General features: G+C 51.0%; 1 protein-coding gene across 1 annotated transcript; it reads right to left on the minus strand.

Annotated features, from left to right (window-relative positions):
* Window positions 1-352: 352 nt before the first annotated feature.
* On the minus strand, window positions 353-54,648 carry DNAAF11 (dynein axonemal assembly factor 11). Its single transcript, XM_045861312.1, has 12 exons — window positions 54,550-54,648; window positions 48,028-48,195; window positions 43,677-43,754; window positions 40,293-40,465; window positions 35,241-35,467; window positions 29,037-29,228; window positions 26,399-26,476; window positions 23,438-23,503; window positions 20,118-20,187; window positions 19,170-19,265; window positions 7,101-7,186; window positions 353-708 (listed from the first exon to the last, which is right to left on the minus strand). Exons 1-12 carry the CDS (start codon window positions 54,557-54,559, stop codon window positions 531-533), a joined length of 1,422 nt encoding a protein of 473 aa, XP_045717268.1. The 5' UTR covers window positions 54,560-54,648; the 3' UTR covers window positions 353-530.
* Window positions 54,649-55,095: the final 447 nt, after the last annotated feature.

The raw sequence follows: 55,095 nt of genomic DNA on the forward strand, positions 1-55,095 counted from the left end.
CCTCCCGGGGACTGGAGCGGAGGGAGGGAGGGAGGGAGGGAGAGAGAGAGGCAGACTGTGAGTAGGGAGCTGTGGTCTCTTTCCCTCTTCTTCTGAGGACACCAGTCCCAGTATGGGGGCCCACCCTGGTGACCTCATCGAACCCGACTGCCTCCCAAAGTCCCCGCCTCCAAATGCCACCACATTTGGGGTTAGGGCTTCGACACTTGAATTGGGACGGGCATACACGTTCAGTCGGTGACAGCACAGTTTTTGGTTATTTAAGGGACATCTGCATGAGGCTAGTTCTACGATTTACTGAACATTTTCACCAGCCAACACTTTATCTAGACAAATAACGAGTTACGGCACATTTAAGGTACACCATTTATTTCAAACTAGTTTAAGAATATTAGTGTAGAAAGTAGGAGCTAAAACACTGGGGTAGCGACATCGATAAATGACTCTGTGCTTATCCCATAAATGATGTGCGCGCACACTCTGCACTGAGCAGAACGGGCCCAGGGTCACGGTCAGTGCGGCCTGATGTGTCAAATCAACAGAGGCACTTCAGGGTTGTCTTCAAAGTCCGGGTCTTCCTCACTGGGTGTAAGTTCAGGTTCGGGTGGGACTCTTCTGGGCCTGTGTTTCCCCCCTTGAACGATGTTAGCCACATCGGGGAAGGAGTGCTTGCTAGGGTCCACTTCTAGTTTCTCAGTTTGCTTGCTTCTATAACGACAAAAAAAAGGCCAAAGGAAACTGACAGATCATTTACAATTAAATTTCCAACAGCTACAAGTCCCTCATTCATGTATTCCGCAAACACCGGCCAGTGTTCTGTCCCTGGAGCAGAAGAGGCTGCACCTGGTTTTAAGCAGCTTAGCACCTTGCAGGAGCGAGAGCGTTGCCTTGGAGTGACAGCACGGTAAAAAGTGCCGCCGGGCTTGCGAACGCCCACGCAGCTGGGGGAGAGGTCAGCGGGTCAGAGCTCTGCTCACCCAAGTCAAAGCCCACAGCCGGCACCACGGCGGAGTCACCCCAGGCAGGTCTCATTCCTGGGTGTGGCCGGTAAGGCTCAGGGACCCTGCTGCTGCGTCAGACGACCCAGCCCAGGAGCCTGCTCCTGCTGCCCGCACCCAGTCCTCTCAGCAACGCTCAGAGTGGAGCCCACGAGAGAGAAGGCCGCTGGCCAGTGGAGCTGTCGTCATCGTCATAGAATCTCGAGATACTACAGGTCACGGGGCGGCTTTTCTGGAGATTTCGATTCCAAAGGTGGAGAGTTGGGCCTAGTAGTTGGTATTTACATAAAGTTCCCTCAGGGGTTTGGCTGACCAGTTGCATTCTTCTGGAATCACTGCGCCACTCACTCAGTCAATTATTCAATAGACATATATTAAGCGCCTACTGTGTTCTAGACACCAGAAGTCCAATGGTCGCAACAGAGAGGCCAGTTCCCTGCTGACTGATCACACCGCCGTGTAATCGTCCAGTGATCAGTCTGCTTCTCCACTAGACTGACATCTTGGAGGCAGAAACGGTGTCTTTTTCGACTTGTATCTTTGGCATACAGTTTTACTGAATAAAGACGTGGTGAATAAATGTAAAAGATCATGGTTGTCTAACCTCTATGCTGCACACTTGAAACTAATACAAAACAATATTGGATGTAAGCTGTAATTGAAAAATAAACATTTTTCAAAAGAAAAACATCAGTGTCTGGGAAAACGAAATTAAATAAGAAATTATCTGTAATCTAGAGGAAATCACAGTCTGTCTACTGCAGGAGCGCTGACACCCATTTCCCGCAGGGGGCACAGTTTGTTGGGGGAGTTGGGGGCTGGAGGTCGTCTCCCTTGTCTGTGGAAAGTGTGAGTTCTCGATTGTTCTTGACGCCCTTCCCCTCAGTTCTGTCATCTGCTCGGCCCTCGAAGGCATTTGAGGTTTTGATCCCTCTCAGTATGTTGACGAATGCACACAGACCCGCTGTATAAACACAGAGCACACACAGAGCACAGAATAGCCTATTCTGAAGACCCACGCTGTACTCTGCAATGAACTTTGCAGGAAGTGACAGTTTTCAAAGGCCTACATTACAGCCATTACTAAAGTTCTACTTTTTAATTACTATATTCTAATTTGAGAGGCTATGACATCGGTGGATTAAGTAAGTAAATATCCACATCCATCTGCTATAATGATGTTGTCCTTGACTCTGAGGGAGGGCAGCCTATCGTCCGGCCAGCCTGTCTCGGGGGCCGCAGCTTCCGGATCTCGGCAATAAAGAGTGAGCATGGGCAGCTCGCGGTTATCTGCGCCCCCCTACTCGGAGGGGGCGGAGGGGCAACAGGCAAGCAGGACTTGAATGACCCCGAAGCTCTGGGTGATAAACAGCAGGCGGCCAGGCCTGGGGCCTGGGGCGCTGGAGGATGCACTGACCCCCCAAACAAAGAGGGGAGGGCTTTTCTCCCTGCGGCTTCCTGCCTCCGAGTCACAGCCCCGAGGACAGAGACCCATGGAGGTGACCCACTACCTGGCTGCCAGGACCAGGCCTGCTGGAGTCTAGTAAGAGTAACTGGAAGACAAAATGAACATTTTATAAGCAAAAAAGGAAGCAAAAAAAAAAAAAACAGTATTACTAGGCATATAACACATCAAAGATTGATTCCTTGTAGTAAAGAACATAAGAACTTTGTTCCAGTAATACGGCGGGCTGGCATACAGCTATGCCCAGAGACTCCCGTTTCCCACGGAAATGTCCTGGAGACCATTAAGAATCTGACAAGGTAACAAGGAACTACCAGAGGTCAGAATTTAGCGAATGGAGGAACCCAGAGAGGGACACGGGTGCTGATGCCACCTTTGCAGAGGGCATTCCCTGAGCCCCTGAAGCTGTGTTTGGGTCACGCCGACCATATGGGGTCTGGGGACAGAGGTCAAGGTCCTGAGCATGCCAGGTGGGCAGTCTGACAGAGGCCCTCTCCCCAGCTAGGGTGGGCGCCCAAGGACTTCTCTCTCCTGTGAGAGGGAATAGGATGTAGGCCCACGCTGCCCACCTCCCCGCGGGGCTGCGAGGAGAGTGGCCTCAGTGGGACAGGGGGAAGCTGAGCAGTCACCACAAGCTGATGCCTCCCGGAGTTTATGGCAGCTGGTGGTTAAAGACCCTCAGGCTTGAATTTAGATCCGTAGGGTCTGCCCAGAGCACTTGGCTTCCTGGCTGAGTACCTCCCAGGCCTCTGAGAAGCCCCCAAACTATTTTCTAAGCAATGGAGCAGCTCACAGAATAAAGTGATTGTAAAGTTTACGGGGAGGACAAAAGACTCAGACCAGCCAGCACAACACTGGAGAAGAACAAATCTGGAGGACTGATACTCCTCAATTTAAAGACTTGTTACCATGAGGACGGTGAGTGGCATTGGCAAAAGAACAACCAAAAAAAATAGATAAATGAAACAGAATAGAGAGCCCCCATACAGACCTCCATAAGTACAGTCAGCCGATCTTTGGGCAAGGAGCAAAGGCAATAATACCATGGAGCAAGGGCAGTCTCTTCCACAGATGGTCGTGGGACTGCTGGACATCCACGCGCAAAAACAACAGACAAACACAAGAGAACCTAGGCACAGGCCTTACAGCCTTCACAGAAACTAACGCAAAATTGACCACTGACCTACACGTAAAACGCAAAACTACAGAACTCCTGGAAGATAACACAGGAGAAAACCAGAAAACCTGGAAAACCTCAGCACGGTGATGACTTTCAGATGCACACCAAAGGCACGAGCCGTGACAGAAATCGCTGACGAGCTGGACTTCATTAAAATGAAAAACTGAACTGCCGCTCCGTGAAAGATAATTTCGGGAGAATGACAAAACAAGCCACAGGCTGGGAGAAAATATTTGCAAGAGACATCTGATAAGAGACTGCTCCCGGAAACATACGGAGAGCTCATAAAACTCCACAATAAGAAAGCAAACAGCGTGATGGAGAGACAGGCCGAAGGCCTTCCCAGAACCCCCCAGGGTAGATGTGCCGCTGGCGGCAAGCCCGGGAGAGGACGCGCCGCTCCGCACGTCACCAGGGAGATGCAAACTGAAACAAGGACGCGTCACGACACACCCAGGAGAACGGCCCAAACCCTGAACACCGGCCACACCAAACGCCGGCGAGGCCACGGAGCAACAGGAACGCTCACTCACCGCATGCTGGGAAGCACAGTGGCGCGGCCCCTCTGGGAGACAGACTGGCTCTTTCTCCCAAAACTACACGCACGATGAAGCAGCCGCACCCCTCAGCATTCGCCCGAAGGAGCTAGGAACTTACGGCCACGCGATGTTCATAACAGCGTTATTTACAACTGCCCAAAGCCGGAGGCAACCAGGATATCCTCCAGCAGGTAAATGAATGAATACACGGCGGCCCATACAGACGATGGAATATTATTCGGCACTGAAAAATGCATCATCCAATCGTGAGAAGACGTGGAGGAACCTTGAATGCCTATCGCCAAGGGAAACAAATCAATCCGAAAAGCCTACGTACTGTATGATACCAGCCACACAACACTTTGGAGAAGGCAAAACTACGGAGACAGCAAAAAGCTCCCCGGCAACTAGGGGCTGGAGGGAGAGGAGGCTGAGCAGGCGATTGCGGAGGATTTCTAGGCTGGTGCAACTGTGCCGTGGGACAGTGTGACGGCGGGTACACGTCACTGTGCATGTGCCCAGATCCACAGGGTAGACAACACTAAGCCTGATGTTGTCTGACGGACACTAGGACCTCGGGGCGACAACGATGTGTCAGTGTAGGTTCGCGGACTCTGACAAAGGCACCACTCAGGTGGGGGGCACGTTAATGATAAGGGGGCGTCTGCGCATGAGTGGGAAGGTGACAAACCTTTGTGCTCTCCACTCAGTTTTGTGGCAAACCTGAGACCACTCCTCAGAGGAAAGCATATTTTTTAAAAAAAAGACACCACGAAGAGAGGAAGGAGGCAAGCCCGAGAATGCTCCAAGATTTATGATCCTGGTTCCGCCACTCTCTCAGCACCTTTGTGATCTGGGGCGAATCATTCCGTCTCTTCGAACCTCAGTACGGAGGAATAAGGGGATTTAGCCCGCCGTTACTTTGAACGTCGAAGACAAGACAGCGCGGAGCATCCCACAGCGCAGGGCAGGCACGCAGTGCTCAACGAACCCGCGTGCGTGGAAGCTGTGGGTCTTCCTCCATGGTGCAGGACCGCGGACCGCAAGGGCTCGCTGGACCAGTCCCCTGCCCCCAGAGCGCAAGCCCATCCAGTCTGGGTGAGCCAAACCCCGCTGCGTCTGTTCCTCCGTTTCCCCCAGCCCTGCCTCCACAGCACGCGGAGAGGACCGGGCTGGCTGGGGGAGGCCCCAGGGCCCTCCACGGTCCTGGGGTGTCAGAGGCTCTTTGTTCCCTCGAACCACGCGCCAGCCCGCTCGGTCCTGTGCGTGGCCTTTGGGGGCGTCCCTCTGGTTAATGGGCGTGCGTGGCCGGGGGCCGCGGTGACGTGGGTCAGGGAGTCTGCCGTGATTCGGGACCACCTCGCACAGACACACAGGGTGGGCAAAGGCACCGGGGGTTTGCGGGTGTGAGCACACGAAACAGAGTTTTTTCTTGTATTACTGTTTCTTTATCACTGTATTCCTTTCCATACGTACGGCTGTAAACCTACTTTGCCCCTCCCTGCATTATGTAAGCTTGTGAGGTGATCATTTCTTATTAATAAAGATGGAAGAGAAAGGCTCTTCGAAAATAACACAGGAGGCGCTAGTGGGAAGGCTGGTGCTCGGACATCCGTGGGCGCCACGTGTCGTCCCAGCGAGCACGGTTTTCCTGGGGCCTGAGGACCGGCTCCAGGCGGCTGCAGTGACCGGGCTTCCCGCAGGGGGCATGACCCCTCACAAAACAGACCCACAACTTCACGCGCGCGGATGCTGCTGGGGGTCAGTGACGACCGTGACTATTCGCCGCAGCCCTAATGCCCTTGAATCTCTGTGAATCACCCGTGTATCTGAAGTGGAAAATCCCTAAGCTGGGAAATCCGGGTGGACTTCCGAGGTTAAACACAGCTCCCTACTTTTCAGCAGGAGCTCAGTGCCCTACCTGTCCAAACAGACCCCACGGAACTCCGACAGTCGTCTCTGAATACACAAACGCCCAACTGCCTGGACCGCGCGGGACATAAACACAGCTCCCGCTCAGGCATTTTTGTAACGATCATTCTAGCCTGTGCATTTGGACCACAGAGATAGTGTGCGCCGGTGCAAAATAGATGTTGCCATCTGGACGCAAGGGCTGGAAATCCCGACAAGCAGGGGGAAGCTCCAAGAACTGGGACGTTCGCTGTAAAAAAAAAAAAGACTGGGAAATGATGGGAGCTTCGTCCAAAACCCTTTGCAGGGCATCCCTGCTGATGGGGGTGGGCTTTCATCCCGAGGGTCCTCAGGGGGCAGGGCCGGAATCCTCGGTTAGGAGTCGGAGAGCCTTCCTACCTCCAGGAAATACTCAGAAAGGGGTGAATGTTCTCTCGAGAGGGTGAAGGTCCTGGTGGGAAAGACGCCGGAGCAGAGGCTGGCAGACGACCTGTGACTAGCAGGTTGGCCTGGGGGGACACATGATGGGCCCCACGGCACCCGGCAGCCTTGAGACACCTGGAGCCTACGACGTGGCCTGTGGGTCACAGAAGGCCCGCGGTGCGAGCAGCGCTAGCAGCAGGGCTCAGCAGTGGCCCCGACGTGCCGTGGCTACGTGACCTTGAAACGTTCCAAACGCCCCTCTCCCTCTCCCTCTCCCTCTGTAAACTGAGGCTGCAGGTTGTCCCCACGCTGTGCCCGGGGCAAAGCCAGGGCACACCAGAAGCAGCGGCAGCCACTGGTGTGGAGGCCACCGCCCTGACCGTCACGAGAAACCGGGGCCTCTGTGGGCGCGGGTTTGTTTACAGGGATCACGAGCCTCGCAGATCAGACGTCTGCGTTTCGGGGATTAGCATTCATGGTAAGAATCATCTGAAAACTTTAATAAACAACTGTATCCTTCAGGAGGTGCACCTAGCCACGGACGACACTGCAGAGAACACTACAATAAAGCCCGGAGGTGGTACCTCTCCTGCGTCTGCTCTCGGCCGCCGTCCGAGGTACCCTTCCCGGACTTGGGTGCTCGCTGGCCACCGGTGATGACGTCTCCGACCTAAAAGGAGAACACGGCACATGCTCAGTGGTGTGTCACTCTCTGTTATGTCTTTAAAAACATTACATATGCACGTATTTTTGAGATGCTGAAGTATTTTAATTGTCGCTACGTAACCCATGGCAGAGTCTAACTTCAAGCCTCCATGTGGCATGGGAGGTTATATCACGGTATCCGTTCACAACGGTCTTGCAAAGCCACAAGCTACATTGCATTTGCCCGAGGGCACGCGGGAGGATATGGTGGACTAATTCACTTAACAATGAACTTCCTGAGAGCCAGCCACATGCCAGATGCGTTTGGGAGAGATGGGGACACAGAGGCGATGGACACACCACCTTCGAGCGCCTCCCTGTGAGGGTGCCACAGGTGAGAACACTCTGAGTGGGGGGCTTGGGGACCCCCGTCTCCCCAGCCCATTGGATGCTGGTCCCTTCCTCTGCAAAATGAAGGAATGGGAGTGGTCTCAAAAGTCCCTCCTGGGTCTAAAAAATCCTATAATTTTACTATTTCTTTTAAGCTAAGTAAGCTCAGCGCTGAGCGTGTGAGGTCCCAATAAACAAATCGGCTTGATTCGATTCAACACACGCCCAGGAGAGACCCTTCCGGGCAGCGCCTGCCCTCGGGAAGCTCCGAGATGGGAGGGGCCGGGGAGAAACGAGACCGTGCGAGCACCCGCCAGGCCCTGACAGCGGGCTGGGCACAGGCGTCCCACGCCGGCCAGGCACTGCGCGTGCGTCATTCACTTGTGCCCCACTTCCCAGTGTTCCGACGACACAGGGATGACTTGCAGGCAGAGGAGAAAATGGAAAACTTCACGCCTCTTGTTGTCAGCAACGTGGTCTGCTGACCAAGGCCCGGGCTTCTGCCCCTGCTTTTCAAGGGAGAGATCGGAAGTGGGCGTCCACGCCTCTCCCCGCCCACGTCGGCATCTTCTCTTTGGCAAGGAAAGGCTTCACTTACTGGCCGCGTCTCACTTGGTGGTGGGCAGGGTCACTCACTCCTCTGGCAGGGGAGGGGCAGCTCTCCCCCTTCTCTGCTCTGCCTGAGACTTGCATAGCGTGGGTCACATCCGTGCAACTGATGGAGGAGGAGGAAGACCGGGCCTGGACCCTGAAGGCCCCGCCCCCACCCCTGCTCCCATCTGCGGGCCCAGGCAGGGTTGCTGGACCCACCATCTGAGGTTGGGAAGGAAGTTAGGGGCCCCCGTCTGGCCTCCAGTCGAGAGCAGGTTCTCCCATCCAACCTTTCCTAGGCCTCCACACTGGAAATCTGGACTCGTTCACACCTGAGTTTCCCACCTGACTAGCGATTCCCGGCGGTGTGCTCCATGGGTCAGGACCCCCAAAGGCCTAGCCCGTGTTTAGCACACGTGTGTGGTGCGTGCTCTTATGGATAACCACCCCTCGACAGCAATCCTTCCATGAAACAGCACAAGGACCAGTTTGTTTGTTTGAAGCTGGTGCAGTTGTATATTTTTCTATCGTGTTTTTATAAAAATGCAGTCTGTGTGTGACTGTGGTTCATATCCACTCCCTCACACAGAAGAACAAGGACGTGAGTGGGCCCCTCCCTTCCCGTAGGCCCCACAGGCAGAAGGAAAGCTCTGCTCAGACACCACCTTCTCGACGTGCGCCGGAGCGGCCGGCTGGGGGAAACACCTTCAAGCATCACCGATGCTTCGTCGTGCAATGGCCAGACTTTTGCTGAGACTCCAGAAGAAAAACAAAAACTGTGAATATTGCATGTGCCAAAGACATTGAACTTGAAGCCTGGAGGAGTCTGTTCAGAAATGTGTTTAAAAGAGGTGCAGTCTGCAGAACAAGGGCTCGCGGCAGAGCGCCGTGGCAGCAGAGGCCACCTCTGCCGCACCGACGGAAGAACTAACCTCGGTGACTCCCTGAGAGCCTCGCCCAACCCCGCGGGTTCACAGCACCATCGAATGCAGTCCATCTGCGAGGAGGCCGATTCTGAAATGTTTCACTTGTCCTGCTCTAAAACACACTTCATGCCGCAACTGGGCTGCTTTCCACGAATTTCCCGCTGGCCAACGATGTTATAATTTTGGAGGGTGCCGTCGCAAGGTGTGAATGTTTCTGAACTTCAACTGGTGTTCTTCCTTTGCTCTAACGGAACTGGCGTGATCAATACAAATATTCCCCCCACCTCCCTGGCCTAGCCTTCAGGAAACAGAAACGCTTTCCAGTTGCCGCTGATCCCAGCTCTGGTTTACTAAGCCACATTATTGTCCAGTATGAAAGAAAGACGGGGTCGAGGGGATAAAACGGAGCTGCCTCCCGGTTGAGGGCAGCAGGGAGGGGGCAGCAGGGTTGTGAGACTCGGCCCCTTCCTTCCGCAGCATCTGGGGAGGCGGCAGCCCCTGGGAGAGACGGGCTGCTTGGTGCACGGGGAGCACGGCCCCGCAGAACCTTCCGCACTGATGGGAACGCTTTGTGCCACCCAGCATGGCTGCCGAGTGTTTGAAATGCGGCTCGGGCAGCAGAGACACTGACGCTGTCATTTTAGGTAATTCCAGTTTGTATCAACCACACCAGAGAGTTGCGAACATGACCAGGCTGAGCCCAGGCCCCGGTGAGGACTACCCGATTCCCTGTGGGAAAGAAGCGCAGTCACCTGGGCCAGGTACCCCTAATTCATCCTTGACTGCCTGGCCGGTGCCCTTCCGGAACTCTCTGCTCCTTCCTCCACCTGCCGGGGACCCGTAAGTCTGTGTAGGTGTGAGAACCCCGAGCCCCGGTGTTCCAGCCTCTCTGCGCCACGTGGGGTCTGCAGCTGCCCTCCTCGCCCGATGCAGGACAATCTCCGAGGACGGTGCCAGCCCGGAGCTCGTGGAGGCGCTGGCTGAGGCCGGGGCTGGGCCCTCCTCACAGCCAACCCCCGGGGGGTCCTTCCTGTCCTGCCACAGACTAGTTCCTGAGGCCACAACCCACCACACGTCCTACGTGCCTTTCAGGGTCGGCCTCCTGGGGGGAGAGGCCCCTGAGCACCTCGCTTTACTTTTTAATATTTTAATTACATTGCTGAGGACAACAAGGGTGAAAACTCATTAAAATAGCCACTTCGAGAAAAAAGCTCTTGAGCCCGAAATACAAGTGTTGTGTTGTTTCATGTTGCAAACGCACTAACAGGAATAGGAGCACAGGCACAATTAGTCTCCAAACACCCGTTTCCAACACTGCTATTTGTCACTTCGTAAGTTCAGACAAAGATTCTCTGTGTTTGTGGGAATGCAAATAGAGTCACAAATTTGGAACTTTTCTTCACAGAGAATTTGCTGTGCACCAGAATCTAAATGTGTTTCTTATTTTTAAAAGATATTTTCAGCTAGCTCAGTTAGTTTCAAAGGTTCTTCTCAGCTTAGAAGTTAAAAGGGGTGAAGAAGCCAGCAGCACGGAAAACGTGAACAGGGACATTCGCAGGAACAGCGGGTACAACGCTGCTGCTAAGAGGCCCGTTTTCCCGAGCAGAGGACCACAGGTTCGGGGCCCCGAGCCCCTGAAAGCCTGACCTTGGCCTTCCTCCTGGACCTGCAGTCACAGGCCAAGTCCTCCTCTCGGAAGGGATGCTCCTTATCCTCGAGCATCTTATTCACTGTGCTGAGTGTGTCTAGGAGTGACTAATGGAAGAGCTGTAAGGGCCAGAATACGTTTAGTACATCAGATAACGCGGGACTAATGGTTTCCTGAATCCACAGAGAGAAATGTAAGCGACTGCTTGAAAATTCGATTGTGGGGTAGGCATAAAGGTACAAATCACGGTTTTGAGGATGTTAAACGTTATTTTAACTCTCGCGGTGGGGTCCTGCAGGGGACTGGAGAGACCGTGGAGGTGGTCAGGGAGCCCACTCCCCTGCAGGGTGCGGAAGCTGGAAGTCCCTTCCAAGGCCTTCCCTACAAGCACCTGCCCGGCCACGACGGAAGCAGTGGCCTGGGACGGAGCCCGTGACCTGCAAGGCCACACACACGGCACGCAGACCACCTCTATTTCCTTTACCCAGACGCACGCGGTGGCTTCACCAACCGCAGAAGTTACTCATACAAGAAGCCCAGGCTGGGTGAGCCGTGTAAACAGACAGTGAACAGATGCAAGGGAGAGAGACGTGACTTTCAATGCGTATATTTAGGTTGAACCAGAGAGATGACCAGTATCTGCCTATTTCTGACCCACGGAGCAGTGACTTCAACTTAAAAGTTATTTATGTCACATTAAATGAGAGTGGGCAAACGCCACTCCGTTTCAGATAAAGACTTGCTAGTGGTAAACTGAACGAGTGAACGGACGAAGAAAACGTCCACAATCGGAGGTGTTGAGAAAGAAATAATCCTATCTGTTGAGAAAGAAAATACAAAACAATCGACCTTTTAACTTTTTTCCTGCAAATTCATCCTGGCTTCTTAAACACCCGCATTCATGAAAATCAGAAGTAAACTTCTCTTTCTCTTTGCATCATAGTTGCAACTATTACTTCCATGGATTCTGCTCAGAGAAATATTTACTGAGCGTCTATTCTGTCCAAGCATAGGAATAAGTGGTAGACATGGAATGACAGGTTAAGAAATTATCCCTGATTTTCTCATGCGTGATAGAGGCACATAAGCAATTACTATACACCGATGACGGTGCGGTTGATAGATAAGCGCAGAGACTACGAGGGAAGCCCAGGGGAGGGACGCATCCTGGGGGACATGGGGGACAGGGGCCCTAGAAGGCTCACTGCAGGGCGCAAGGTTGGATATGCGCTGGATACAAAGAATGGGTGAGAACTGTCAGAAGACAGAAGTCGTGCAGGGGATAGAGAACCTTCCAGGGAGAGGAAAAAGCAGGAACGAAGACAGGAAGGCAAAGAACCACATAAAGTAGCACAAGAGAGCAGGCAGCTAACAGCTGGAAGTGAGGCTGAAGAGCTGGGCCGAGGTCAGATCTTGGGAGCCTTCACTTTAAGGGACTCGGACTTTGCCCGAGAGCGATGGGATCCTTCGCAGTGCCCGCCCCCCAACCCCCCAACCCCCCAACCCCCCAACCCCGGCCCTTCAGGGACACAACTACTCATCTCAGGTAAAGACCACGTTCTAAAGCCAACGTGTGTGATGTGCACAAAAACACCAAGTCCACTGCAGTCATGGCTTTTGAAAAAGTCTTTCCTCACCAGACAAAAGTACACTTTTCTTTCCTTTCAGACTATCATAGCACTTACCGCGGTACTCATACTTCTAGTAAGTACCCATAAAGGTACTTACTAGACCACAGTGCCGCTCCACTCATGGAGTGAGTCAGGCCCCTGCTGTCACGGGCCTGACGCTGAGACAGGGGAAGGCAAACCACACGACACTGAACAAACGAGGACGTTCCTTTCGGTGATAAATAAGGCGGCAGTGACAGGCTGGGGAACGTGGCTGGGGGTGGGGGGAAGATGGCTGGGGGACGAGTGTGGCTGGCCAGGTCAGCTCCGACAGTCAGGAAACGTGCCCTGGACAGCAACACTGGAGCGAAGGCCTGCACCGCACCAAGGAGACACGGAAGAACAAGCGGTTGAGCCCCCGTAGCAGAAAAAAAGTAGCAAGTGCAAGTCTTACCGGGGAAGTGAGGCTACTGTGAAGAGAACAAACAGCCAGGTCTGGGGTGTGTATGAGGAGAGGAAGAAAGAGGAAGAAGGTGCTAGAAACACTGGAGCCCGCTGGTGCAGAGCCTTCGGGGCCACGGCAAAGAAATCTGAATATTACTCCACGTGCTACAGAAAGCCGTCGGTAGGTTTTAAGCAGAAGAACAGGATGAGCTGATCTGTGGTCCACAAAGGTCACTGCGGCCTCTGTAGAGAGAGAGTCACGAGGCGGGGAGGATAAAGCAGGGGGACCCGTGAGAGGGGCTGTATGAGGTCCTGGTGGGAGGGGATGCTGGCTTGGACGAGGCTGAGGGGAGGTGGCAGCGATAAGTAACTCATGGAGCATACGTTCTGGGTGGAAGGGCCAACAAGATACTCATCGTGAAGGTAAGCGGTAAGTCAGGGTTGCATCCCACACTTTGACTCGGCCATTTGGGTGGGTGACTGTGACATTTTCTGAGACCAGGAAGAATGAGGAAGGAGCAGGTCTGCAGAACAAAATGATGGGTTCATTTGGCCATTTTAAGTTAGTCTGTCAATTGGCTTCTCAGTTGGCACTTAAAGTGTCTTTGATCCTATGACCCATGGACATGAACTATGGTGGGGGGAGGGAGGACGGAGCGGGGACTCAGAACGGAGAAGCCCTCACTGTGTCTTCAGTTGAAGGCTACTCATCAGGGAGGTGTCGGAGGCTCAGTCCTAACTCTGCAAAGAGACATCCCTTAGGTATCTAATTCAGTGCAAGTCTTCCTTTTTCTTTGCATTTCCAAGAACTTTGCATAGATGCCTAGCATACAGTAGGTATTTGTTAAAATGTACTCACTAAAATATACAGTCATATCTCAGCCGATGAGTAATCGGCTTTGGAACTCGTCAAACCTGGTACTCACCGCATTTTGATGAGCAAAGTGTTTCATCAATTGTTGCTTGCTTGCCACTCATTGGAAAGAATCAACAATGAGTACCAAGGTACCACTGTACCTGAATGAATGATTATGAATGAATGAATGCATGCATGAATGTCAACAGACTAGACCTGAGAGAAGACCACCTCCAGATGCCCACTCCTGTCCGTTATGTCTACAAGTGGGGCAGAGGCAGGAGTTCTACAGGCTGCAGCTTCACGCAGGCGGTGCCCTGTGGGTGCTGGATCTAACCAGGGGGAAATGGATTTGGGGAGCCCATAGAACATCCCAGCAGTTACAACCGTGACACTAGTCTCTGAGCCAATGACATATTTTCAAGCTTAAGCAGAAGGGAAGAAGAGCTGCTGGACAAGAGCAGGAGCCTCTCTGAAACTGGGCCTTAGACACCGGGTGAGGGCAGGTCTGGCTGCAGGTCACAGCGGCACCAACGAGGGAAAGACAGGAAGAAGGACCAAAGAGGCCCGTATCATTTATTTTTCTCTTCCCCAGTAATTCTCACAGTGCTTTACTTGTGCTGAGTTCTTAATAAATCATTGATGCATTGAATAAATATTTAAATTGGTTAATTAGTAATTCATAAATTGTCTACAGTTTTTCACAATGTTGCAGAAAGCTCTGTTTCCAAGTTCCAGCACCTTACTTCCCTAATCTGATATTAACAATGTCCATGTAATTTATTTATGGGCACATCATCGGTTTGCTTAAGTGCCTACACCTAACATCTCCACTACGATGCCATTTCTAAACATGTCTCCATATTATTTTCTTCATAATTAGTCTCCCAAATTAGGTCCACGAGACACCAGGCTGCCTTGCTGTATAAGCCAGTGCCCCGATCTGGGGGGTGGGGGGTGCAGTCGGTTGCTGGGCGCCCCGTCCTCGGCAGTGAGGCCCAGCCCTGGGCGTGGAACAGACAGCTGCTCTCTAACAACCTTCATGTCGGCTTCAGAGGAACTGGGTCGCTTGTGAATTGTACGTCTTCTTACATATCCCTGGTGTTTAGATTGATTGGTTAACTGTCCATAATTCTGGCACTGAACATTGGAGTATACAAAGTTCAGATTCCCATAGAGGAAGATTATTCATATAAAACTTTAGAATCAATAAAACATTTTTATTAAACTACATTTATATATAAAATCTTTGAACAGATAAAATACCTATTTAAGTCAAACATTTCTGAAGTATATTCTATCTCAAAGAAATACATACTTGGAAGCAAAGAAAAATTTAAATTTTGAAAACTGATAAAAAAAAAGAAGCATAAAAAGCTTTGGTTCCAAAGTTACCCGAGTTGTTGGAGGAAATTTTTAAAAGGTGCAATTACTGATATTAATATGGGGAACCAGTATTGACAGTTACAAGACTCTGAAATAAAAGGAGAACAAATGTAACCAACAATGGCTCCTTCAAGATGCTTTTATACTTGTGAAGCTCAATCCTACTCGACAGGTCTCCATTGAAGATCATCTACACAGCACAGCCTAAAACTGAAAATATTTTGCGAAGCTAGGACAAACATCGAGGATGATAATGATGTTTAAAAGAAAAGGAAATATCCTTTTGCACAATCTTGCTAGAGATAGTCTCAGTCGAAAATATCTTCCATTCGCATGATTAGCTTGCTTGGTCTGTGTCAGCAACAGTTCAGAAATGCTGGGGCATTTGTTTACACCACCGCCACCCCCGGGTCCCCCCAAAGGGGAGCAGCTGGCACCTGAAGAGTCTCAGGGGCTGGGGCGCCACCACCCCACCCCCATCAGCCCATACGCGCGGAGCTGCCCTGAGACGGGTGTTTGCACTGGGCCCCAGAGCTCCCCCCGGGGACGCCAGCTCACCAAGGACCCTGTCTCTCCGCTGCCTTCCCGCCCCTGCTCCCTGACCCGCACTCCTTCCTTACCAAGTAACCTGCTGTACTCACAGCCCTCCGCTAGGTTCCACTCCTGGGCGACCTCACACTGAAACTGTTTTACAGTCTCTGTCTCACGACTTAGTATCTGCAACAACCACGGGACTCTCAGGGGGAAGAGAGCCACCTGGTATGACCAGACTCCAAAACACTGGCTGGGTTTCCACGGGCCCCACTCGTGTCTCTGTGGGTGCCTCGCTTAACTTTGTGTGCCCTGTACTCTCTAAAAAAATAACTATCTGTCTGTCTATTTATCCATCTATCTACTGAGTTCATGGTAATGTTTACTTGTGAGGCATGTGTGGGTGGTATTCATCGAAGACTGCCTTCATTCAAGTTCAAGGTCCAGCTTGGGGGCCCTTTAGAAAGCCATTCAGACAGGCCGCAAGACCTTCTGAGCATCGGCTGGCTTCTCGTTCACCTCTCTCTCAGGTCGTGATCCTTCAGAGTCACACGGCAAAGTGGGGGAGGTTTATAAGAACCCCCACGGCCACCGCGGCAGCCTCTGAAGCCGCACTGTCCTCGCCTCTGGGTACTCACGGGAAACCCAGTTCACCCTCTCCGCCATTCCTCCTGGACCGGGGGACAGAGATTGCTCGCTCTGTTAACAGGTATTGCTATTGCTAAGCTGTTTTAAAAATACATACTCTAGCTCCCTACATTTTCCTCATTGTGTTTGCTGTTCCTAATTACCTAGTTGGCAATCAGCAGATGACGGAGATCTGGAGGTGTTATGTGAAGTCATCAGATTGGAAGAGATTCTGCAGGGAATGGGAATAAACAGAGAAGAAAAGGGGGTCTCAGAACTCAGTGCTAGACTTGCCGACTTTCAGAGGCCTGGGTGCGAGAAAGCACTCGCAAGCAAACATAAACGTCTGTGTTAAGACTTTTGCTGTAAAGCAGATCAGGGCAGTAAATAGAGGTGGATGTTTTCCTTTTGTTCTGTTTTTAGGGAGGCAGAGGAGTCCGCGTGTTTTTCCACTGTAAGATGCCGACAGGGGGAATCCAGGGAAGCAGAAGAGAGGACAGGGGGCTGTCGGAGGGGGGCAGTGGTCTCTCCCAGGCAAGTGGGAATGGGACCTGACACACATCCGCGGAGTCTGGGTAGGTCACAGACAATTTGTTTGCAGAGCCCGGGAGGAAGGCCAAGCAAGGGAAGGGATGATGCTTGAAGTATGTGGAGATTAACTTTTGATGCTTCTGCAAGTTTTACGAATGAGAAACAATGTACTAAAAAGAGTAGAAGTATGCGTGGGACAGAACAGCCTAGCAGCCCTCCCTACAGACCCACTCGAAACGAACAATCAGAGGCTAAAAGTGAACTCATGATGGCCACATGACCAGTAGTACCTCTGAGTGGAAAGCACTGATGCCCAACTGGTAAGGGGAAGAGAGTCTGAGGCTGTGTTTTTTAGAATCGCGGTCTGTAACATTGACCTTAGGACGTGACCTTCACCTCTGTGCCAAGTGTAAGCAGAACCGAGAGATATGTTCACCAGCCGGAAGCTGTAAATACATTTTGCTGTTCTGTTCACATGGCAACTTCCTTAATCTCAGTTAATTATTCTGCAAGAACACCCAAAGGAAATCATACGGCGTATTCTTGGAGTGCTCCTGTAACTTGTCAACTGAGAATCTAGATGGGAGTTTAATTGAATGACTCGATGCCAGCTTTTCGGTGGAGGCAACATTTCAGTGAAATCTGGTTAAGGTGGCCTGTGATGAGATCAGGTGCCCAGCAGGCCCCGGCTGCGGGTGGTAAGATTGCTTACGGACACAGGGCTCAGTCTGACCTCATGCTTGAGAAAATACGCAGGAGGCCACGCCTAAACTCCAGGAAAACCCGATGGGGGAACATTCCCACTAAAAATGCGAGCTGAAACCATACGTAAGGTAACCGCAGATAAACGTGAGAGAGCATGTGGCAGCTACAGAGAAAAGACCATAAAAAAAAAATTTCTAAGGGACATAAAATAAGAGCCATAAATGGAAAAATATGTCATTGGATATATAATTTTTGTACTCCTCAGGTGTATCGAACATGAAAAGTTTGCAGGTACAAAAACAAAAAGGGAAAGGGAACTAGAAAGCCGTGTTTGTCTAAAAGATCGACAAGCAGGGACGGCAGAGCCGTCCAATCAGCTGCCGGCGCCTGCAGGAGGAGCACGGGGCTTGACTTCCTTCTAGGAGGCAGCAGCTACTGGTTAGGTTTTGGCTTTTCAGTTAGAAGGAAAGTTTAAAAAAAAAACAAAAACAAAAACCCTGCTTGCTGATCATAGGGCCATACAAATGTCTGCATCCGAGAGTGGCGGTAATTAAGTTATCTCTCCGATGTCCCTATAGGGAGTTCTAATTAGCATACATTTCCTTAATGTGTGGCAGTCGCCAAGGACAATGCAGTTCTTACGGTTGTGTTTATTTTCTTGCTTGACAACAAATTATATTTGCTATTTTATTGCCTCGGAGTAAAAATGCATAAATGGTCATCCATAATCAATCTGGGGCAAAACTGGCTATAGGGAAATGAAGGATTATTAAATCATCACCGAAACCTGATTGGTTAATCGAGTTTACAGTCTTTGTGGAGGACACGCCTGACCCGTTTTCCTCTTCTTCAGAAGCAGAGCCCCATTTTAACCGGCTTATCTATCCTTCTCCTTTGAAACCTGAGCGACCTGGACAAGGCTGACCCCACCCCTCGCTCCTGCCACGAGATGATAAGAGCCAAATATAAAATAACAGAAACTGAACAAAATGCTACCATCTCTTTGGCCAGAGATCGGTTGAAGTATCCAGGGTCCAGCTAGAGACTTGCACTTTCCAGCTCAACTGGCTTAATCAGTCCAGAGGAACTTTCATTCCACGGTGATTGGAAAGATCTCTTTGTCTCTCTATGTGATTCGTATTAAAGGTATATCTACATGACCCCCCCTCAAAAAATAGACAGTAGAGACTTTTAGCTAAAATAATATCTTGTCTATATCACAAAAATATGGAAAATAATACTAGCAATATTTGCAGAGTACTCTCCCTGGACCGTGTATTTTATGTGTATTATCTCTCTTTGGTGTTAATTAGAACAGAGAAGCCTAGAATGGTTCAAAATTTGCCCAAAGTCACAAAAAATTGTTAAGCTCAATATTTAGAATTCAAACACGTTCTTAGCTAGCCAAGGCCGACCACATCTCTCACCGTTACAGGCGAGGACAGTACTGATCCCCATGTAACAGGCACGCTCGAAGAATCACGCGCTGTGCACAAGCCAACTCCCACCCGCACCCTGGTCTGCAGAGGCAGGCAGGCTGCAGAGGCAGGATGAGTTCCCTTGGGCCCCAGCCACGTCCTCGTCTTGGTTCTCTGTTCTCATAGGTCTTTGTTCTCCTGCCTAAGCTGGTGCGCGTAGACTTTCTGGCTTTCTCGACCAGCACAGAACTTGGATCAGAAGTCACACAGTTCACTCTGACAGGTCAAGCACCTGCAGGCACCCACCAAACCAGACGTGGAATGGACCCAGACGGCATCACCTACCTTGGGCATGCAGACCACCAGGTGCCCCGTGGTCTGAGACCTCTTCGCAGAGCTGCTGTCAGGGCTGACCTCTGCCGGGAGGGCCAGCTGGAAGGGCTGCGGAGGGAGAGGGCATGTCACGGTGAGCAGGCGCATCTTATGTGAGAGAGGCGTTACTTCAAGAGATGTTTTCATTGCAGATTTAGGAGTCGTCATTCCATTTCCTAAAATGTGCTTAGACTTACTGGGAAGAAAATAATATACGGGCTACGCTTGATATGCATGAACTATTTTACCTGTTTTAATGAATAGTCTAAAGAACAATCATTGATCACAAACAATGGTCTGTTTATGTCCACATGGCTGACAAAGGATTTGTAGTAAATGTCACTGTCACAAAACATCAACATATTTCCATTCCAAAGTCTTCAAGCTACCTCACACGAATGCTTAGAATTAGCAAAAACTACTATTTCAAAAATGGTGAAATTACAGTTACTATGAATGAAAGCACTGGCAATTTCAATTTAAAAGAGGGTAGGGGTGGAGGGATTGAGCAAAAAGGAGAAAGGACTCCTGGACATGGGTGACAGTGTGGTGATTGCGGTGGGTGGGGTGGGGGTACCAGGGGACTAAAGTGGTAGTGAGAAAAAATACGGTAAAATAAATAAAATTGGGATATCATTTAGACATAATTTCAAGCATAGGCCACAACATCCATAATTGCTTCGGAAAAAGTACCAACGCAACAGACACGGGTTAAAAATATTAATTTTATCAAGCGGCACAGTGGTCAGCAACCCTGCCCGCTGAGCACTGCTCCCGTGGCATAAAATCATGTGCCTAAAAAACAGCTCTCTGGTGGGGCTTCCCCTTCTCTATTTTAATATCACTTCAAACAATGTTCGGGCAGCCTAGCGTTGTCCAAGGCGTGGCTTTGGAAGTCGGGACAGGGCAGCTCACACCTACCTTTCCCTTGACCATTACCCGCACGTAAGTCGGCTGCACATCGACGTTGATTAGAGAGGTGTCCATGTACCTTGAAAATCCAACATATTAAACATAAGAAATCCTGTGACTTTCCAAAACCATTAAGTGTGCAAATTAATTTACAAATGCAAACTCACACGTATGGGGCCTACTGTTGTAAATGCACAGAGTTTTCCATGCTAAACAGGTCTTAAGAAATTAGCCTTGAGTTAAATGCTCAGACCAAAGGAAATTCAACACGTCGGCGATTTCATTTTTAGACCCAGCGGCACACTTGGCTTTGAGTGCCCTCACCCAAAAAACAGCGGAGGCCTGAAACACCAGAGGTTTGAAAAAAAACACAGCGTGCCATGTTCTTCATGAATATTTTATTTTAAGCCCCTCAGACTGACCTGAACAGCCAGGACTGCTGACTGAACTCTACAGGGGGGTGGGGGGGGTGCGGGGGACCACCCCTGGCTCCTGCTTCCTCAGCAGCTCTCCACACCACCCCCCCCACTGCTGCCCTGATGCCACGCCCTGGTCCACTGGCTCCGCCTCTCCCTGGGAAGGCACAGCCTGCTGAGCGAGCAGAGCACCCCGCTGTGGCCGTGTCCCCAGGACCAGGTGGCAATCACCCTCCTCCACCTCCTGAACACATGAAACATGTAGATCTCACCTCCCTCCTTTAGCCAAATAACCATCTTTACACATTTTAAAATAGCGATTGCCAACATTAGAAAATGCAGTGATGGCTCAAAAATCAGAAACATCCCAGCAGGTAGGTGACCCTGGGGTTACGGGCACGGGCTTCAGTCACACAGTCCTGCACCGAGGACTCCACGCCTTCCTGCTTTATTACCTCGGACTACGTTCCTTTACCGCTCTAAGCCTCAGTTTCCTCACCTGTGAAATGGGCATATGAATAGTGCCTATTCCCCTACATTGCTATGAAGACACATGCATGGTGCCTAGTACATAGTTCGTGTTTATAAAGTATCATTCAATTTTACTTAATAAAAGTATGATATTAGCCCTGACTGGTGTGGCTCAGTTGGTTGGGCATCATCCCACAAAGCAAAGGGCTGCAGGCTCAATCCCTGGCCAGGGCAGGAGCCTGGGCTGCAGATTCGGTTCCCAGGCAGGGTGCGTGTGAGAGGCAACCAGTCGGTATTTCTCTCTCACATCGACGTGTCTCCTTCTCCCTCCCTTTCCCTCTAAAGATAAATAACAAAGTCTTTCTAAAGTTTATGATAACAAGGAATAGTATGACCAAGGTCTCCTAAAATGCCATGTGTAATATCTACCACACGAAGGGATGGCATGTTCTTTTCCACGCTCAGGGCCTCCCAAGGTGCTCACCTGTCCCCATCCACAGCGACACCTCTGCGGGCGCTGCCTTCCTATGCCTGAAAACCACCTCCCGCCGGTGCCGCGCAGACCTCGCTGCTGCTCCCTCCTCCTCACCTCTCCAGGGCCCACGGTGCTGACTTCCCCTGACCACGCCCCCGGCCACCAAACTCCACACACCGTCGCCCTTCCCTGTCCCCGGTCCCTGTGCCTCTCCCTCGGGGCGCTCTTCTCCCTTTGCGAGGACCTACTGTTTGCCTGCCTGCCGACCGTCTGTCTGTCTGCCCCGCCAGGCCTCAAGCTACAGGACAGTGGCCAGCTACAGTCTCCCAGTGCCCGGCACAGAGTAGGTGTCCTATCGGTATCCGTTGAATAAAGGCAGGAAGGATACATGAATGAATGTGTGGACCTCATGAGTGCGGCCGCATGCCGATGAAGATAACGAGGGATTTTTCGTGTCATTGGTCTCGACAGCATCGTGGGAACGGAAGGATTTCACCCCCTGGACAGGAGACGTATCCCTGCCCTTTGGAAATGCACGCACACGGGGATGAGGAAAGTTTTCCTTTGAAGATTGAAGGTGATGCAGGCAGCAGAGCTAACAAGAGAAAAGACTGCATACTCATCAAACTCCAGGAATAAGGCCTAAAAGTGGAAAGGCCCAAAAAAGATGTACCAGAGAATGCTTAACTGGAGAAACAGCGAGGGGGCAGCCTGGGGAGCTGGAGGAACAGTGGGCGGGGAGCCGGCGGGGAAGAGCCGGGAGCTCCTTCGAGGCATGTCGGGTGCCCAGGCTGCACGGGGGTAGGGGGCAGGCTGAAGGACTCATGGGCACGTGGGAGAGGCAGCTGGGGTGCAGAGGAAGGGACCACACTGAGAGCTAGCCCCCTATTCACAACAGCCAAGGGCGGAAACAACCCGAATGCCCATCAATGGGCGAGTGGGTGGCCGAATGCGGCACATCCGCACAGTGGAATATTAGTCGGCCATGAAAAGGGAGGGAGTTCTGACAGGTGCCACAACACGAATGAAGCCTAAAGACATCCCGCTGTGTGAAAGAAGCCAGACACAAAGGTCACATGTGGTTCAATGTATCACACGTCATACATGTGATACGTATGAAGTATCTGGAGGAGGCAAATCTGCGGAGGCAGAAAACAGATCGGGGTCGTCAGGGGAACGGGAAGCGAGGAGGGACTGCTTCATGGGTTCGGGGGCTCCTTTCGGGGCACTGGAACCTCCTACAAGGAGATGGAGTAATGGCTGCACAGCATGCACATGTATTCAATTTCACTGAGGTACCCACTTGAACCAGCTGAATTGATACATTTTAATTTATGTGTTTTACCACAGTTTAAAAAAAAAACAAAGTCAGAACTAAGCCTAGGGGTTCATGTTCTGGCCTCTCCAATTACTCTCTTTACTTTGACAAGACTCGCTCTCTGAAAACTTTTCCCTTCCTGGATAATTCCAGGATAATAATCCCTCCTACTTTGCTGGGTTACAAGAGGTTAAATAAAATAGAGCATGCAAAACAGTTCTTAAAAAGAGAAAAACCTGTATCATGATTCATGCATGTAAATGCTCGTTGGTTCCTACCATCAGTACCCATCCATCCATCCATCCATCCATCTACCCATCCATCCATCCCTGTACTTACTGAGTTCCTACCAGGTGCCAGGAACTGTTTCAGGTGCTGGAGATGTAAGGAGGGAGGGACAAACAAACAAAACGAAGTTCTTGCCTTGACCAACATTTTTTAAAATAGAAGTGAACTGATAGCTTGTCAGGTAGAAGTCAGAAGGCAGGGGGAGGGGAGGGGAGGAGGAATAAGAGCTGGGAGGGTGGTAGGTGCTGTCTTGTATCAAACCGAGTTTCATTTCAAAATGTCTCACAACTCACGAGATTGCAACTGAGAATGAAAACGGGCAGAAATACCAACAAATAAATGCACAGTAAAATGTCTTTACCTGTACACAGCCAGGTCCAGGATGATCTGGTTACGTTTTTCATCCTCTTTCAAAGAGAAATCAAGTCTAAGGAATCACCCATTTCAGGAAAAAGACAAAAAAGAAAAAGATGACGTCTTTAGCAATACTTTACAACACAGCCTCATCCCACTATCAAAAGTAAATTTCATAGTAATTATATAACAATTTCCAGTGACAAACATTTTGGCAGTTGAATAATAGAATGTCTGTGTAATTGAAAAATTTCAACAGAAATCTGTAATATATTCATAAGCTATTTGTTTACACTGTTTAAATGTGAGAATCTTAAGGTAAATTGCATACAGAAAAATAGCATTGGTGCAGAGAGAGGGACATCTGGTGGTTAAAGTTTTCTCTTCCATGTGGCTGGAGTTGCTAGGAGCGAACTAAAACACTGCAAATATCATGGAGAACGAAAAGCTGCACTTTTCTCCCCTCGTCCAGTATTCTGTTCATTAAGTTTTAACCAGCCTCGGCTCCTTTTTCCTCACCGTCTTTTCTCTTCTCCTTTCATCGCTGGCCTTTCCATCACCTTGGGAGATGCTGAAACACTGCCCGTGGCTCGTCATCCGCATCTTGCAGATGAAGAGACAGAGGCTCAGAGAAGCTATAGTGGCTGCGGCAGAGGCCACAGGAGCCCGGAGAGGTGGGACTTTAAAGCCCTAAGTCTTTCGGCTCTACCCTGAGGCTGAGTCCTGGGGGTAATTCCACACTGTTCAGAATGACTATTTCAGAATGACTTGGTCAATTTTATTGTGAGCACTCCACCGATCACCTTATTCTGTAAAACACATAACCAAACAATATGGAAGAATATAAGCTAAATATATTCTGACTTTCAGCAAGTGACTTGTGGCTGTCACTGTCCTTGATTTCAACAGTCCAGCTGTGAAGGACTTCAGTGGCTCAAACGACCTATGCATTTTTTTATCCCATCTCAGGAGCTGTTTTCCATGCTGGCCCCTTGCCTCAATTGCTACTCCCCGCTTTTCCAGCCAGGCAACATCAACTCTCCGTCGCTTGAAAGGTCATTGCCGAGAGGTTTTCTATGGCAGAGATCCCCATCATTCCCCACTATCTGCTCCCCTTTCCTCACTAGGAACAGGACCCCTGGTTTTAACTAGGCACACGGCTCTGCAGAATAAAGACTCCATTTTCCAGCCTCCCTTGCAGCTAGATGAGATCATATGGTTTAGTTCTGTGAAGGGAAGTGTTGCATGGCACTTTCTAGGAATTTTCCTAAAGAAGGTTGGTGCATGTCCTTCCCTCCCTTCCTCCTTCTTTACTCAACCGGGTGGAAGGGATTATAGGGGCCAAGAGAGGAACCACAGAAACCGCTTAACATGCGATTGTAATTGTCCAGGTTTTGTTGACACTGCGTAAGCTCCAGAGGGCACAGTGGGTCGGGGTGGGGGGCGGGTCTTGGAGGGGAAACAGAATGAATTGGATAGGAAGGTGTACAGAGTCATGTGGGAATAAGATTCCGGATGATGACAGATGACCCAGGAGGGATGGGAAGGATGACCACAGCATGACAGACAGAGGTGGTAGAGGTGACAGGTAATCAGGGCTTCACAGAATCCTCCTGAACAGTATGAGTTTTAGGGACCGGTAAAGTGGTCAGTGTGGTGGGAGAAATGGTGGTCTCACTAGGGACACAGAGAGCGCTGGGGGTCTCCTAAGCCCTGCCAGAGCTGATTTTTAATCTCCATGAAGGAAGAAACCGGCCACATGCACTGCTGTATCGCCAGTGCCCGGCATCACGGCTTGTGCCACACGATGCCTACCGGATAAAGAAGGTGCGTGTGCGGGCTGGGGGGGGAGGGGGAGGGGGAGGTCATAACCTTGACTGTGGACATCACTACAACTGGGCTAGCGTGACCAAGTCAGACACACCACCTATCAGCTATGTGATCTTGGGCGAGTCACTCCACCCCTCCGAGGCTCAGGCTCTGGGTCTGTGAAACAGAAACACAACCTGCCAGGCGGGATTGCCATAAAGAGGAAGCGAGTAACACCTGGCGGTCGTTCAGGAGGGTACCTCCACCGTGGTGACGGCTAGCAAACCAACGACGAAAGCACACAGGTTTCGAGTAATAAAAGGAGGTGAACAAGATTCAGGCCGCAGGCTTTTTGGTCTGTATTTTGGCTACAAAAGGCCTTTATAGCTGGCTTTCCAGTTTTGAATTTTAAGATAGCCAGATAGGGTAGATCATGTATTATCATACTGGAGAATTCCCAATTTGAGTATTTTCTCCTTTCTCATTAACTTCATGAAGATACTTATATTGATTTCTTTTTTCCTTAGCTCTCGGATGCTTTGAGGATGTGTTCCAGGGTATGACGTTGAAGGAAAGGAGATGTGTCAGTATTCTCAGCCAGCTTGTTCGTGGCAGAGTTTTAAAAATTAATACACATAGCCTTGGCTGGCATAGCTCAATGGATTGAGCGCGGGCTGCGAACCAAAGCACCGCCGGTTCGATTCCCAGTCAGGGCACATGCCTGGGTTGCAGGCCACACCCCTCAGCAACCACACATTGATGTTTCTCTCTCTCTCTTTCTCCCTCCCTTCCCTCTCTAAAAATAAATAAATAAAATCTTAAAAAAATGTAAAAATGAATACACACAGCAATAATGCACTGGCAATTATCGGGCATGAAACTGTGGACAGTCCAGAGTTTCAGGGCATGTGTGAATAACAAGGACTTCTATATGTCAAGATCATTTTCTGGGCGCCAAGAGAACAAAGTATGACATTATGCACTTGAAAACATAATGAACGTTTTTGCTTTCAGACGTGCACAAATGTCCTTCTCACTAGGCGTGGAGCTTGTGGGGGAGGTCGGGAGGTCACACGTGCTCTCCGCAGGCACACCTGCCCTGGTAACGACCGGCCCCACACAGTCAGCGCCCGCCCGCAGTGTCCCTGGCCTCACGTACTTGGGCTCATTGACGTTCAGGGCTCTCCCGTCCTCCGTGATCAAAGTCCTGGGAGCTTTCACCTTCTTCTTCTTGTCGCTTAAGGTTGGGGGTGGGTGGGAACAAGGGGCAGAGGGAAGAGGGGAAGCAAACAAGGAGAATACAAAGGTAATTGATATTTCTTGAGAAACCGTTCAGGAAAAAATTAATCAGGTATTTTCGAACACGTCAACAATTTACTGTCAGGGAGCCCATTCTGTGCTGGAAATCGACCATCGAGCCGGACGCCTGTGTGGCTGTATCTGTGTCTGTGGAGCAAAAACGGGGCCGAGACAATTCGCCAGACGATTTAATGGGTGGGAGGGCGTGGGGGGGAGCTCTTTTCATGAAATATCCATTAATATTTAAATAAGTCTATTTTATGCATGACTTACCCAGATCACTGTCAATTCTCCATTTGTGCATGCAGCTCCTCGCTTTAGTTAAAATTGCAGTTTTTAAAACGCCAAGTAGCATCCATTTCATAGAAATGAAAACACCCGTCCACGAGGGCCCGGGTAAAGGGAGGTCTGAGCACAGCACGGCCCGCAGTGGCCAAGCCCGGGCGGGGCCCGCATGCCCGCCAGCCAGCGGAGGGGCGGCTTGGCCAGCGGCGGGCTCGTCCTGCCAGGAGGGGGTGTTGTGTCGCGGTCAGAAACGTGCTCCCTCTTCACCTACTGATCTAAAAAGCGCCAGGGACGTGTGAATGATGTATTTGGTGAGAACGAATGTATCAGACAGAAGTCCACTTTCATTTTTTAAACTAAGACTCCAAACCCCACGTTCGCAGACATAATTCATACAATTGCAGAGGGCGGAGGAGGTTCTGGTGGGACTGAGCCGAGGCCGTGACCCTCACGGTGTTGAAGGGGTAAGGACAGGGGGCGAGGAAAGGCAGCAAAGAGGAGAGGATTCGCGGATAACGTGAAAAACTGGGCGATGTGAGTTCTGTGTACCAAAAACATCACTAAAAATACCTGAAGACTAAACTAGGCGTGCATCTAGAAGATCAGATGGACAACTTTGGTTAGATAACAGCACTGTAGGCAGTTCTTTGCCTTGGATTTCTATTTTTCTTTTTAAAATTCTCTCTTTCAACCATGGTTTGTATTCGACATTATTTTGCATTAGATTCAAGGGTACGGCATAGCGGTTAGACAATCACACACCGTACGAAGTGTTTCCCCGGCATTCCCAGGCCCCAGCTGGCAGCGTACACACACCTCCTACAATATCACTGACTGTCTTCGCCATTGTTCTTTCAGTACTGGTTTTATGTCAGTTAACTTCATTTGAAAACATAAATCTAGTCAAAGTTGTCTGCCTCTTCAACGGGGCCCCAGGCCCAATCAGTGATGTTCCCAGGAACCACACTGTGCTCAGGGAGCCCGGAGGATGAAGGTGCGCCCACGGAGCACAGCCGGCTCAGGCACCCGGGGGTGTGGGCGGACCGCTGCACCCAGCACAGGGCGGCCGGGCTCTCACTCCCGTCCGCCCTGCTTTTCTCAGGCTGTCGGAGGAAGAAAAATCTCTCCAGCTCTCAGCTCAATCAAATGTAATTTATATATATATTGTATTATGTATGTATATGCATACACATCAGAAATGCAGCACTTATTCAAAGAACGTGTGTAATTTCCATTTCAAAGGGTCTTTGAGCCGGCAAAGCACTTTTACACTCATTGGCCCCTCTGACTCTCTGGACAACGCCGGGGGCAGGTAAGGCGGGGGGTGCGGGTCCCTGTTTGATGGGCGAGGAAACAGACGGGAAGCCGCCCAGTCGGAGCCAAAGCCGCACCCCGTGTAATAAGCAGCGGGGTGGCCACGTGGACCCACACCCTCCCACGTGACTCGGTGCTCTTCCCGACTCTCCTTTTGGCACGTCCCTGTCTATCTCATTAATGAAGAAAGTGTTACGAAAGCAGCGGAGATGGCTAACTGCTTTGCTACCCTTCTGGTTTCTTACTGTATTTCAGAGCTAATCGATCTCGTTCCCGAGCTCATGAAGGTTAAGCATTCCCGCAAGTGATCCATTTTACGTGGCAGACTTAGGCGGCGACGTGAAGGGGAATGATGCAGAGCCCATCTTTAAAAAAGCTGCTCTGCAAATAATAGCTCAAGCATTCTAGCTGCTAACAGATTATATCTAGATAATTTGAAAGTGAAAGCATACCACTCCATGTCCAGGAGAGTTGTATTGGGAAAAAATATAGCACCTAATGAAACTAATTTCTAATTATTGATTTTGCAGATTAAACGGAACTCATCCATCCCACAAAGTGGCCTGGTCCTTAGTCCCGTGATAGCTGGCGTCTCTAGGCCAGCCCTGCTCTTGCTCCGCGTGTTTAACATGGTCACAAAACCAAAGGCACATGAACAACACCCTACCTAAAATGCCATTAATTCAAGGTATTTGAAAGGAGGTCGTTTGATATGCATACGTGTTCGTGCACACCGTTCCACAAAAAAATTGAACTTAAAAAAACAAAAAGCGAAGCTTACGTGGGACGGCTAACAAAGGCTGAACACAGGTCATGAGCACCAATGACGTGCCCCCATGAGAACGCAGCCCCTAAAAGACTGTTAGCTCACTCTCAACGATGGGGAGAAAATGGAATACCTTAATTTTTCTTGGTCTCTCCGTTGTTTCTCCATATGCCTGAGGGTTTCCAGTCTGGACTCGGGAGTAAACAGAGAGGGTCTGTTCCAGAACTCCAGGTCGTCTTCACCGCCGCCTGACTTCTTTTTGTGTGGCTCTCCGCCTGGCGTTTCTGGAGCCTGGAGGTGGTCTTGGCTCGCTGCAGAGGTCGGGCTAGGAAGGAACCAGAAGACACCCAGTGCATGAGGTGGCCGTGCGAGCTTCATCCCGAGGGCTGCCCCCTAAACATCATGCCCATTGTCCTTGTGTAATCTCCCTACCCCGACCAGACGTGCCTGCAGCCAGGGCTCACCCGGGCCGGGCTGGGGGGACTACTGCCCAGCACGGGGGACCCTCCTCATCTGGCACCAGGAGGGGTGGTGCAGAAATCCTGTGCGAGGGCTCACGCCCAGGCCGACGGGAATCATTGGGGAGCTTTACAAAACGTGCAGATCCCCGGGGTTCCCACAAGAGAGTCTAGTTCAGTAGATTTGGGGTGAGGCCCAGCAATCTGTGTTTTATAATATTTTGCAGGAGGCTCTGATGAGCAGACAAACTAAGGGGCTGCTCAGCCGTGGCAATCACCCCCTCTCCAGACTGCACCCCTCAATCCTACCCTCCCGGAGCATCTTTCTAACAGGAAAACTGGGTCATATGATTTCCAGGTTCTCTGGCTCCAAAATTCCCCAGTGGGACATATGAAGTCCTCCATGGCATGACCTCTATTTCTCATGGATACCTTGAGTGTGTAGCTTTACAGGGTAAGAGTACTGTGTTTTCTGTTTTATTCGCGTTTTGTGGACTGTCAGCAAATTAAAGGATACCTCTACACGGACGGCATCAGATGGGTATTTTATGAGATACTGAATGTCTGTTCTATACGGACTCAAGACATTTTTACTGAGCGTCTTCTGTGTGCCAGGCACCAGAGACACAAGCCCAGTCCAGACGGACAAGGACCCCGCCTTGGGAGAGTGTGTCCTGGCGGAGAGAAAGTGAGCGTGGCCCCGCAGGACATGGGAACAGCTGCTCCCCCCTCGCCTGCCGCTGGAATGTCCGCTCTAGCTCAGTGCCACCCACGGAAGACGCCCGCAGGGACCCTGCAGCGCCAAGCAGGGCAAATGGGAAGCGCTCACACTCGTGCTCACGCGTCCAACATGGTGGTTTCGGGGCTGAAATGAAGGGCACGAAGGGCTCACTCTGCTGACCTTCCATTGAAGTACTTTTTGAAGGGATGCACCACAAACACCAGGACACGAAGTTTAAATAGTGCAACCAGAACACAGAGTGAAATTCTGCTCGGATTCTTTGCTTATTATAAAGTCCTGCTGGAGAGTTTAATATGCTACATAACGCAAATCACTGAAAAGAAATGTTTTGCCATATAGCTATAATTCTTGACGGTATGAAAAAAACAATCTATTCAGGAGAACTAATATTCTAGAATATTCTAGCTAATTGTCACTGAAGTAATTGGTTCCATTCTCACTTAAAATAATTTGTTTTTGCTAGAAAGTGACTAACTGGTTGATTTTTACCTTTCTCAAGATAAAAAAAATTTTTAAAAACATAAAAATAATTGTACTTTAAAAATTTTTGGAAACCTCAGCTAAATAATATAAATCTCCAAAGGCCAAACACATATAAATGCATGTAGCTAGTAGGTGAAATAGACTCAGTTCACCAGGAAATGAACAAAAAACTGCTCTTCAGCCATTTCCCTCCAATCTGCTCTCTCGGACCCCCCTTCCCACGCGTGAGCATCGCCCACGCTCACTTTCAAGCACAGCCTCGTCTCAGCCGACACTCACTTTTAGCTACTAAAAGGTCTACAGTTGCAACGAAACTCCAGACTTCCATGCCAGTCGAAGCCTTTCCCTCCGTCTCCAAACCCTTCTCCCCGCGCCCAGCTCAAGCCTGGCCTGGGTGTGGGGAGAGGGACAGGCACCCCATCTTGCTGGGCCTCTCCAGCCTCTTCCTGACTTCAGAAATGTGGGCCTGGGAGGAGGGATGGGGAGGAGAAGGCGAACACTTCTTGTGAGAACGATGCTGCCACTCCTGAGCCGTTGGTCCCTCTCCGGGCTGATACCCACTTACTGGCTTTCTCCCGTGAGCCCGTTTGTGGGTTCCTGAGGACAGTGCAAGAGCCTTCCAAGTTCATCGTTCCTGCCAGAGTGATCACTGTATGACCTGGCAGGTCCTTGTGATCATTGTGGAGCTCCTGCCACTGACAGGCCGCCCCAGGCTCTCACGGCCGCCACTCTCCCTGACAGCCAGCGTCCCTTCAAGGCAGCTCAGGTGCAGCTCCTGCCAAGTAAGCGCCTGAGTGCAGATGCTTCCCTGCACCCTCCCTCCTGAGCCCGCTGCTCCGGGCTCTGCCAGGCCACATCCCACCTTCCAGTTCTCCAGGCTGCCGCAGGCCCTGTCTAGTCAAGACATGGAAATGCTCGTCTCCCCTCCAGCCGCCCCACATCTCCTTGGCGTTTCTTCTCGACAGGAGAGCAGCCCCCTCCTCCCCCACCCTGACTACGTCGGTGACCCAGTGAGTCTCCTCCAGAATGACGAGGTTCTGAAAGGGCTGATGCCCGAGGGACAGCCAGTCCCGTGGGGGAACAGGTAGGCACCTGTAAGAAACCCACCTGGATGCTTCTACTAAAATGTGCAGAGCAAATCACCTAAAGCCTCTGTAAACTTTTGTAAACCAAGACTAGAAAGTGGTCCCAACACAATGTACGTGCCTACTGTAACTCTGATGCAAAACACCAGGGCAAACACAATGAAAACGGGAGGTTACAGCATAAACCTATTTGTGAACATAGGTTAAATAGTATTTAAAACACTAGCAAAATGGATGCAGCAATGCATTGAAAATATATCGTGGACAGAGTGAGTTTATTTTAGAAATTCAAGAATGGTTTACTATTGGAAAAGCTATGAATGTGGTTCAACTCGTTAACAGAAAAACACGGTTATCTCAGTAGAGGCAGGGAACGCACCCAGTAAAAACCCAGGCTCTGCGATGATGGAGGCTCTTCATCAACTTGGAGTGAAAGAAAACTTATTTAACACTACCAAAATCTCCCAGCAAACATATTTAATGATAAACTTTGGGAGCGTTCTTCTTAAATCAGGAAGAGCTACCAACACCAGTCTTACTGCTGATATTCCGCCCCACTCTGGAGGCCTAGCCAACATCATGAAGAAAACAAAGAGCAGCGCTGGCTGGTGTGGCTCAGGGGACTGAGCACTGGCCTGAGAACCGAAAGGTCACCAGTTCGATTCCCAGTCAAGGCACATGCCTGTGTTGTGGGCCCAGTCCCTGGTCGGGGGTGTGGGAGAGGCAACCACACGTTGATGTTTCTTTCCCTCTCTTTCTCCCTTCCTTCCCTTCTCTCTCGAAATAAATTAAAATCTTAAAAATACATAGAGCAGAGGTAGAAAGCTTGGGGGAAAAATTAAGTTGCTATTTATAAAAAACATGTTTTTCTACCTAGAAAAGATAGGATAATCTCTGACAAACTATTGCATCCTTTAAAAAAGTTCATCAGGATAGTTTAACACAGTATCATTATACAAAAATCATCTGTCTGTTTATACATCAGCAAGGACCAGTTATAAGTTTATTTTTAAAATCCCAGTCTATAAGACACTTAGAAATAAATCTAATGAAATGTGGTGTGAGACCTTGATAGGGAAAATTAACAACTTTACTGCAGGGCTCAAAAGATCTAAATAAACAGACGGCCAATCTAAAAAGTTCACCGTGAAAAGAACCAATGTCTCAAAGATGTCAACTTTCCCCTAATGAATGTATAAATTAAATGCAATTCCAATCAAAATTACACTGGGGATTTAGGGGAATTTAAATAGCAGATTCTAAAATTCTGAAGAAGAAAAAAAATTTAAGAAGAGCCAAAATAATTTTGAAAACTGAGGCTATCTCCTACCAAATACCAAGATTCAGCATGAAGGGACAGGAGTTCAGACCCTGGGGAGGCGCTCCCTTGGGATAGTCTGGGGGGCCAGAGTGGACCCACGAGTCCATGAGCAGGGGGTGCGTGGTCAGGGCGGTGTTACCGGTCAGTGGGCACAGACCCACACCTGAGTAAGTGGTGCAGACAGGCAGCTGCCCGCCCGGGAAATGACCAGTGCCCTACCCTACACTGCATGCAGTCAGAAGCTGATTCCAGAGAGACTAGTGCTGAGGCAGCGAAGAATTTCATGAACAAGGCCACAAAATACAAAAGTAAGTTTAGCTACACAGATATTTTTGAATCCTATTAAGCAGAATCACTTATTAAAATTACGAAGTCACATTTGGGAAAAGATATTTATAAAGCACATAACCACTAAAGAAACTACATTCAGAATGCAGAAGAACTCTAAGTCAATAAGAAAAAAAAATGTACAACTCATTTAAAATAGGCAGAGAACCTGAGTAGAACCAAAATGGAAGGAATCTAAATAGCCAATAAACATATAAGAAGATATTTAGATACTCAACTCACTTGTAATTCTACAAATTCAAATTAAGTATACAGTGCTGCAATAACCACCTTGATTGGCTGATGTTTTTAAATATCGCATTATCTAGTATTGGCAAAGATGATATGTGTATAAATTAATATGCTTTCAAAAACAATGGGTAATTAATGCATATAGACTTGAAAAGATGCTCATAATTGGTGATGTGGCAACACCAGTGCTGAATACCCCGGAGAAGCCTTCACACCTGCACAGGGAGGCATGTGCAGCATCGTCTGGAAAAATGCAAGGGGGAGGGCCACGCGACAGCCACCCAGAGAAGGACAGCTGGCCGGGGGCTGGTCTTCAGCCACGGGGCGGGGCGGGCCGCGCATGGTGTCCAAGCCGGCGCACCCTCTGAGGGTCAGGGCCAGTGAATCACCAGCCGTTGGGTGTTCTCCCTGTCACCCGTGCGATGCACTGTGCTTTATTCACCCAGCAGAGTGTCATTCCCCAGTCGGAAGGAAGGAATGAGTTCCACGAGTCTTCATACGCATAAATCCCAAAAACACAACGTGGAATGAAAATCAGATCCGTAGAAAGATAGTCACTCATGCTAAAAAACACACCCACCAAACCACACTTGTGTAAGGAGGCATAATTACCTAGTAAACATATGAAAATAGGGGTGGGAGCGGCACACTTGAATGTGCACTACTAACTGCAGGGGCAGACGCCACTGCGGGCCACAAGAGGGACGGGGTGTGGGAGGAACCCTTGGGGGGCTTCTGCTCTGTCAGTGATATTTTAGGTCTTATTTCAAAAGAGATCAGCCCTGGCTGGTGTGGCTCAGTGGAATGAGTGCGAGCTTGCGAACCAAAGGGTCGCTGGTTCGGTTGCCAGTCGGGGCACATGGCCAGGTTGTGGGCCAGGTCTCCAGTAGGGGGGCGTGCGAGAGGCAACCACACATTGATGTTTCTCTCCCTCTCACTAAAAATAAATAAATAAGTAAAATCTTTTAAAGAGAGAGAGAGATCAAAGCAAACATGCAAACGATTGACATTTATTAAGTCTGGATGGTGGAATTATAGCTGCCTAATTTTTTTAACATTTATGTATGTCTGAAAATTTTATAATCATTATTTTCTCAAGTTTAAGAGATTCTGTTATCAAAATGTTTAGAGCTTTTACAATATAGAATCAAATCAACTGACTATAGTTGCAATTCACTTGAACAAGAACAAATAATTCATGTTTGTAAAAAAGACTAATTAAAGGCTTATTAATCACATTAAAATGTATTCATTATGTAATTCACAAAATAGAATATTTTATGATGCAATCAAAAGTAAGCAATTTATAATAATGTGGTTTGCATTTGATTTATCTAAAATATCCCTACTCTACAAATCAAAGTCTAATACACCTGTTAATTTATCTGTACTGTGCGTCTTTCAGACAGATTCCGTCTGAGGATAAGTTCAGACGCAAATCTAAATTGTTCGTTTGGAAAGGCTCTATTTTCGCAGGGAAGACAGCCTCACGGGATCGTCACAAACAACGGGATGCTCACAGCCCCCCCCCCCCCAAGTTCACATAATGATACGTTCTTCACTTTCAGCGTCTGGAATGCAAGCGGCGCTGTGAACACCTCGGGAAGAAGAACGTGGTTGGTTGCTGTTAACAAAAGTTAGCGTGAAAGCAAACTCCTGATTTACATACAGAGTAGCACCGATGTCTGCTGCATGCCAGCACCCATCAAAGCCTGGGCGACCCTCCTCCTCCTCGCTCTCCTGCTCTTCTCGAAGCCTCCTCTGAGCCTCTTCCTTGTCTTTGGCCCGTCTGAGGCAGTAAGCTTTCTCCTGCTCTCTGATGTGCCGTTCGATTTCTGGGAAGTTCTGTAACGCCTGAATCCTCTCAGAACGTTCTATTTCTTTGCCGTCCAACCACTGGAATAAAGAACCACCAATACAGAGCAATTATTCAAGAGCTGCGATTTGGATTGGCCCCCAGGGGACACTGACGGGAATATTTAAACTTAGAAGTAATAAATAATGCACCACGGTGATGTGGGAAACAGCGGACACTTTGGGCCAAGTCAATGTTTGGTTCACGCCGTCGTCACGGATTATAGACGGTCTCCGAGAAGCAGGTCTTCTGTGGAAACCGGTGATTAGTGACAAGCTCTCCAAACGCAAGTACATTCATTCTGTAACTACTCACTGTATCAAGGATTTTGATGCCCCAAGTCAAACCACAGCTCCAAAGTGCAATAATGACCCTCCCCAAATGCTCTCTGCAAGAGAGGGCCTTGTATTGTATGTACATCACACAAAATTGAGCTCTGATACATATGGCCTCATGTCCTACCTCCTCCGAGAGACACCGAGTGAGTGTGCCATTAATCGTTGTGGTCCCTGTTGACACTGGTATCTTTACAGTGATTTTCCAAGTTGAAATAGTCAAAGGAAACACCAACCCAGAACCTACGGCTTCAAAACTACCCATTTAAAGACACCTATTCATTTACCCGGCTTCGTTCTACAGAAAGAGGGCAGGTGTTTAGAAAGGTGTGGTGGGTCGAAAAACGCCCCCTCCTCCCAAGAATGGACAAGTTCTAACTTTTTCTGATGGCAAAAGGGACTTTGCAGATGTGATTAAATCAAGGGTTTTGAGACGGGGAGATTGTGCACATTGTCGAGTGGGCCCGGTGTAATCCCAAGGGTCCTTTAAGAGAAAGAAGAAGGCAGAAGAGTCAGGGTCAGAGTTAGGGGGAGGTCTGGAGGCGCCTCGCTGCTGGCGTTGAAGAACAAGGAAGGGCCCACTATCTCAACGCTGCAGGCGCTGCGCAGAAGCTGAAACTCGCAGGGAAACAGACCCCCCTCCCACCACAGCCTGCAGAGGAACGCAGCCCTGCCGACACCGCCGTTGCAGACTTCCGACATCTACCACTGCCAGAGGATCGGTCTGCGTTGTCTGAAGCCACCCCGCTTGTGGTAACTCTTTACCCCAGCAACAGGAAACAAATACAAAAGGAAAAAAGCACACACAGGGTGAAAAATCATCAATTTAAAAAATTGTACATCAGAACTACCATATGGAGACTTGGAGAAAATAATTTCAACTACGCCTTTGGTCACAGGACTCATGGGGCTGGTGTAAGTGGGGTGCACATTTGGCTCTGAGCGTCCCAGTGGCCAAAGCAAAATAGGGAAGCGTGATCAGTTACGTGCCTTGTGTTACGTTCTAGCTTCCAGCTTTCCCTTAATATTGACTTCCGACACACATTCCTGACGTCGAGCTTCATCGTGGAGACCTGGAGAGACGCCGTGCATTGTCCGCAGAGCGGCGGGCTTCGTGAAGCCGTTCCTCCCGCACCCTCCAGGGAAAGATCCGACTTACGACTGCCTACTCCTTCAGGGGATAAGTAACTGTGGTCCAAGTACTTAGCCCCCCTTTTTTAAATTAACTTAACTCAATTTAGAGTTAAGATCTAAATTTTTTTTAAGATTTTATTTATTTATTTTTAGAGAGGGAAGGGAGGGAGAAAGAGAGAGAAACATCCATGTGCGGTTGCTGGGGGCCATGGCCTGCAACCCAGGCATGTTCCCTGACTGGGAATCGAACCTGCGACACTTTGGTTTGCAGCCTGCGTTCAATCCACTGAGCTACGCCAGCCAGGGCAAGATCTAAATGTTTTTGAAAAATTCTGAATATATATAATTTCTTCCATTGGAATTTTGACAAATATTGGGAAGCAAAGTACTATTTTCTCACTTGTGTCTGGGACCCAAGGATTTAAGGACGTACTTTAAAAAAAAATGTGTGCGTGTGTATAATTGTGTGTGTGTATCTTTCCCCCTGCTTCAGGTTAAGTAAATCCTGATTTAATGTAGACCCCCTATTTCTAAAAGGTCATGATAAATGAATCCCCGCCACCACACAGACGGGAACCAGAAAAGCTTGTACTGGAAACCGGTAACAAATCTGGGGCTGTGCCGCACAACTGCCAGCCCCCGTCCCAGGGGTCTTCCCACTGGATCTCAACCTAAATGTTTAACAGCTTCCATTCGGTGGTCTTTGAAACTGGCTGAGTTTCCCTCAAGCCAAAATCACACGTGAGTGTAGACAGCCTCACGAACTGAGAGATGAAGTTTTAAGTGGCGCATCATAATACGCATGTCTTGGTCTTTATTGAGGGTTCTTGAAACACAGAGGTAGAGTGTCCATGCTTATGGATAAGCATTGAACAAAAGCTGTGGCAAGGAGAAAAAGAAACTAAGATTTACTGAAAGCCTCACAGGACTCTTTCAGAGGAAGAGTTATTGTCCCAAAGGAAGAGTTATGGTCCCACTACAGAGTAGGGAAACGAGGCATGCCGCTCACAGCTGGTGGGGACGAGAGTCAGACCCTGCCTGCTCTGCCTGCCGCCCAAGTTCACCCTCCGTGTTACCGTGTCCACTGGCTACCCGGACTGGCGTGGCCACTCGAAGAGGGTCCTTGGGAGGGGCTGAATCTCCTCACACCTCTTCCTGGTGTCTGTCTAAGTAACTACCTCGTTGTTAGGACTTAAGTTGTGTCTCCCCCCAAAACAGTTGGAGCCCTACCCCCAATACCTCGGACTGGGACCTTATCTGGAAATAGTCACTGCAGACACGTTAGTGAAGGTGACCATCCTGGAGGAGGGAGGGCCGCTGACCCCATGCAACCAGTGTCCCTATGACAAGAATGCCACGTGCAGAGACAGAGGCCTGGGGGGAGTACCACGTGAAGATCGGGGGGGCAGAGCCGGAAGGGATGCTTCTACGGGCTAAGGAATGCCCAAGACTGCCCGCCACCAGCAGCTAGGAGAGGGGCAGGGGGCAGATTCTCCTCCACAGTCCTCGAAGGGGACCAGCCCTGCTGACACCTTGATCTTGAACTCCTAGCCTCCAGAGCTAGGAGACAGTAGATGCCTGGCATTTGAGCCACCCAGTCTGGGGCACTTGGTTCTGGCGGCCCCGGGAAAGCAATACCTCTGTCAGCATAATTCCTTTCAAGCAGATCACAGCTTTCCGTGAAGTGAGTGGTGATTAAGGTTCTAAAGCTTATCAGCCTGCTTTCAAACACCCGTGAGCACATTTATGAGTGCTGCTTATTACGGGGAGGCTGCTGCCCAGCGTGACGGCGGGGTCAGGGCAGGCTCCTCGAGAAGGAAGGATGACTTGCTCCTAAGTCTGTGCATCAAGCCGGAGGGCGGTGAGAACGGCTGCAGTGGGGACCGGGCCTTCGAGGTTCGAATCCCGCCTGGGCCACCTGCCAGTGCGTCAGCTTGAATGAGGGCCACCAGCTCTCCCAGCCCTGCCTTCCCCATCTCCAAGTGCACTGCTCATCGCCTGCTGGGGTCCAGGAGGGCCAGGGAGGCTGCGCCCAAAGCACACGGAGCATCCTGGCCTGGGGTCCAGGCGCCTGCCTGTGGCGCTCACAGAATCCTAGCGGGACCGCGGCAGCTCCGAGGAGGGTTGGGCAGGGCCGGCCGGCTGGGGCAGCCGGCACCTTCCCAGGGAAAGGCTCACGGCACCAGGCTACAGGCCCATGCCTCCTGCAATGATGCTCTGGTCCCCCCGCCCTGCCACCCCCGTTCCTCTTCTAGGAAGTCCTTGTACAAAGAGGGTCGACCCGGATTCTGTTTGAGCCGGTTTCTCATTCACTCTGAACCTACATTCTGGGTTCCATTACCTGAGTCACTCGTTCTCTCAAAGAAATTCTACGTGAGACGCAATGTGTCCCATTAACCCAGAAACCTCAGCTGCGCGGAACACGGCAGTCTAAACACACGTGCCCTCGGAGAACCGAAGAGAACGCCCATCGGAGAGCCACACCCCTGGGCCTCCTGTCTGTGCTGGGGCGCGGGGGGCCCCACACGGGCTGGGGACTCCTGGAATTGCGTGGAAATCAGCGTTACTTCTTTAACGTGCTCAGGTGTGTGACTTCTCTGAAAATCGTATGCTTTTCCCTCCCATTCTAAAAATATCAGACAAGGGGAGAGACAGCGCGGGAGATGAACTCAGGGAGTGCTGGTTCTCGGATGAGGCTGCGGGACGGCCAGCATCGGGACCGGCCAGCATCGCCTGGGAGCCGTTGGAAATGCGAGGCGGGTTTGGCTGGGGTGGGGGTGGGGTGCTGGGGGGAGGGGGGATGCAGACAACTGTAATTGAGCGACAAAAAAATAGTTAAAAAAAGAAATGCGAGTCTTGGGTGTCGTATCGGACCCACTGCGCGTAGGACGCTCTGGGGGCGGGGCTTGGCAAACGCCATCCAACTGTTCCTATACCTGCCCAAGTTTGGGAACAGCTGACACGGAGAACAAGTTAGCAGAAAGCAATAACAAAACAATAACTAGAAAACGTATCAGAACAGAGGAGCGAAAGACGAGGGAAGCCAAACGTATTCGTAACTGCAGCCACCTCAAAAACCCCAAGCTATTTATTGGTGGTGACGAATGCTCTTTGTAACAACTATTTGAATTTATCCAAACAAGTTAAATTAAGCTCCGTGTATTCTGGATGAGGGAGAAAAGTACGCACTTTACTTTTCCAGAGGTTTACGAAAGCAATGAAAACCATTTTAAAGGCTCGGTCAAAGAATTGTGGGTTTTTTTTCCCCCCGGGAATATTTCCCTCTCTGGAGCAGCACCCTCCCTGACGACGCTGTGAGTGAATAACTCGGACCGACCGACCGCAGTGGCCAGCCTGCGCCTTCCCCAGGGTTCCTGCGCGTCTGGAGGGAGCGCACCTTCAGCTGCTGCAGAGCCGCCACCACGAACTGCCGGTAGCCCTCGAAGTCGGCGCACGGGTTCCCCATGAGGAAGAGCTCCCTCAGGTGGACGTTGTGCTGCAGGCTCTTCACGCTGCTCAGCTCGCCAATGAAGTTCACGGTCAGGTCAAGTTTGGCCAGCCCCTCGCAGCCTGCCGAGAGAAATGAAAACGGGGGGGGAATCACACTGGTAATGATTAATGATGTGTGCAACGGCACAGAAGTGAGAGTCTCCATATTTTAAGCTCGCTAACTGCTCGCACTGCAAACCAGACCCTGTCCCCGTCCCATCCTCGCTGTGTGGGCTCGGGAGGGCAAAGACGGGAGCGTCTCTCCCCCAGCAAAGTGTGAACGCAGAACGCCAGGCACCATACGTGGGGCCACGCCCCATGTCTCACTAGGGTGTCCCGCAGGTGGGCGGAGGGGGACCGAGAACCCTGGATGCCGTGTGAGGGAACACACACAGTCTGCATCTCCCACACCAGGAGCATGGCACATGGTACCCGGAGCGGGGCCGTGGAAGCGTGGACAGAGCCCAGTCTGAGCGCACAGGGTGGGAGCTTGAGCCGCAGCAGGGGCAGGGGAGCTGGGAGCGGCCACCTCTAGGGGCAGGACTTCGGGGTCAGAGGGCAAAACAAAGGACTGCCTTTCCTAACCAAAGCATAGAGCGCACTCGGACTTTTCAAACTGCGCATTGCGCTACTACAGTAATCCTGAACCATGGAGAAGAGGAACACCCAAAATGTACAAGAGCAAATAAACACTCCTGTATATATTCTAGATGCTAGAGGGGCACGACATTCACAACTTCACATCTTCAAAAACAACCGTATCTACGAAAAAGGACAACAAAACTGTTATTTCTATTAAATTTGCAACAATAGGGACACTTTTTTTTTAAATACTGCTCAGCCTGTAGGACAAGTATATTTTCCAGCATTCCATCTGACAACACATAACATGGGCTTTTAAGTGTTCTTCCCCGGATCCGGGATTTCATTTGGATACATCCACTGAAAACAGGCAAATTGTACCGAGCTGTTCCAAAGAGTTTTGTTCACAATAACAAACATAATGAAAAACGCTTCAAACACTAAGCAATACAGATTATTTAAAACACACCAATATATCTGGTAATTCGGTCATGCAAGTATACAAACGTGGACCCAGCCGCTACATTAAGAAAGAAACTACATGTGTATTACATAAATATAATTAAGTTTATGTCTCTATGTATGTTTGTTTTACACTGGAGAAAGAAGTTTTATGAAAAGGGAAAGATCTATTTGGGGCACTCCAACTTGGGCTGCAGGTGACCGGGTGTTTCCTAGTTCCCTCTGACAGATTCTGGGAGCCGTCTCAAGCATGTTTCTCTTTCATGTAAGAACAGCCTGACATTTGAACGACTCCAACGAGTTCGAAGATTCGTGTATTTTTGGATTTTGCTGGAATGCTGGTAGATGAAGGACCCTCCAAATGTTCATCGTATTTTTCAGGGTGATGCATTCTTAATTTTTCTTCTACTCAGCCTGCACATGAGAAATTAAACCACATTTGCCACCCTAAGGAACAATTTTCGCTGAACAAGCCAAGCTGGAGAAAGCCTCCTCTTTGGGGTGAGGCACCCCTTCTTCCAACTCGGTCTCACCCTCTCTCTCCTGTACTATGACGGTCCAGCTCAGTGACTGTGTGTGTGTTGGGGGGGGGGGTTGGGGGGGGTCTGAAGGTCATTGAAATCGACAGCACTGACTCCCCAAGCGGGGAGCTCACATTAGCAGGGGCCCCACCTCTCCTGGGTTAGGGTGGATGAGGAGGAAGGATGGAAAAAGAAGGTATTTTATTCTGTCCCAGTGACTCCACAACAGGGAGAATAAAAGAGTACCAGCTATTTCTTTGCCATCCAGCTACGCAAAAAAAATGTGTAACTTATGCTTAAAATTATACTGAGATTTACTCAAGTAGGTGGGCTGGGTGTGTGTATCCATTTTCCTCCTCTCTCACCTTCAACATTAAACAGAAAGTGAGTATTTGCCAGCAGATGAGACCCCCACCCGCCGTCCACATCCTCAAAGCACCCTGCAGCCAGAGCATTGGCATTAGAGCTGGCGGTGGCGCTCTGCAAGGGAGAAGCATCAAGGCAACAGGCCTTGATGGACTTGGGTTCCCATCTCTCAAGAAGACAATAGTGGCAATGCTGCCCTCTAGTGGCAGATGACCAAAACACACAGCAAAAATAGGATGCTCCCTGTCCTTTCAGATACTTTCTTAAAAACAGCAAGCCACGGACACACCAACTGAGAGTGAGAGTTTTCATGGTTCCTCCGACATCTCAGATTGATATTTTACTGCCACAGAACATGGACACTGAGCAAACTTTGTCATGCCGCTTGTTCACGTGAGAGCAGGGTAATAGGGCTGTAGGGCAGTAGCTGGGACGGACAGAGCAAGATCTCCCCTGCGAACACAGAAGAACCTTCTCAACTCCAGCGCCGTAGTGGGCTTGGGGGCTCCGGTGGTGATGATATGCTAGGTTTTGAGGATGGAAATTCAAGATGCATGATGAATATTCATGTCTGTGTTGATGCATAACTTTGATAGTCACCGAAATATCGGTTTCTACACTAGGAGGTGAACAGGCTACAATCCACCATGACCCAAGGAAAATCCTCCCAATCTCAGGTCTTGGCAGAGGGGGGTGCAGTGGGCAGGCAGGCACGGCCCCAGTCCCTGCACTCGGCCAGCCCCGTGCCTGCCCGCTCGCACAGAGCCTGCGCGGCCCAGCCCACAGGTGAGGGGCTGGGCACGGACACCCAACCTCCCAACCACGGCACAGCCCACACCAGCCACCGGACCCACCAAACCCTGTGTGACTACAAACAGACACCAAGTGTTCCCAGACACTTAGACAAAACTAACAGCACGAACTAGAAGCCTATGGAGTAAAACAGGAAACCTTCCGGGATGTAGAACAAGACAAGGAGGCTTATGGGAGGAATGCAGGTTAAAAGGCATGGAGGATCGATCTGGTGCACCCCAAGCATGTTTATAAAACTGGTCCGAGGGGAGATCTGAGAAAACAGAGGTGACGGGTGTGTCTACAGCCTTGGGCCACGGTGACAGTTTCCCGAGTGTGTGCCTGTGTCCGAGCTCCCCAGTCTGTGCATGAAGCAGGTGCCGGTCCTTGTGTGTCCATTACACCGCAATGAAGCCACAATTCCAAGGGAATAATTGTGCTCCAAAGGACACCATGGAGAAAGTTGATCGGAAAACCCACACAACGGAAGAATATATTGTTTGAGTCATCCTGTTGACATGAAATTTTGAATCTCAGTTCTAATTAGCAAAATAAGATAAAACACTTACCTTCCAGATTTTCGATTTTTTCAATGTTGTTTAAAGCTAAATTCAAATATTCAAGTTTCTTCAGTCTGCTAACATTTTCTGAAACATACAAATAATGTAATTAACCTTCGAGATAAAAGACGTGTTTACATAATCTGCCGTGAGGGTGATAAAAAGAATCCAAGAATGATTACGGTTATGGAAACCACGTTGGGTTTTCAAAGCTACGCCCGGCCCGCACCCCGGACACTGTAGGTTGGCTATGCCACATCCGTGCCGCCCCCATCGTTTCTGATGGGAGCCCGTTCTGCTCATGTTTCTGTCCGGCCCCACCTCCAGGGGTTACACTCGACCACGCTGGGCCAGTGCGTGGCAACCCCACGTCCCTCGCCCGTGACAGCTCAGGGGCTCAGGCTTGAGTCACCACGCCCGTGGCAGTCTCCCAGCAACACGTGATGCGTGAGAGGGCAGGCACGCCCAGGGCTCCCAACCAGGGGAAGCGGGAAGGTCTGTTCCGTGCTCGGGGACTGCCTTTCTCTTTCTCTGTTGGCTGATAAAAGGAGAAGGAAGCCTTATCCCTGCTGGTACTCCTGTCATCTTGCCACCAGGAGGGACCAGCTCCAGGACGGAGCCCGCTGTGGCTGCCAGAGCAGAGAGAAGGAATCAACCAACCCAGAGATGAGGCCTGCCCCATCTCCAGACTCATCGTTGGGTATGATACCAGATTTCCTTACTGGAAAGCCACGTTGAACTGAGTTTTCCTTTCCTTAAAGCCAAGTCACGCTGATACAGGATTACGGTTTTTAATAAATATGAAAACCCCTATAGGCAAAACCACCACCACAAGTCAGTCAAGAAACCAGTGTAGGATGGGGCCTTTTAAAAACAGCTATGTTTAAACTAGTCAGTGCCATGACTGGTATGGCTCAGTGGATTGAGTGCCCGCCTGTGAACCAAAGGGTCGCTGGTTTGATTCCCAGTCAGGGCACATGCCTGGGTTGCGGGCCAGGTCCCCAGTAGGGGGCGCACAAGAGGCAACCACACACTGATGTTTCTCTCCCTCTCCTTCTCCTTCCCTTCCCCCCTCTCTAAATATAAATAAAATATTATAAAAAATAAATAAAAACAGCTAACACCATAGCTAACACGGCTGAGTGCTTATTGTGTGCCGCGTAGTTTTCTAAGCATTTTGCATATATTATGTCATCAATCCTCATAGTAACCCTGTAAGGTGGAAACTCTATTACTGTCTCCCTCTTACACATGAGAATGCTCAGGTGTGAAGAAGTAACCCGTTTGTGGCAGGTGAGGCGGCAGCGCCAGGACGTGTGACTGCTTGGGAGCTTGGCAGGAAGTCCCTACGCTACACCTTGGAAGAGCGGCCCTTTCACGACGACGTGAGTGTGAACACACCCTGCTGGGACATGCGTGCCCGGGCAGCCCCACTTACAGGGGGACTCCCCTGCCCACTGTTCAAGGACAGTCTAAAGACCAAGTAGGATTATTCATAGTCATCACCCCTGTCATCCCACTTCATTTAACATTTACAAAATATCATATATGTTGCCACAGACCCAAGGAGAACACTTTTCCTCTTTAAGTCTCAGTCGACTCAGTTTTTTCACAATGAGAATTTTAGAAAAAAAAAAATTCTAAAGTGTCTCTCGGCGGTTGGGTTATCCTAAGTAATCCTGACGTTCGGCGAAGGTTCTCCAGGCAACGTCCGAGAATTCAGCAGGCAGCAGACCCGGGGAGCCCTGCGTGCCCAGGGCGTTGACGGACGGGAGTGTCTAGTCTGCATCCTGAACAAAGACGCCTGAAGTTTTAACGCTGTTAAAATTGCCGGCCCACAATAGAAAACCTCTTCTTTCCCCACGTTGGTGACACGTTGTCACCTTGTAGAAAAATAAAGCTAAGATTTGTTCCAGAAGCATGTCCTAAATTAACTGGAGAGCAATGGACCGAAGGGCCAGGACAGAACACGCTTCCTAAGTGACAGCGCGCGGAGCCTCCTGGGAGCAGGGAGGGCGTCGGAGCCCAGCCCGCCCCGGAAGCAGTTGTCACCAGCTGCCGCACCCAGACCTTTCCCTCCCCGACTCCAGCGGCTCTGGGGCTCTCAGCTCTGTACCCACCCCAGGCTCGCTGGAAGGTCATCACAAATGGAGACCCCAGACTCTGAGTCCGGAGGTCTGGGGTGGGGGCTCCGTGTGTGCCTGGGGGGGTCCTGGGTGCTCGGCTCACTCCCAGACCAACATGAAGCCCCCCCCCCGCCACCACAAGCCCACCGGTCTCTCCCAGTGAGGAACAGAGCTTCAGGAGAGACAACCGATTTTGCAGACACCCACCTCCAGGGCACAGGAGCTAGTCCGAACCCAAGAGGAACATTTGTATGCGCCAAATAAGTGCCTGAATGCCTGTGGGTGCAGCAGCCCCAACAACCCCCATTGGTGCAATTTAAAAGGGTGTGTAATTGAAGAATACTGGGGAGCAAGACTGTGGGCCCTCTCAGGGCTCTGGAAGGGACCGAAATACTACGCTGCTAATTAGTCACTGTGGTGGGCCCAGTTGTGCAGACTGAAATTCCGGGAACCCTTTTAGAGCTGTGTGATGGGGACGCCCCTCCCATGCCCTGGGCACGGAGTGGGGGTTGTCTGTAACAGCCTTTCAGTGGGGCGACACGCCAGTTCTGAGTTTCTGATAGTCAAAGGTGCCGAAAATAATTTTCTGGAGAAATATAAAGAACTCTTATACCCCCTGAATGATGCAAAATCTGGGATTTCTGGAACCTTCCAGCATTGGGAATGACCCACCGAACCAGAGGCGACCACGTCACCCGGGGTTGCCACACCCCAGCCACGCCGGCGTTTCAGGGCTGGGACCCCGTGTGTGTGGTGCCGTCCCGGGTGGTCAGCAGGGCCCCTGGCCTCCCCACCCACCGCCTGACGTCAGCGGCCCCCACCCCACCCAACACACACGCACACACGGTGGCAGCAGAATGTCTCCAGACATGTTCACGTGGCCTGTTGAGGGCCCCTGCACATCACGGTGGAAAGCGAAACCGTGATCCGGGTTCCAGCACCACAACCCACAGGGTGACGCTCTCTCGGCCCCGTCCACTCTGACCCCAGCCCTTGTCTCCGACTCTGCTCCAGGTTCTCCCTTCTGCTGTGACCTTCGCTGGCCGCTGGCCTCGCCTGGGGCACCCCAGGGTCAACAGCACTATTAACAACGGCAGCAGGTGTCACCTCCCGAGCCAGCACAACGCTACCTGCCGTGGCTGGGCTCCTGTAGCCCAGGGACCACTTCTGCCTGCGAGGTGTCACTATCCCCATTTTACAGACCCCAAGGCTGAGCCTCCACAACTTCCCCATCGGGCCTCACTCCACACAGTTTCTGAGTGGCGGAGGCGCCTGCTCTAACCCAGGTCTACCTGACGCCGGGGCCTGCACCTGCTCTAACCCCTAAGTGACACCGGTGTGCTCTGAGTGCGGGGGGACACTGCTCCCGTTTCCATGGGGCAGGCCAGACCCCTGTTAGAATCACTCAACAGGCCTCCCGCTCTGCCTGCGTTAACTCACTGTTGGCCGGGTGGGGCGGGGGAGGACCGATTTATCCTGTGGGTGAACTGGGAGGAGGAAACGCACATGCCCTGGCCCGCCCTCCCTCCTGGCTTCTGGGATGCTGCCATCAAGCAAGGGCTGGGGCACAGGTAAGAGAAGCCTGTGGTTGTCTCCTCTGCTGCAGGGGACTGGGTGGAAGCCCGCTGGGCTGTCAGCCTCAACCACGTTTGCTAAAGGGTTGTGTCTGTCACAATGCTGATATCCGGGTCTTCACCCACCTGACTCCTCTGTTTACCTTGCATTCCTTCCCAAACTGGAGCAGCAAACAAAGACATAATCATCAAAGCCCCCCAACACCCAACTCGGAGCACAGTGCCTTCCTCTCGAATAAATAACCAGGATACGCAGGGCAGAACTAGCCACCCCGGGCTGCAGCAGCCTGAGAAGGACTCCCTCGGCCCCCACAAAACCCTTCCCGTCTCCTAGCGGGATGCCAAGCAGCAACAGACGCTGGATCGTGTCCCCCCCAGCAAGCTTCTCAAAAACCCAGCTATATACCCGCAGGTCAACCAATGCGCCCCCACCTTGAATGCCCCCCACCTCCTCGCTGGAGATCTCCGGGTCAGGGAGACTGACCACCCAGGGGAAGGTTCGGGAATGTTCCACAACCAGCCCCCAACAGATGGCTGCTTCTCTTCCCCGGGGCAATTCCCTCTTAGCCGCTCCCTTCCTCCGAGAACACCGCCGCCTTCCCCAGGTTCTCCCACCCAAGGGGTCCCAGAAGCCGCGAGAGCAAAGGCCCGAACGCTCACCGATCTTCCCGATGAGGTTGTTCTGCAGGTAGAGGATTTTCAAGTCCCGGCACCACCTGTCGAGGTGTTCCAGCCTTTCTATCTCCTGCTGATGCAGGGAGAGCTCCTCCAGGGAGAAGATCACGCAGTCGTTGTGCTCGGCGTTCCGTCGGATGAGGTCTTCTGTGACTGAGAGAACGTATGTTACACTCCCCGCACCTGGCCTCGGGGGGGCCCTCGCCGGGTTATTGCATCATCGACGCGTGGGTGTTTCTCCGCAGTGAAATGCCCATTTCCAGGCCCAGGGGTTCCCCCCGCCGAAGGAAAGTGCTGCCCCCTGCTGGAGGTTCTGTGGCACCGTGATGGGGTCAGAGGGAAGAGAAGCGATGATGCCACAGTTTTGTCTCCGGAGCGGGGTCTTGTGCGGATGGAGACAGGGTTGACGGGTAATGACCACAGGAATGCTGATAGGGAATCTTGGGGGGTGCCTATCAGACTGCGTGAGACCCAAGACAGAGAAACTCGCTGCTGAGAGGCACCGTGGAGTGGGGCTGGCGGAGGGCAGAAACAGGCAAGCATGTCCCACCACGCCACGAGGAAATTCGCCCACTCGTTCATTCGACGGACACGCATTCCTTTAACTAGAGTTGAAGAGAAAAGAGAGGAACACCGCGACTCCGTGCTGCAGTCTTACACAGCCACGCCACCGGTGCATCTCCGGGATGAGTGCAAGAAGCTGCTGGGGAACCAGAGTCTGCTCCCCAGCGACAGGGAGGTGGCACAGGGCCGGCCTGCTGCCGGCACCAAGGGACTGGCGACAGTACCCTGGGGTCCACGGTTGGAGCCGAAGACAAGACACAGAATTATCTGCATAAGGTGCACCGAGTCGAGGAGGGATGGCAACGGAGAAACCCTCCATTTCCAGGGCTGCAAAAAACTATTCGTCCGTTTGAACCCTTGTGTTTTAGGAATCCGAAAATACTCCCTGTCTGCCCCATAAAGACTCATTTACTGCCCGTTTACAAGGTTCCCGGCATCGTCCTACATGCTTTGCATGTGTGACAACAGGAGTAGACCCAATATCTGTGTACACTTGTCAGATGAGGAGTGGAGGCACAGTGCACAGTCAACCCGTCCGAGGGCTTCACAGGGGGTGCTAGAGCCACGTTTTACCTGCAGGAGTCCAGCGCCCACCTGGTGCTCTGTACTAGCTACACTGTCCCTGATGTGCACTAATAAGAACCTCTCGCGATGTCTTAGGGCCTAAACGCCCAGGCTCCTCTAGCTGAGACAAAGCTCTCGCTGCCCCACAGCCATGACACATCCTTGAAGTGGAGTTTGCCTTTATTAAAAAACGGGAAACATGCACGAATCTGATCATTTGTGCACAGCTGTCTGGAGCCTCTGCTACTTCTAGGGATACGGGATGCGGTGGCTTGCAACATCGGTCCTTTGGAAGAGACACAAGGGAAATGCGGAGGTGGAGAGATTAAAAGACCCTGCAGGGGGAGTGTTTCCTGTAGGTCTAAGTGAGCTCCACAAACCCATGGATGAGGGAGGGCGGATTTCTGGGACCTTGCTACCATCAGACCTGGAATCAATGGGGCCAGAAGGACGTGCCCAACCAGAGCCCATGCTTGTCCTCCCAGACCATGCCTGGGTGCGGGAGCAGTGGAATCCTCTGCCCAAGCTGCCCCAGGCCTGCTCCGAGCCCTGCACCGGCCGCGTCCCCAGGCTCATTCCTGAAGACAGACTGCACCGGGTATGCATCTCTCCTCGCAGGGGGTCCGAGAAGCAGCTGTTTTCCGGGCATGTGAGTGGTTTGGTGTGCAGGCAGCATCCACCTTCATACATGGGCGTGAGGGACCAGGATAGAGCCTGGCCGGGGGAGCGGGGCACGACAGAGGGGGAGGGGAGGCCCAGGGAGCCAGCTCCCCCAGCAGCCCTGCCCCGGCGCGGACCCTGAGGAATCCGAGAAACGTGCATTACATGTAGCCCTCTGGGTTGTTACGAAGGCATTCTTCTAGAGAGGAAAACACATTGGTCAGTTCCATTGCAACCTGATGCATGGTCCTGCACTGACATTCTTTCCCAGACCCGATGCCCAGGCACCTGGGAAGGCCCAGCGGGGAACCCACATTGAAGCTCTGAACCTAACTGGACTCCACAGGGGCTGCCGGCTGCAGGTGTGGTTAAGTACGATGTCATGTTGGGGGGGGTTCTGAAAGCATTCTGTTAGGCATCACTTGGTCCCTGGCCTGGTGGCTGCATCAGCGTCCGCTCAGCCCACAGAGGGCTTCCTGCATCTCAGGGACACCAAAGGTATCCCAGCGCCCCCCACCCCCACCCCCCGCAGCTCTACAGCCGGAAAGGCTCTTCTGATTTATCCAAACCTAAAGACTGGCAGGTTCCTCCAATGGCTGACCAAGTTCCTACTGGTACCAAATACCCTTCTTATGTGCTCTTGCTCCACCTTTCTTCAAATTAAAAAAACTATTTTTATTATGCTATTATACGTGTGAATTTGATCATTTCCACGCACTTGTCAAATCTTTGCAGTCGGGGGTACGTAGCTAATAGGAAGGAATTATGTTGATCCGTATCTCCTGATCGTCAGAATTAAGACGGCAATCGCTCCTAGTTGAAAAGGGGGAGGGGCAGGGGAATCTCCCTCACCAGAAATAACTAGTCTGCACACAGGCACACACGAGGGAGAGGAGGGGCTGAGAGTTAATTCAGCACAACAGGGAGGTCTGCCCCCTGGCAACAATACACAATTAGCACAGGCTGGAAAACAACGGAGAATCACAGGAGCCAGGAAACGGGGAAGGTCTTGAATTTCCCGGAGGCCCTTTTCTGAACTCTTCTATATTAAGCAAGCTGCTGGGTGGCACGCCATTGGTAGCACTCGAGAAACTGCTGTGACACAGCATGGCCTTGCCTGCAGTGGCAGACATCAGTGCCGAAACCGGACTCCCCAAGGAGCAGCCTGTCGGGATATTCTACGTGCTGTATGGGGATTATGGGGTTTCGTGCTTTTCAGTGCAAAAGCGCTTTGCAGTTTTACTTACCACATAATTTAGAGCAAAGGTTCTTGAACCCCAAGGAGGGCTGTTCACCTTTAGAGAGTCCTACTCTAAATAATAAAGCACTGTGTTTACAAGAACTCGCTCTAGGGATTTCAAATGCCTTGGAAGCCTTAATATGGCATCGTATGACTATTTCAAGAGAGGTGGTTTACGAGGCCTACTGTAGGGTGTAGGAGAACGCGCCAGGGCATTGCATGCAACGTATTGCTTTCACTTCCTTATTTTGGAAAAACGCAAATAGCAAAATGCAGGGCTTGGCTGGATTCTGCGCGATGTCTCGGCCACAGAAGGTCCAAGCCAACGTCGCACGACTGGGGAGGATGAGTGGCCCACGAACTGTACTGACGGCTTTAGCCGCAGCTCCCTGCTTCTCTCACTGAAAGAATTCTGCTGAGGATTCTAGGAGTTTAACCAAAATTGATCGGCTGGCCCAGGCGTCCTTTCCACCCTTGCTATGACTGGATTCTTGGCACCTCGAGGGAGTGTCAGTGACACGACTCATGGGCGGGGGAGCAGAGGACAGAGGGCGGCCTGTGGGCGGTTGCCCGGATGGGCTGGTTTCCGCAAAGCTCTTTGGTGTAACGAGCAACGTCTCAGAAACTCCCCGAGCCAGCAATTTAGTGTCCACTCCTTCAGGCTTTAGCTCATGCTTTGTAAACAGCCCTCTGTTTCTCGCTGGATTAGAATGAAATCAATACTATATCTTTGTGGCAGCTTTTGCAGAATTTTTAAACATCTTGAAAGACCTAGCAGAAAGCAGGCTTACTACTGCTGTCCGTGTGGAAAATAATACAGTAATTAATAAATAATAGTACAAGAGTAAACTGTGTTTTGCATACTCACAGCCGTAAACCTGCTTTTGCTCCACCCTGTACATGACACAGAGATTTAAGAGAAATTAAGGGGTTACAAATAAGTGGTTACCTCCTAAGCAGCTAATGACTCTTCTTTCTGTTACTTATTTTAAAAAGAAACTCTTAAAAACAGGGCGACTCATTTGGCCTGCCTTTTCCTGCTGTGTTATCATAATGTGCTTCCTGTATTCTGCTCTCGGAGAGCGTGCTATTGCAAACATCAGTCAAGTGCAACTGGGCAACCATGGACGTGCACAGCACCGCGCACAGCAGGGGGGGCATGGTCAGTGCTACTGGGCGACAGGAGGGAGGTCAAAAGAGGCCTCAGGGAGAAGTCTGAGCTGACTCTGGCACTGGGGGGAGATGTTTGCGGATGGGCAAACGAGGAAAGGGCAGCCCAGCTGCCGCACCTGCCAGGCTGTGCCACAGGCTTCCCCTCAGTTCTGAAAGAGCAACTCCTCCTGCTGGGCAATCTGCCAGCAGACAGCCCCCAGCTGCCCACCTTCCTCAGGAGTCACTTCAGATGAAAACACCTCAATGGAGGTCACGCCCCTCCCCAGCAAAGCCCATCTCCAAAGACCGGTTGCCAGGGGGCTACGAAGGCCCAGCCCTCCCACCCCAGCTTGCGATGGCCCCTGTTCCAAGTTTAGAGATCCTTGCAAGGGTCCAGGTTGGCTAAAGCCTTTGTTAAGATGCATCACAAAGTCCCTCTCCAGACAACCTCGCTTTCTTCCTAGCCCCTCCAGCCACACTCCCCGAGAAACCTGCACGCTGATCTCCATCCGAAAGTCTGCTTCCTGGGGAGCCTGCCCTGGGAGATTTGATGCCGGAAGCGGTACCAAAAGCAGAGGCTAAGACGGGGCTTTGAGGTCAGATCCCCCGATGCCCAGGCGGCAACTAGGACACCAACCATTACTGCCAGGTAGATGTTACGATGACGGGCAAGGTCAAAGTGACAGCCAGTGGGGGGGTTTACCCACGGAGAGAAGGTTAACAGTACACGACACCCCTAAGGACAATATAGATGGGCAGCCAACGACAATACTGCTCAGTCCGGACAATCAACACACAACAAGCGTCGATGACCTGAAGGATAAGGACATCACCTCCATAAACATTCACAGGTTCCTGCCTAGTTTTTTAGGCCTTTGCCTGTCCTGGGACCTGAAACTGGGGTTGACAGATTTGGGGTGGGGGGATACATTCTCTACATTCTCTCTCTCTCTCTCTCTCTCCTGTATTTTATCTGCCAACCCACTGACCGAAAGAGAGGCTGGGTCCCCAAAGGGAAGGCCTCTGCAACACCCTAGCAAGACTACGTGGCAATGATCCCTCCAACCCTTTAAAAGAACAAACTGATGGCCACTACTTGAATGATCACAGACTGGGAGAAGGGGCTCAAGCTGACCGGAACGCCTGCAGATGCAAAGCATTGTCCCAGTGTCCTTATTAGAGTGGGGACACGCAAGGGACATCGTCCAGGCAGTAAGTGCAGTCACGCCCACGTGCAGCGCGCAGTGAGCCCGCGACTTGTTAATCCACTAATAAATGCAAATGTTGGAGAATATTTGGGTTGTTTCTTTTTCTTTTTAGCTACTAGGAGAGCAGCTGCCATAAACAGACATACACAAGTCTTTGTGCGGACAACGGTTTTCCTTTTCCATAGGTAACATCCAGGGGTAAAAGGAGGAGAGAAAGAAAATTTTCATTTAATTTTTTAACAACTCTTTGTCTATTTTTTTCTTATTGTTTTAGGAATGTGTCGGAGAGGAAATAGCAGGACCTGGTTTAGGAATAGGGTGGTCACGTTTACGAGTCCTCCGCACATCCCGCTGCCAGGAGGTCCGCTCTTCCACAGCAGAAATCGCGTCATTTAGCACAGTCTCTTGGCTTTAAAATATTAACCGTAACACTTTTTACAGTAAGTGATCGATTGGGTCGCACTGCACCAAATCGCCTTTCAGGGAGGACAAATGGTGCCGGCACCACACTGGTTCCTTCCACTGTGAACAGTTCGACCTGACGAGCGTGCCTGTTAACCCCACCACTTCACGCGGTTCTCTCCGTGTCTTTGAAGGAGCACTTTTACAGCACTGGGTCTGTACAACGATATGGTTCTTGCCTTGTTACTGTTCTGGAGCTGAGGAGGCTGGGGCCCAAAGGGGTGAAGTCACTGGCTCCTAAGGAGCAGGTGGAGCAGGGAGGCCAGACGCGGACCCCTGGACCCCTGGGCACCCTGCCTTCCCGAACTGGTCTGGAGCTGCGGCTCTGGGACAGCGACCAGCCCGCGACCACACAGCAGGTAAGGGCACGTGCGGGCGCGCACGCAGTGTGTGTGACCCCTGCGCTCCCACTGCCCCTTTCCATTCACCTCACGCGCACCCCATTTCACAGAGGGTGACCCCAAGCCTCTCAGAAGCCAGGCGGCCAGGAGGGTCGGAAGAGGACCCGGTCCAGCTGGGTCTGCACAGGGCGAAGGGACAGGCTGTGCCGCGCTGGCGCTGGGCTCGGGTCAGGGCTGGCACGGAGGGTCCGAGTGGACCCCGGACGATGCCTGGAAAGGGAAGGATCGAGAGCGGAAGGTGGAAGGGGGAGCTTACTCCGGCCCATGGCGCCTCTGCGGTTCGTGTGTCCCGGGAGCCTGACCCAGGATCGCCGGGACTCCCTTCTCTGGTCCCTGCGCGTCCGCACCGGTCCTTGGGAACCATGGCAACGAGGACTCTACGGAGGCCGAGCGGGACCAGGCGGCGCAGCTTTTCGTGAACTCCGGAGGAGCCCTGCGTGAGACCCCGCGGTGGAGGGGCTCGTAGGCGGAGACAGGGCTGTCCCCACCCCAGACCTCGCTGGGCTCCACGACCCCCGCCTGGCCTTCCGCGGGCCGCTTCCCTTCCTCCGTGTCACCCGGCCAGGCTAAACCGAGATCGGACGGGCTCCCGTTTCCTGATGGGATCCACCTCCTGGGCCTCCTAGGCGTGTCTCTAGGCGTTTTTTCTTTTTGTATTTTATTTAACACCTTCCAGAACCAGGTGATCAAGATTTGACTTCACTCCATGTACTAGCGGCTTGACCTTAAACTTCCCGAGCCTCAGTTTCTCCCTCTGGGAAACTGAGTGATAATAATAACAACTTCGAAGATCTTTGAGAAG

Source organism: Phyllostomus hastatus, unplaced genomic scaffold (assembly GCF_019186645.2).
Source record: "Phyllostomus hastatus isolate PE091 unplaced genomic scaffold, TTU_PhHast_1.1 phas_scaffold_21, whole genome shotgun sequence".
In the NCBI taxonomy this organism is placed as follows: domain Eukaryota; kingdom Metazoa; phylum Chordata; class Mammalia; order Chiroptera; family Phyllostomidae; genus Phyllostomus; species Phyllostomus hastatus.

Bases quoted from the DNA above. Each gene is read 5' to 3' on its own strand.
- DNAAF11 (XM_045861312.1), bottom strand. The intron at 43,755-48,027 runs GTGAGCGTTCGG...TGTATGTTTCAG, and splicing joins CAACCTCATCGGGAAGATCG to AAAATGTTAGCAGACTGAAG. The intron at 26,477-29,036 runs GTATTCCATTTT...CCCAACCTTAAG, and splicing joins AGAGACCAAGAAAAATTAAG to CGACAAGAAGAAGAAGGTGA.